Here is a 61,058-nt window from a genome sequence, read left to right on the forward strand (position 1 = left end):
CGGCAGCCCTTCAATTGGACGGAAGAGGCTGAGCTGGCCTTTCAGCAAATCAAAACTGCCTTGTTATCAGCCCCCGCGCTGGGGCTCCCTGATGTCTCCAAACCCTTCCACTTATACGTGGATGAAAGTAAGGGTGTTGCAAAAGCCGTGTTAACACAGTACCTAGGCCCCTGGCAGAGGCCAGTTGCCTATTTGTCAAAAAAATTAGATTCAGTGGCTGCTGGCTGGCCACCCTGCCTCCGGATAATCGCGGCGACCGCCCTAATGGTCCGAGACACTGATAAACTTATCATGGGGCAAGAGTTGCGCGTTATAACCCCGCATGCCATTGAAGGCGTCCTCCGGCAGCCGCCGGACCGATGGATGAGTAACGCCCGGCTCACCCACTATCAAGGACTGCTGTTAAACCCCCTCAGAATAACTTTTCTGCCCCCAACCTCTTTAAACCCTGCTTCACTGCTGCCAAATCCAGACTTGGACGCCCCGTCCCATGAGTGCACTGAGATACTGGCTCAGGTGCATGGGGTGCGGGAGGACCTGCAAGATCGTCCGCTCCCCGACACAGAACTCACCTGGTTCACTGATGGCAGCAGCTATGTCCACCAAGGCCAGCGGTATGCAGGAGCGGCTGTAACGTCAGAGACTGAGGTAATCTGGGCGGAACCCTTGCCTCCAGGGACATCGGCCCAAAGAGCCGAACTGATAGCCCTTACACAGGCCCTCACCCTAGGGGCAGAGAAAAAACTAACAGTATACACGGATAGCCGCTATGCTTTCGCTACTGCGCACATACATGGGGCCATCTACAGAGAAAGGGGACTATTAACAGCCGAAGGCAAAGAAATAAAAAACAAGCAAGAGATCCTAGCTCTATTAACTGCTTTGTGGAAACCAAAGAAATTGGCTATTGTACATTGCCCTGGGCATCAGAAACCAACTACGCCAATTGCTCGAGGCAACTTCTTAGCCGACCAAACCGCAAGGAGCATAGCAAAAGCTCCCAGTCAGCTCCTCGCGCTCCAGCTCCCCGATCCTGGCCCGCGAAATTTGCCATGTTTTCCCGACTATACCGAACAGGATCGCGAATGGATGAACACGCTTCCACTAAAACAGGTTAAAAATGGGTGGTGGACTGATATAAATGACCAAACCATCCTACCAGAAAAATTAGGACGGCAGGTGTTGGAACACATCCACCGGACAACCCACCTGGGTGCCCGGCGAATGATGGACTTAATCAGGCACGCCAAGTTTAGAATCAGGCGCATAGCTGAACTGGCCAGCGATGTCACAACAAATTGCAAAGCCTGCCAACTAAACAAGGCTTGCCCCCAAACCCAGACCACCACAGGAATTAGGTGTAGAGGAACTAGGCCTGGTATCTATTGGGAAATAGACTTTACTGAGATAAAGCCTGGAAAATATGGGTATCAGTACTTACTTGTCTTTGTAGATACTTTTTCAGGATGGACAGAAGCGTTCCCAACTAAGAGAGAAACTGCTCAGGTTGTAGCAAAGAAAATATTGGAAGAAATCCTCCCCAGGTATGGCTTTCCCGTCCAAATAGGGTCAGACAATGGACCAGCCTTCGTTGCTAAGGTAAGTCAGGATTTGGCTTCCATTCTGGGGGCAAATTGGAAATTACATTGTGCTTATAGGCCCCAAAGCTCAGGACAGGTAGAAAGGATGAATCGGACTCTGAAGGAGACCTTAACTAAATTGACCATGGAGACTGGCGCTAATTGGGTAGTACTTCTCCCCTACGCTCTGTTCCGGGCCCGAAATACCCCTTACAGACTAGGCCTCACACCATATGAAATCATGTATGGCAGACCCCCACCCCTGGTCCCCAGTCTAAAAGATGACTTACTCAAACCTGAAACTGAAAATGTCTCTGAGCTCCTGTTCTCCTTACAAGCCTTACAGAAAATTCACCAGGAAATTTGGCCCAGACTACGAGAACTGTACGAGGCAGGACCTCCGCCGACGCCTCATCCGTTCCAGCCGGGAGACTGGGTCCTAGTCAAGCGCCACCGGCAAGAAACTCTTCAACCCAGGTGGAAAGGACCACTGCAAGTACTCCTGACTACTCCCACCGCTCTCAAAGTAGAAGGCATCGCTTCGTGGATCCACTACACACACGTCAAACCAGTGGACCCAACATCCGACCTTCTCGAGCCGTCTGGAGCACCGGTTACATGGACTGTAGACAAAGCTAAGAACAATCCCTTAAAGCTAACCCTGCGCCGTCATCCCCATAGCCGTAACCATGTCTAGCTTACCTATGCTTTTATGCCTTATGCATCTGACTCTCCTCACTGCTGCGCCGTCTAATCCCTATGTCTGGAGGTTCTGGCTCTATGAAAACAAAACTCACCCCGGGGAAACCCCCCAAGCGGGTAAACTGCTAGCTAGCACAGACTGCCCCCCCTCAGGGTGTAATACTATAGTTTACCTCAATTTCACTAGGTTCCAGATTGCCCAACCAGCAACACCCATGATCTGTTTTGAATATGATCAAACTGAATATAATTGTAAAAATTATTGGTGGCACCAGAGTGCAGGTTGCCCATATAGCTACTGTAAGACGCACTCTGTCCGATACTGGAGAGAACGACAAGGGTGGTATTTTTACAAAACTGAGTCTCCCGTCACTTACACTTGGATAATTAGAGACCCATGGGACTCTCGGTGGACAACCCCACAACATGGGGGAGTATATTACTCATCAACTAGTACCTGGCCCAGTAGCCATTTATATCTGTGGAGAAGTCTAGTCCAGATTCAACCCTTAATCCACACACAAATCCACAGGCAAGAAACCAAGTTATCACAAGACTTGCAGCCCTTCTCCTGGCTAACTCTATTACGGGAAGGGCTAGCATTCGCCAACCTCACTGGTTTAGGCGACCTGTCCTCTTGCTTTATGTGTGCAACCCTAGGAAGACCACCATTAACGGCTGTTCCTCTATCCTCCCCTCCCACAAACTATACAGGTTTTAACTCATTGATAGTCACGATACCCGATGTAGCCCTGTACCGTGACCCATACCAAGAGAAATACCCCTATTGTTATTCGGCATTTAGCAACAGCCTCTGCAACCAATCGGCTACATACCCTAATAGTCCCATATATGCTCCCCCTGGTGTGTTCTTCTGGTGTAATATGACTATGTTAAAAACTCTGTCCAAAAGCATCTCTGACGGACAGTTGTGTATCCCTGTTACCCTAGTTCCCCGACTGACACTGCTAACCCCGGCAGAGTTCATAGGCTGGGCAGGGACCGCCCCAACTAAAACTGCGCGACATAGACGAGCAGTTTTTCTACCACTAATTGCCGGAATATCCTTAACCACCTCTGTCGTCGCAGCGGGGTTAGCAGGAGGGGCCCTACAACACTCCATGATAGAAAACGACAAGCTGTTACAACAATTCTCTGTTGCTATGGAAGACTCCGCCTATTCCCTAGCCTCCCTTCAGCGGCAGCTCACCTCCCTAGCACAGGTCACCCTTCAAAACCGCAGAGCCTTAGACTTACTCACGGCTGAGAAAGGAGGTACCTGTATGTTCCTCAAAGAAGAATGCTGTTTCTATATAAATGAGTCAGGGTTAGTTGAGGAAAGAGTCCAACGCCTACACGAACTAAGCTTAGAAATGAAAAAGCAACAATTCACTACAGCCGCTAACAATTGGTGGAGCTCTTCAATGTTTTCCCTTCTGGCACCCCTTTTAGGCCCCCTAATGTCTTTACTACTTCTATTCACTATAGGCCCCTGTGTGGTAAATAAAATTTTACAATTTGTCAGAGAAAGGTTTGATACCATCCAACTAATGGTCCTCCGTAGCCATCACCAGCCTCTCCTGCACCCAGAAAGTGAGGCTATATTATAAGACTCTGGAAATCCAAGATTGGACATCCAGTTACTTATGAGAAGGGAGAAATGAAAGGACACAAAGATAGATGTGTACCCGCCCCCCACCCGCTACACCCTTGTTCTGCTCTCTAATCTTTGCACGTACCAGAGGTTTCGTAAGTTCTGTAAGTACATGTTTCTCTTTCTGAGGCCAGGTCACAAGGAATGTTTAAGTAAGATAGCCAGGTCACAAGGTGTGTTTGAGCAAGATAGCCATAAACTGGTCGTGCAACCTGATGCAATATAATTAACTGCCTTTGTGTAAAACTGCTCTTCCGCCTCAAGGGTTGTACTGAAATATCAGAAATGGCGGGAACCAATCATAGTTTGCCAAATCGCTTTGTTCAAACTCCAGCCAATCATACCTCTAATTTGTATAATGATTCTATGCCTACTTTCCTTAGACTATATAACATTGTTCGGAGCTCAGTAGGGGAGCTCTCCTGCCCGTCTCGTTTCACGAGCAAGTGAGAGCTCCAGGTTCGAACCTGTAATAAAGATCCTTGCTGCTTAGCTTTGACTCTGGACTCTGGTGGTCTTCTTCGGGGAATAAACGGTCTGGGCATAACAGTAGCAGAGCACATCTCCCCATGATCTTTTTTTCATCCTATGTATACAGGCGTTGTACCTGGGGTGGGCACCTTCATTCTCTTACTTTCGGGAACCCCCTATGGAGTAGCTGTTTTCACCACTTTATTTTCTTAATAAATGTTTTTATTTTGCATGGTGGACTCGCTCTGAATTCTTTCTTATGTGAGATCCAAGAACCCTCTCTCGGGTCTGGATCAGGACCCCTTTCCCGTAACATCTATACAGGAGGCATAACATGTTTTCCACCTTATTTTACAGGTGAGGGAACTGAAACACACTGAGGTTAGTGACTTGCCCATGTTCACAGTTAATAAGTGGTTGTTACGGGTTGAATTGTGCTCCCCCCAGTTTCATACATTGATGTCCTAATCCCCAGTACCCCAGTATGTGACCTTATTTGGAAACAGATGTAACTAAATTAAAATGAGATCACAATGGAGTGTGAATGAAGATGAAGGCACGGATGGGGTGGGCGGTGCTTCTGCACTCCAAGGGACATCAAAGATTCCCTCAAACCACCAGAAGCTGGGAGAGAGGCACGGAACAGACTCCCTCACAGACTCCCTCCTCAGAAGGCAGCAACCCTGCTGACACCTTTGTCTTGGACTTGGAGCCTCTAGAGCTGTGAGGCAACACACTTCTGTTGTTTAAGCCACTCTGCAGTACTTTGTTACCCTAGTCCTAGCCACTGAATACAGGGGTGGAGCCAGGATCAAAACAGGCGGGCTGCTCCAAGACTTGGTGCTGTTCACCTCATTCTCTGCTCCTCCCGTAATAGGGCTAATCAAAATAAAGATAAACACCTACCCTCATCCCACCCCAATAAATGGCACAGGAGTTACCAGCTTTCGAATCTAGGCAAACAGGGAAATCACTGAATAGTCTTTTTCCTCACCTGTATGATGGCCCTGGAACCCCTCTTTCCTGACCCCTAAGTTAAAAGAGCTGTTTGAGAGGACTCTCTGGCCAGACCTTTATTCCCAGACCCAAGACTAAATTCATTCATCCCACCTGCTTGATTCTGAGCCTGTGCCCTTATTTAACTGAAATGCAGGTTCAGTTGCTTGCCTCTTTCAGAGTCCAATTACTAATAAGAAAAGCAAAGTCTGGTATAAAGAAAGTGATTTTTCATTCCAAAGCTGGCTTACGGGAATAACAACAGGCTTCCTGCCTTAAGGGTACCACTTCGCTTCTGGGGCAGAAAGCAGGGGCTTTTAAAGGGGGGAGTTGGTATGAATTGCACGCTGGGGAGGGAGCGAGTGGGTGGGAGTTTGCACGACTCACTGTGGTGCTTTATCTACTGGGTGGTGCCATTATAGGCAGAAGTCATTTGTAAAGTGGACTTTTGGATGTAAATTGACTGTTATCTCTGGAGGCAGTCTCCTGGTGGGTGAGAGTCCTGCTCTGGAGCTTTTAAGTAAACACCCAGTTAGATAAGCTTGCCCTGTACGGAGTGTCAGTGAAGGGAAGGTCAAAGATGATAATCGCATTTCTAAAGAGCTAAGTAGGAAGTGGTGAACAGGGAGAAAGGAGAAAAGAGAAAAGATGGGAGAAACAAATAATGTAAAACATAACTCATCCTCTATCTCTTAGAAAAATGGGAGTACTCAGTTACATTACCAGGGCTTCAAACACAAATGTTTAGTAAGTGGGAGAGTTTTGAAAGCAGCACCATTATTCTGAGGTTGATGATATCCAGGCTTGTGCTGTCTCCTGTGGGTTAAAATGAAAAGGATGTATCCTATAGGTGACAGTAGGGACAGAGGCCCTCCCAGTAGTCACGTTAAGCTAGTACTGACAGAAAAAGGAAAAGCCTGTCCAGGTGGCTGGGCAACCCTGCAGCAAGGCATACATGAGCTTGTAAATCAAAGGAAACGACCAAGGTGAGTCTCAATCCTTTTAGAGGTTTATTTTGCCAAGGTTGAGGACACATCTGAGAAAAAGTAACACAAAATCACGGGAACATCTGTGATCTGTGCTCTTTCCAAAGAGGGCTTGAGGACTTCAATATTTAAAGGGGAAAGAGCAGGCAGTAGGGGAAAGTGGAAAGAAAGAAAAAAGGGAAGGTAGTTCAAAGGGGCAAGTAGTTGCATTCTTTGGGGCCTTTGATCAGCATTCACTGAAAGCACATGTTACATTCGCGAAAGGAGGTCGTAGAGGAGTAGTCAGTTATGCCAGTGCTTGGTGAATCTGCATTTTTACAAGATTAAATATAGGGTAGAGAAAGCAGTCAAATATGCATTTTTCTCCAGCGAGAGGAAGGATGACTCCTAGACCTGTCTTTGTCCCGTACTTGGGAAGATAAGCCGTTAGTTTACATTGCCAGGATGAGATTCAACTGATCTGTTTTAGAGTAAAGATCTTGGGGGCCCACAAGGAATTTCCTTGTAAACAAGCCCCTTGGGGAGGTGTGTGGCTTTTGATCTTTGTAGCTATCTATTTAGGAACAAAATGGGAGGCAGTGTTGCCTGACTCAGTTTCCAAGCTTGACTCTTCCCTTTGGCATAGTAATTTTGGGGTCCGGAGATTTTTATTTTCCCTTCACAAGCTAACAGGAGCCTTTGGAGAGAATGCTCTGGACCGGTGAGTGAGCCATGAGTTCGGGCCACAGGCTCCGAAGCCGTGAAGCCTTGGTACGGAGCGGGTGGCGCTTCGAGGTCAGTGCCACAGGAGGGAGGTCAGGGCCAGCGTCAGACGTGGGGCCCCATGGAGGGCGGAGTGGAGGCCCCTTCGTTCGGGGGCGGAGGGATGACTCTGAGCATTCAGAACTTTTGTGCATCTCCCTGTGGGTGCATCTCTTGGCCAGCGAGATGCTTTGACACAGCCCCTTAAGCTATTTTAAGAGCTATCCCATAAAGCCTGGAAGGCACACCGGGTGGAGCTGGCGGCCGCCCGGGGCAGGCACTTTTGAGCCAGGGAGGAAGCGGGGAGGGAAGGAGGGCGGGAAGGACGGGCGACCTACTTCCTGAATCGCCTGCAAACGCCAGAGGAGCTCGGCCTGCGCTGCGCCACGATGTCCCGGGAGTCTGCCAGGAGCCTGGGGAAGGGTGAGGCCTGCCCGCCGCGAAGAGGGGTGATCTCGGCGACCCCTGGCGGCATGTTCGAGGCTGCTTCGGGAGCCCAGCCTCCCGGGAGCGCCCCACCGGCGGGGAACGGGTCGGAGCTGCAGTGGAACGCGGGGGCAGTGGGATACGGGGGGGTCTCGACACCTCTCTGGGCCGTAATCGCCTTCGCTTCTCCCCGGCAGGAAGCGCGCCCCCGGGGCCGGTCCCGGAGGGCTCGATCCGCGTCTACAGCATGAGGTTCTGCCCGTTTGCTGAGAGGACGCTTCTGGTCCTGAAGGCCAAGGGAATCAGGTGGGCACCCAGGCGGGGCACGCTCCCCGAGCTGTCCGGGAGCTTGCTGCAGGCGGCGGCGTGGGGTGGGGTCTCAGCCCCTTTCTACCCGCCTCCCGCCAGCGTCCTTTACTGCACATTATTCTCCGCCCTTTGGGAGACAGCAAGGTATAGACCCTTCCCCTAGGAAAAATAGACCACAGATTCCAACGGTCTAGGACAAGACTCCAGGTCTGGGACACCTCATTTAGATTAACCAACCATTTAATGGATTAGAAAAGCCGAGGCTCCAGTGATGTTAGTGATTTGCCCGGGTAATAACCGGCAGCAGCTCTTTCAGCTTTGGTAGGTCGCAAATTCCTGGTCCAGAGTCCTTTTGCTTTCGCCCTACTGTGATTCCCCATTCTTATTCCAGCTCAACTGTTAGTTGTTATTCTGAATGTATTGTTCCCTCCTGGAATAGTAATTTACCCCAGTACAGCAGAGTTTAGACCCTGACCCTCCTAGAGTAGTGCTGAGTTTACTGCACATATTCCTGTGGATTGGGCTGTTGGTTGAGTCAAACAGAGGGAAGTGTCTGTCTAGCTCATCCTTCTGCAGAGCCTGTTTTGAAACTAGCGTAGTTTTTGACTTACGGGCTATCCACAGGACATATGCAACAGTCACTTCACTTTTCTCTGACACCAAGTATCCATTGGAACCACTTCCTTTCCCATGACCTTTGAATGTCTGTTGATTAGACATTTATTAGATACCTGTGGTGTGGAAGGCTCTGTGGAAGTTTAAAACAAAACCCCCATTCTTAAGAAATTTTCTGTGTGTTTAGTGTCTGTGAACTAATTTTAGTTTTCTAAGGGGAGAATCTTTAGTAGGCAATTATTTTCCCTAAAAGAAAGGTAAAATGCATTTAAAAAATACATTTGAAGGGGATTTGTCATTACTTCACTAAGAAATGCCTCTCATTTGGATGAGATTATGATTCTGAACACAGAATACTTACTATTTAGTAATGTTTATCAAAAACACTGTCATATTTGCTGTAATAGAACTCTTTTATTGTACTAAGAGAAATCTAATTTAATCGAAATTGAAAAAGACCTTTTTTGGTACTCATTTAATTGAAAAGTCCAGGAGCATGACACAGCTGGATTCAGAGGCACAAAGTCCTGGGTTATGTGCTTCACCCTGGACCTTTAGTCTGAAACAACCCTACCTTATTTACTGGGGCAGTTTTCCAAAGGAACATTGGAAGTATCTTCCCATAATAGTGTGGGTAGAAGGGAGGAAGAGGGTGGTTAACAGCTTCCAGGCAGTGCAAACAACAAAGGTCTACTACATTAATAGACCAGTTTTAAGCTGGAGCCTCTAGGAGGCTTTTACTGGGAAAGTACTAGATTCTAACCACATGATATGACTTAACAAAGCATGGTTTTCTCTAAAAGTTGCATCTTCCAACTTGCTGTGGCAGGTGTATAGACTTGTTGGCTCACGATGCCAGGTTACCAAAATGCATGTGTGTTCTGAGATACTTTTTTTTTTTTTTAAGAACAAAAGCCCAGGATCTGCCTTTTGTTTTCATAGTAACAAAAGTTTTTGTTTGTTTCATAGTTCAAAAATGTTGATAATTCTTTGGCAAGCAGCCAAGTAATTTTTTTTAATTTTTTTTTTGCAATGGCTGGTACCTAAGCGTCCAGTATTCTGTCAGCACATGAACCTTTTAAATTATACACACACCTGTGCTCATGTTCAAATTGGATGTTCCTTTGTTTCCATGGGGGATTATGTATTTAAATCCTTAAATGAAACGCTGTTCTAGCTACAGCTGTGGATGGAAAAATAGAAAACAAAAGGTATTGGTGTCTATTTTTTTTTTTTTAGTAATTTGTTCTATTGAATATTTATTCAGCCTTGATGATCATATGGACTTGGCTCTTTTCTCTTAGTTCCTCTACTGTCTCAGGCAACATACAAGATAGACCTAAATACAATCTGACTATAGCCTGGACTTCACCTGTTTTCTTCCTTTTTGGTTTACTTTGTACGATTTACTCAGACAACATGTTTTTTAAAAATCAGTGCATGGAGATTTAATCTGAAAGCTTTTTTTGTGAGTGGATTGTTGGTTTTTTTTTTTTTTTCGAGACAGCGTCTCACCCTGTCACCCAGGCTAGAATGCAGTGGTGCAATCATGGCTCACTGCAACCTCTGCCTTCAGGGCTCAAGCAATCTTCTCACCTCAGCATCCTGAGTAGCTGGGATTACAGGTGAGTGCCACCACACTTGGCTAGTTTTTATATTTTTTGTAAAGATAGGGTTTCACCATGTTGCCCAGGCTGGTCTTGAACTCCTGGGTTTAAGCAATCCGCCCACTTCAGCCTCCCAAAGTTCTGGGATTACAGATCGAGCTATCACACCTGGTCTTGTGGGTGGATTTTAAGGATTCTTTAATATCTTTGTAAAAACCAAGAAACTCTTTACTCAAATTAGCAAAATAAATTGAATTTTATGTTGGTTCTCATATAGTGGGTAGTGGACACAATTCAATTAGTTGCCTCGTATGATTTATAACTAAGATACCTCTTAGCCATAAATGGAGTATCTTATTGACAGTTTTAAAGCATTTCCACTGATACATTCATTCATTCATATGAAATATTTCAAAACAAAAATATTTACTAAGTCCTTATCTGAAACTTTTTATTTTCTTCAGAGTATTTATATCTATTTAGCATTTTGCTCACTTACATGTTTATTTATTACTATGAACAGATACACAAGATCCCACCTTTCGTGGAGCTTACATTCTAGGAAGATAACTTAATAAACTTGTAAATAAGTGAGCAAAGTAATTTCAGACACACATTATCAATTCAATGAAGAAAGTAAAACATGATAATCATATAATTGAAGCTGCTCAGCAACTTCAGAGCTGTGGTCAGGGAGGGCCTGGGGATGTGTGTTTGACCTGGGAAGACCTAGGAAAAGGCAGGCAGAGGAGGCAGAGGACCATCAGGTGCAAAGACTCTAAGGTGGAAACACATTTGGCAAATTCAAGCAATATAAAAAAGGCCAATGTGTAGAAGAAACATAGGGGAAAAGCTTCATGACACTGGCCTTGGCAATGATTTCCTGGACATGACACCAAAGACTGGGCAACAAGACCAAAAATAAACACATGGGAGTACATCAAACAAAAAAGCTTCCACACAGCAAAGGAAACGATTAACAGAGCAAAAAGGCAACCTATGGAATAGGAGAAAGTACTTGCAAACCACATATCTGGTAAGGGGTTAATCTCCAAAATACATAAGGAATCTCTACAACTCAACAACAAAAAAACCTGATTTTAACATGGGCTAAGATCTTAAACAGACATTTCTCAGGCTGGGCATGGTAGCTCACGCCTATAACCCCAAGGCAGGCAGATCACTTGAGCCCAGGAGTTCAAGACCAGTCTTGGCAGCATGGCAGGATCCTGTCTCTACAAAAAAATTAGCTGGGTGTGGTGGTGCACGCCTGTGGTCCCAACTACTCGGGAGGTAGGAGGACCACTTTAGCCCAGGAGGTTGAGGCTGCAGTGAGCTGTGATCAAGCCACTGCACTCCAGCCTGGGAGACAGAGTGTAAAAAAAAAATTAAAAATTAAAAAAATAGACATTTCTTCAAAGAGGACATAAAAATGGGCAACACATATATGAAAAAGTGCTTATCACTAATCATCAGGAAAATGCAAATCAAAATCACATAATAACCTCACACTTGTCAAGATGACTATAATTAAAAAAGACAAAAAGTATTAGCAAGGATGTGTAGAAATCAGAACCCTTGCACACCGTTCGCACTGTTGGCGGGAATGTAAAATAGTACAGCTGCTATGGAAAACAGTATAGATGTTCTTCAAAAAATTAAAAATAGAACTACCATATGATTCAGCAGTCTCGCTACTGGGTATATATCCAAATTAAATGAAATCAAGTTCTCAAAGAGATATTAGCACTCTCATGTAGACTGCAGCACTGTTCATAACAGCATAATGTCAATGTCCATCAGCAGATGAATGGATAAAGAAAATGTTGTCATGCTATTCCACCTAAAAAGGAAGGAAATTCTGCAATACGTGACAACATGGATGGACCTTGCAGACATTATGCTAAGTAAAATAAGCCAGACACAGAAAGACAAATACTGCATGATTGTACTTAAAAGGTGTATCGAAAGTAGTCAAATTCATAAAATCAAAAACTAGAATGGAAGGAATCTAGGCAGACTCCTAAATTTGGGGTTTGATCAGCTAAGTGGATGGCAAAGAGGATTTATCCAAAAGCACAAAAGTGGTTTCCCTCTCTTCATAGTCTCCTATGTGTCTTTCAGGCATGAAGTCATCAATATCAACCTGAAAAATAAGCCTGAGTGGTTCTTTAAGAAAAATCCCTTTGGTCTGGTGCCAGTTCTGGAAAACAGTCAGGGTCAGCTGATCTATGAGTCTCCCATCACCTGTGAGTACCTGGATGAAGCATACCCAGGGAAGAAGCTGTTGCCGGATGACCCCTATGAGAAAGCTTGCCAGAAGATGATCTTAGAGTTGTTTTCTAAGGTCTGTGCATAAGAAATTTCAGCTCCTATTTGAAAAACCTGTTTTTTAAAGCGAAATCTATGCTGCCATTTATAGTTCAGTGATTTGGGAAAAACAAAACAGGAATATACTTGTCAGCTCTGAGTGTCCTGCAAGTCCTTTCACGATCCAGTTCCTGTTTACCTTCAAAATTATCCCTTTTCACTCTTCTGACACTTTATATATGCCAGCCATACTAAACTTTTCTCAGAATTCCCAAATTCGCCCCTTTCTCTCTCAATTCTTGCTGTCAGATTCTTCCCACTTCTCACCGTGCCTGGTTATCTCCACGTCATTTTTCACATGTCTGTTCAGACACTGCTGCCTTTCAGGAGCTTGTCAGGCTGGTCAGTGCTCTAGCTTCTGAGTTCCCATCTGTGTGAACTTTTGCCTGTCTTCTTGCCTGTGTACTGCACTGGGGTTGTGAGCTCCTTGAGGGTGAGGGCTGTGTTTGGATCACTGTTAGTTCGCTGCCTAGTTTTGTGACTGGCTCTGCTATTTCCTTGTGACTCTGAGCAAGTTACTTATTACTTTGCCTCTCCGTTCATCATTGGTAAAATGGATATAGTAATTGTTCCCACCTCATAAGATAAAAATCAGTTAATATAAAACGCCTGGAGCAGAGTCTGACACAGTAACTACTTAGTTCTTGTCCTTATAGCCATAGCATCAAGCAGCGAGCAGCTACTCAGATGACTGAATAAATGGCATTCCTGGAGAACTGTTTGTACCTTACTTAGCATCAACATTGTGGATTAGCACAAACAATTAATATTAACAAAGAAATAACTAACAGATGTGTGTTTAGACACCAAGAATAGCATGTCTGGTTATATGCCTATAATATTGTCACCTTGGTAGTATGGTCAGTGTATAAAGGATTATCTTTAGAGAAAAAGATGGTTAAAGAAATGCCCTAAGAGAAAGTTATAGGGAAAACATTCCGTTTTAGGAGACATTACAAAGGGAAGCCAACGGGAAAGGAAGAGTGAGTCACCTGCTTAGTAAGATGAGGGTGAAAGAATAGTAGAGGTGGCTGCTGTGAAAGATAATGAAAGGGAACATGACATTTTCAAGAAAGATGTTGGAGAGTTTTACAAAGTAGTAACAAGTTAAAGGCATGCAGCTTCAAGATATGAAGTCATCAATATCAACCAAAAAACATAAGCCTAAGTGGTTCTTTAAGAAAAATCTCTTTGGTCTGGTGCCAGTTCTAGAAAACTTTTTTTAGTATGGCTGGAATATAAAGTATCAGGAGAAGAGATAAAATGGGTAACTTTGGAGAGGTAAACAGGAACTGGATTGTGAAAGGACTTGTAGGACACGTCAGAGAAAATGAGCTTTAAAAGTAAAGCTTTTAGGCATGAAGTTTTACTTTCATGCATAAAGCTACTACTTTAAAAAGTAGTCACAAGAGATTCATTGTACTATCTAGAAAGAAAATGAGCTTTAGAAGGAATGCTGAAGACGCCCATCTTTACTTCCCCACTTGCTTTTAAGGGAGAGGTGGCCTTATGTACATATGACCCTGCTCTCCTGGCCACAGCCCATCAGAACAGAAGCGTACCCCGCCCCCACACCTGGGCCAGTCACCTTCTCTCCTGGGAACTTGGAAATGAGACACAGAGACTAAGACAGTAAAGGTTAGGACAGTAAAGACAACTAAGCGTTGGGGCTCAAATATAACATTAGAGGCTAGGAAAACCAAAGCCACTTAAGAAATAATTTTTTAGAAAAGCAAAAATTAAAAGCATTGCAAAGGGACTGAAGTACATAAAGTAATATGGAGCAGAAATGTAAGGAAAAACAGATGAAAGACCAGGTAGACCCAGATGGAAATGTAGATGAAAGGGCTGCCTGAAAGCCTTCAGTCCCAGGGCAGGCTGAACTGATGTGGATGGGATTTCATGGGATTCTATATTTTTACAAGTGCCTGTTTACTTAAACTAGGATGAGTGGACTTCTGCATCTTGCAATGAAATGACACCAAAGACCAAAGTACTAAAACACACAAACACCATCACGAGCATTAAAGCATCTGATGCTACACCCGTCAAGTCTTTAGGTAGTCAGTCCCTTTTGGACAGTCTCCTGGCGTCCTCCCCAACAAAGAAATCAGAAAAATTCTCTACCCTAGCTCTTTGCAGTTGGGGCCCAGTTTTGTGACCTAGGCTTTTCCTGTCAGACACACACAACAGAGCTCAATTCAGAAACGAGCAAGGTGAGGAAACAGACTTGGTGGGATATCTGTTTAAGATATTCAGCTCTCCACTGGTTCTGCTGGTGAGAGTGGCAGCAGAGCTTCTGGGTTTCAGCAGTGTGGGTTACAAAATAAAATTCTCGAGTAGAAATGGCATCAGTGCCAGTGGCGTTAGCGGTTATCTCAGACTCTACTTTCTGGCAGCCGCACAAACTGAAGCATCTAATGCTCAGCTTGCACTAGCATCAGTGGGCGCTTCCCATGAGGCCAGTTCTCAGCATGAATTTGGGATGTTCTGTCTTAATTCCAAGCCTGTTTGTTCAGCCTCCCAATAATTCTATAAGCCGCCTAGTCTCCTTTAAAGAAAGTTGTGTTGGCCGGGTGTGGTGGCTCAAGCCTGTAATCCCAGCACTTTGGGAGACTGAGGCAGATGGATCACCTGAGGTCAGGAGTTCGAGACCAGCCTGGCCAGTATGGCGAATCACCATCTGCTGTACTAAAAATACAAAAATTAGCCGGGCGTAGTGGCACATGCCCATAATCTCAGCTACTAAGGAGGCAGAGACAGGAGAATTGCTGAGCCTGGGTGGTGGAGGTTGCAGTGAGCTGAGATCGTGCCACTGCATTCCAGCCTGGGTGACAGAGCATGACTCCGTTTCAAAAAAAAAAGGAAAGAAAGTTGTTTCTTAAACATGCCAAAGTAGGTTCTGTTATTTATAATTGATAAAATCCTGACCAACCCAGCATTTTAGGCCACAAAACTGTTCCTAAGACCAGTCCGTTGCCTCTGTGAGCACAGGAACTTGGTGCACCCTTGATGTTTCTAGAACACCTTGACACCAGGACTATGAGGGTTCTGTCATGTTTTTATGTGAGGGGGCTGATATAGTTAGCCATAAACTGATAAACTAAGAAATTATTCTCTTTCTAGGTGCCATCCTTGGTAGGAAGCTTTATTAGAAGCCAAAATAAAGAAGACTATGCTGGCCTAAAAGAAGAATTTCGTAAAGAATTTACCAAGCTAGAGGAGGTAATCATTTCTCCTAGCTACCATCAGAGTAAACGATAACTATATCTACCCTCCTTTTCCTCCTATTCTTTTCTTCATATTCCCACTTCCCAAGTCACTTTCTGGCAATTAGGAAAATTCCCCTAAACATTTTTGTTTTACAGCAGACTGCTGTTATAAAGCAGAAAGCTGTTCTGCTTAAGATATAAATCAAAACACCTAAAAATACTTTGTCATGGGCTTGCTTTAAAATATTCTGCTGTGTTAACATTAAAGTAACAAGGAAAAAGGAAATTGTACCCACATTTCCACAAGCTTTTATGTATCCAGTTTTCCATGCTTGTTTGCAATCCTTGTCCATATATTTTTTAAAAATTAATGTAGCTCTAATCAGAGCATAGATATCATTCTGTGTTCTGCTTTTTTTTCTGTGTCCTGTGTCCACTTAGTATTACATACTAAATATTTCCCACCAGAAAAAGTTTGCAATGAACAGTACAGACACTTGAGGGAAGCCCAGATATATTTTACCTTCTTTTGGGGAAAGCTGACATTTGGGCCTTGGAGTCTGTCTCTTGGCCTTGAGATATTTCATTCATGCTAAGCCTGAAGTTTTTGCTGACAGAAGATATAGTTCCCGTCTTTTATGGGAATGCATTTAACATCTTATCAGTAATATGACGTTTGCTGTAGGTTTTTCAGAAACCTTTTTTTTCATTATAAAGTTCTCTTCTATTACTAGTTTGCTAATTTTTTAAAAAGTCATAAATGTTGAATTTTATTGAATGCTTTTTCTGCATCTTTTACATCTATTGAAATGTTCATAGAATTTTTTCCTGTTAATCTGGTGAATATGGTGCTACTGACAGATTTTTTTTTTTTCTTTTTTTTTTTTTTAATGTTTAACCATCCTAGCCTTCCTAAGATAAAACCTACTTGTTCTCTATGGATTTTTATATGTACTGTAGAATTAGCTAATAAATGAGTTTTATATGTGTGTTCATAAATGAGATTGGCCTATAATTTTCTATTCTTATAGTATCATTATTGGCTTTTGGTATCAAGGATATTCTGACCTCATAAAATGAGTTGGGTAACTAAGCTGTTTTTCTAATCTCTGAAACCATTTGGTAGGGACTAGTGTTTCTTTAAAACATTTGAGCCTGGTGTCTTTAACAGGGGTAGATTTTTCATTACTAGTTTGATTTCTTTAATGGTAATTGGTTTTTCGGTTTTACATTTCTTCTGGAATCAATGTTGGTACTTTATTTTTTTCTGCTGAACAGTGTGGGAGCTGGAAAGTAAGATGCAGTCCATATTCTTCAGATAATTAGTTCAGTAGTAGACGGAACACAATCGGTAGATATATGCAATCTAAAATGCATACTATGCATTGAAAAAAACTATGGAGGTTATTTATAAAGGACAAATTAGTTTGGTGTTGGTTTAAATAGCCAGATAATATTCTCAATCACTCCCTTTGGCAAACCCTGTAACCAATTCACCTTCTTAAAATTTCAGAAACATACAATTTGTGTTTGGTTTTCAAATGATTGTCATCTGTTTAGTAGCTAATACAATCTATTTCCAGTATATTTTAAGTACAAATGCTTTTGCACTTACAATGGGGTTACATCCAATAAACCCATCATAAGTTGAAAATATCGTAAGTGGAAAATGCATTTAATAAACCCAACCTACAGAGCGTCATAGCTCAGCCTAGCCTGCTTTAAATGTGCTCAGAAAACTTCCATTAGCCTGCAATTAGGCAAAATCATCAAACATAAAACCTATTTATAAAGTGTTGAATATTTCATATAATTTATTGAATACCCATATTCAAAAGATGCTGGCAACACAGCACACATTAGAGCATTGGTTGTTTACTCTCCTGATGGTGTGGCTGCCCAGCATCAAGAGTATCATACTGCAAATCGATAGCCCAGGAAAAGAGCAAAATTCAAAGTACAGTTTCTACTGAATGCTTGCTTTTGCACCATTGTAAAGTTGAAAAGAATTTAAACTGAACCATCATAAGCTGCAGACTGTGCATTTTATATTGAAAAGTTAGTATTTTTAATTTTTGACACAGGGAAGTACCCAAAGCATAAGAACATACACATTTTCACAAAGTGAACATAGTCATGGAACCAGCACTCATATCAACTAACAAAATATTAGTTTGGGCTTTTTTGTAGTTTATGCAAATGAACTCATATAATGTTCATCTTTTTGGGTCTGCCTGCTTTCATTCAATATTAGATTTGTGGGTTCATCTATGCTGTGTGTAGTTCTTTCCTATTCTTTATACAGTGTTCCAAAGTATAGTATATTATAGTTTACCCATTCTACTCTTGATAATAAGCATTTTCACATTTGGGCTATTACAAATAGTGCTGCAGTGAACATTCATATACATATCTTTTGGTGAACATGTGTTACATTTCCAAGTAGAATTGCTCGGTGATAAGAGTATGCATACTCTTAAAACATGGTTGTACCAATTTACACCTCTATGACAGTGGTTCCATACCCTTGCCAACTTCATTTTGTTCATTTTAGGCATTCTCATGGATGTATAGTGTTATTGTATTTTGGTTTTAATTTGCATTTCCCTAATGACTAATGCAGTTGAACACCTTTCCAAATGATAATTGGTCATTTGGACATCATCTTTTGTGAAGATCAAGTCTTGCTCATTTTTCTAATGGGTTATTTGCCATTTTTCTTACTGATTCCCAGGAATCCTTTCTATATTCTGAATACCAGTCCTTTGTATTACAGATATGTTGTACTCTGTGACTTGTTTTATTTTTCAGTTTTCCAGTTTATGTTGCGATTGTTTTGCTTCATCTCAGACCAACAGATTCTAAAGCTTAATTAAGTTTTTTGATCAAACAGACAAAAACCCAACTTGGATACATTGGAGTAAAAACTGCTTCTCTCACCTGCTCTACTTAATTTCCCTTCAGCGTTTCTAGTGAGTCTTACTACATGCACAAATAATAAATACTTTTATGCTGTTTAATGTTCAGGTTCTGACTAATAAGAAGACGACGTTCTTTGGTGGCAATTCTATCTCTATGATTGATTATCTCATCTGGCCCTGGTTTGAACGGCTGGAAGCAATGAAGTTATATGAGTAAGATATTTGAATATTTTGTGCATAATCTAGGATGACAGTTGGCATAGTATATATTGACCTTTCTTTTTAACAGAAGTTAAAATATGTAATACAACTGGTCTGAATGAGAACAAGCAGTCGGGAGTCTTGGACTATCCAGGGCATGTCATATACCTACACTAACTACTCTCCATCACTGGGAGGAGGCAGGGATTTCTGTGACATGTAGTAAAGTGCTTTAAAATGTACTCCTTCCTTCCTGATTACAAATCCATAAGGGGAAGGGTACGGTGGCTTATGCCTGTAAGCCCAGCACTTTGGGAGGCCGAGCTGGGTGGATCATCTGAGGTCATGAGTTGGAGACCAGCCTGGCCAATGTGGTGAAACCCCATCTCTACTAAAAATACAAAAATTAGCTGGGCATTGTGGTGCACACCTGTAATCTCAGCTACTCGAGAGGCTGAGGCAGGAGAATCACTTGAACTCGGGAGGCGGTTGCAGTGAGCCGAGGTCATGTCACTGAACTCCAGCCTGGGCAAGAGCAACACTCTGTATCCAAAAAAAAAAAAAAAAAAAAATCCATAAGGTTGTAAATTTTTATAAGGATGTTGTTGCCAGATTGTATGATCAGTGTTACCTCCCATTTACCAGTAGGATTTCCACATTATTTTCCAAATTCTGTTTTGAGTTTGGCAGCCACCTTGCCTTACTCCCGCTTCTTGGACATTAGAGCTATTCAGGGTTACTTTTGGTCATAATCTGGGTGTAGACTAATTAACATAGAACATTCCTGATTGTATTGCCTGTTCTCATTTTAATAAATTGTCAGTTTCTCTCTTTGGGCAAGTTCTCACATTGACAAGTCGCTTCACTCTAGTCTCATTCCTCTTGGGTAAAAAAGGAACCTCTATAATGTCTTTCAAATTGCATATTCTATTACATGCATTTTAAAATATTTTTAATGAAATATTTAAGGGGAAAAAATGAAACTGTAGAGTAATAATGACATTTGGGAGACTCTGTGATGTCATCCTAGTTGACCTAGCTCACACCTTTCATTTTTTCCTCTTCCCACAGGTGTGTAGACCACACTCCAAAACTTAAACTGTGGATGGCAGCCATGAAGGAAGATCCCACAGTCTCAGCCCTGCTCATTAGTGGGAAGGACTGGCAAGGTTTCCTAGAGCTTTACTTACAGAACAGCCCTGAGGCCTGTGACTATGGGCTCTGAAGGGGGCAGGAGTCAGCAATAAAGCTATGTCTGATGTTTTCCTTCACTAATATGAATAATAGCATGCTTTTATTTTACCAAGGGTTCAGGTTGCATGGGATCATCTTCTCTGATGTGACATCGACAGCCTAATGGTGGGGTCTCCTTAAGGCCCCGCTACAGAAATGAAAATGCATTTCCTGTCTCAACATGCTAAAATGACTCTGAGGGTTCTACCATAGTCCATGCTGAAAAGCCCCAAATTATCATCTTTAGCAAAATCTGGACTTCAAACTTTTTTTTTTTTTTGAGACCGAGTTTCACTCTTGTTGACCAGGCTGGAGTGCAATGGCCTGATCTCGGCTCACCGCAACCTCCGCCTCCTTAGTTTAAGCGATTCTCCTGCCTCAGCCTCCCAAGTAGCTGGGATTACAGGCATGCACCACCACACCTGGCTAATTTTTTATATTTTTAGTAGAGACGGGGTTTCTCCATGTTGGTCAGGATGGTCTCAAACTCCCGACCTCAGGTGATCCGTGCGCCTCAGCCTCCAAGTATTGGGATTACAGGCATGAGCCACGGGTGGCGCCACTCCACGATCTAACTTTATAACTGCTCACAGGAAATTTCCACTCGGTTACCCTGTTGTGTGATTTCAAGAGATGCTCTCTCGTTACTTGTCTTCTGGTTTCTTACTTGAGAAGCTTTCAATTCCTTCTTTCATTTCCATCATCAAGTTAATTTCACATTCTCTCTATTGTTGGCACTGAAGACCAGACGCACATTACCCCAAAGGTGGGTGGCTGGGCAGATTCCTAGCTGGTCTCCCAGTCTCTAACCCCTTCAAATCCTTCCTATCAAATCCCATGCTGGGCACATACGTGGTGTACCACTTATGTAATTAAATACTGTGTAGGCTGCATCAGTCAATTCCGCCTATAGGGTTGATAAGTAATAAGAACCCCACTGAGAAATAGTAATGCCATCTTCCACACATTTTCATAGCCCACTGGGTTTCTCACTATTCAATTTTTATCATCACATCACCACCACGAGAAGGTAGGTCGAAGAGCATCATTTCATTCTACAGATGATGCAACGAAGGTCCCGAGTTTAAGTGAGGCCTTAAGGTGGTGGCAGAAAGATCACAGCCAGCGCACTGCTCTTACCATCGGAATCAGGGCTGTCGGTCCGCCCCAATTGTCTGCTTTCCTGAACTTATTTTCAAGTTCGCCATTGAGAGAAACCTCAGAATGACTAATTCTTAAATTTAAGGGTGCATAATAATCACCTATGGCTCAACGCAGCATTTCCGATTCAGCAGGCTGGGGTGGGCCGCGAAGTCTATATCTGAAATGAGCCCCTCGCGCCAGGTGACGCAGGCGGTGTAGGGACCGCACCCGGAGGACGACCTGGAGCCGCCTGACTTCACAAAGGCCTCCTGCCGCCCACCTTCAGCGGCCACCAGCGACCCGGCTACCAGCAGCGGACCACCTCTGCGGCTGCGCGCCTATCCCAGCAAGCTTAGCCCTAGTGGTTTCCGGCGGATTTCCTCTCCGGTGCGGAGCCGGGTGCCGGGTCCCACAGCCAATCACTACCGGTTCCTCTTTCGTCAGCCACCAGAGCCGGCAGCACCCGCGAATCCCGATCACCAAGAGCCTGTAAGGCGGCCGCCCATTGGCTCAGCCGCACTGCCGGGCAGGCGCTTCCAAAGCTTTGAGGATTGGCTGACGTTCCGGGCGCCGGAGCTAGTTGGCGGGTAGGATCACGTGCGAGGGGCAGGCCCCGTCTAGGCCCCGCCTCCTTGCTGCTGCCGCCGCCAATCCTGGTCCGGTCTCGTGCGTTCCCGGAGGTCCCTCGCGGGACGTCTCTCACAGCCACCGGGTGGGTCCGTTCGGCCTGTGTTGTATTTGAAGGAAAGAGGGGTTTGAGGTCAATTCTGTTTGTTGGGGTTTTCACGAATTTCAGGGCCCACAGTAGGCTTGCCAATTTTAACTTTTGCCTAACACTTTACGAGAAATCCTATTTAACCTTGACCACTGTTGCATCAAAGAATTTCACATCCAAAAAAGTGCAGCCTAAGAATAAAGAACAGGTCTTCAAACTGCATACCTTTAATTAAGGTGTTCTTATTTTTCTGATTTGGCTGGAAATAGGCAGAGACCACCCCAGATAACCAGTTCTTAGCCTTGGGTGGGACACCACGAATTTATGCCACGTGTTTACGGCACTGGCAGGTAGGGGAATTTGGTTTCTGGGAATGTGCTGTCTTTGTGAAAACTATGAAAAGCCTTCCCTGCTACACTGAAATAATCATAAAAATAATAATAGCTAATGTTGAATACCTACTAGGTATACTAGGTATCAGACACATGCTAAGCATTCAATGTTTCTCATCCAGTTTCTGAATGAAACCTCTACAAACCACATAATGTACTGGTACTATTAGCTACAAATTACATATAAGAACACCAGAAAGTTGTTGTCATTTGCCCAAGGTCACCCAGTTAATAAATGTTGAAGAGATTCGAACCTAGCCTGAACTCTTACAGTAAGACCATTCTTGAGATGAATTTATGTGTGCTATTTTTCCTGTCTGTTTTTATCCAACAGCTCTCAAGAGAGGATAGTATCTACCTTTTTGACCACACCATTATTCCTGGGATTTAACAGGAGTTAATGTTCCTTTTCTAAACTAAATGGTTTTGATTTTACAAATTATTTGACTTTTACTGATTTCAGGATCTTGACAATTTGCCTTTACTTATTCAGATGTTATTATACCAAATATTTATTTTTAAAGTTTTTTTTTTTTCTTTGATTCCCCAAGTTGTAGAGAGATAGGGATAGGGAAGCAGAATCAAGTACTTAAAAAGATAGCCTCATTTGACTCTGATTTCCCTATAGGGAATATGAAAAATTTCCCGGATATAGGCACATTTGAGAACAGAACCTTTTACCTAACTGATCTCACTTTTTGAACTTATTGGACAATGAGGGAACACCCAGTAATATAATCGTTCATGTAAATTAGGCTTCTAACATACTAAGAGGAATGTACTCCAGTTTCTGCTACTATCAAGAGATGGCATGACAAAAAATTTTGAAAAGTTGCCAAATGCAAACCACAGTTCCTCTTCTCAAAACAAATGCATGTAAATAGAGTATAAGTTATTTCTTTGGTGGCATTATTTTCCTAGAAGGCTTAAGTCATTAATCACCCATGACCAAAGATCCAAACATTTTCAAAACAGATCCGATTATATTTCAGGTGGCTGAAAATGGATTTGAAGTAGGTTTAATATGGTCTAGTTACAATTTGTTTCATGATTGAGTGGGTCAGTATAATAAAGATGTAAACACGAAATAACATAGAAGGAAAGTTTGCAAAGAGGATTTCAAATTTAAGTACCTGCTGGGTATTCAAAAGAAAGTAGGGATAAGCTTGAGGTTAAAATCTTTCTAGGGAAAGTATAGTGTTCAGAGGTAAGATTAAAAACCACATTACTGAAATGGAGTCTGCAGCATTCAACCCATTCAATTGGCATTAAACTGGTAACTGGTGAAATAAGTATTGTGAGTTGAACTTGAATTCTAATATGCTCGGCAAAGCCGAATCACGATGTGCTTCATCTTTATGGATACAAAATTGGAATGCACTCTGTTATAAAAAATATGTTCTTACTCACTAGCATTTGTCATTAACTTTGATGTATACTGAGCTCTTACTATACTGATGATGCCCTGGACTATTTGATTCGATACAGCAACTCAAAAAGTAGGTATTATTGGCGTTCTCATTTTGCAGATGAGGAAAGTGAAAGTCAAAAAGGTTAGATAGCTTGCTTAAGTGCCAAAGCTGGGTCTCAAAAAGTCAGCCCATTGGGCTCCAGGGCCTATTCTGAGAACCTTGACACTAGATTGCTTCCCTTTAGAGGAGAACAGCTTCCATCCCTGTCTTCTGACTCTACCAAATTAACTTGGCATTTCAGAACTTGATATCCCACATACAGATATACTTTTCATAAACATTTCCCAACTCTCAGAGTTAGTTTCTTTTAAAAGGTGGGAATGAAGAAACAAAACTTGGAAAATCATCCTCATCTGGCAAAGTAGAAAGGTGGATCCAGGGACCTTTTAATTTACAAATGGAATTCCCAGTTTGGCCATTGTTCAGAGACCATGGATGGGCAAACTAAGGCCATTGGGTTAAATCCAACCAATTGTTGGTTTTTGTATAGCTCAATATCTAAGAATGATTTTTTACATTTTTAAAGGGTTGAATAAAAAACCAGTCACAATGTGATATGTGAAAATTATATGAAATCCACTGAGAGTGAGCCCTAATATATTAATTATGGATGTTGGGTGATAATATGTCAATGTGGGCTCATTGATTATAATAAATATACCTCTCTGATTGGAATATTGATAGTGGGAGAGACTGAATGTGCGGGGGCACAGCATATATGGGAAATCTCTGTATTTTCTGCTCAATTTTGCTGTGAATCTAAAACTTTTAAAATAAAGGCTATTAAAATATATATATGAAGTTCAAATGCAGTGTGTCCATAAATACAGCCACACCCATTTGGTTGTTTATCTTCGATGGCTGTTTTTACACTACAAGTGTAGAACTGAATAGTTGAGATCAGATGGCCTGAAAAGCCTAAAATATTTAATATTTGTAAAAACATTTGCCAACCATTCAGTTCATTGCATCTGATAAAGACTAAGATACTGGTTGAGATTGTTGCCGCTGGAGTCAAACTTCCAGGGTTCCTAGTCCTCCCTCTTCCACTTACTAGTTGAGAAGTGTTTAACTGTGCTAATCTCAGTTTACTCATCTTTTAAAGTGAATCAAAATAGAACAGTAATGGGACAATTTTTTTTTTTTTTAAGACGGAGTCTTGCTCTGTCGCCCAGGCTGGAGTGCAGTAGTGCAGTCTCAGCTCACTGCAAGCTCCACCTCCTAGATTCGCGCCATTCTCCTGCCTCAGCCTCCCTAGTAGCTGGGACTACAGGTGCCCGCCATCGCACCTGGCTAATTTTTGTATTTTCAGTAGAGACGGGGTTTCACCGTATTAAACAGAATGGTCTCAATCGCCTGACCTCGTGATCTGCCCGCCTTGGCCTCCCAAAGTGCTGGGATTACAGGCATGAGCCACCGCACCTGGCCCAGTTATGGGACTATTTTAAGAATTAACTGGGTCAATACACATGAAGCACCAAATAGTTATTAGTAAAATTTATTTTGATTTTGAGATTTTGCATTCCTCTTATGGCCTTTTTTAGGCTATGGATATATTTTTCTCAACTGTCTTGAAATCTGCTTTGTTTACATGAGGGATACATATGTATGCCCAGAAGTCATCTTATCTATCAGGAGCTCTAACATGACATGGTTATGTTTCTTGCTTCTATTTTACCATCCAGTTTGTCCTTCTTGATCAGAATTAGCTCCAAAGTAATAGAAGTTACTCTATTACTTTCTCTGTCTTCCTAAATGAAAAGTCAGCTTAGCAAGCCAGGAACCAATATGTCTTCTCCAACACCAGATTTCTTGCTGACATATATGCTTTTTATTTTCAGAGAATATTTATTCAAACATTTTTGCCATTCCCTAATTCTTGTAAAATGTTAATACTTTCCATATTATTATCTAAGCTTATGTCACATGAAATCATTGAATGACAGCAAAAAATGTAGTTGAGTCACTGTTCTGAAGATTTGCAAAGATTCTTATTCACTAGCAAAAAATGTTAACACTATTATTAACCAAGAAGTTCTGGATAGACTGGAACTCCAAAGGCCTAACAGTACCCGTTTATAAGCTACATAATTAGGCTCCGTCATTTTAATAAAAGATATTTAGATTCAACTATTATTTGTTGAGTAGCCATTATATGCTATATCTTTTCCTGGACTTAAAATCCTTTCTTCCCAGCACTGTTACCAGTTTTAAAGGTCAAGACAACGAGTCAAGCTTTGGACTTTTTAAGTTCTTCAACCCTACTAGCTGGTTACTTTGGGCAAATAATTTCATTTCTCTGAAGCTGTTTTCTGTTTTGAAAAGTAGGAATAATATGAGTTGCCTGACAGAGCAATTGTAGGAATCAAGGTAATCTTTGGAAATAATTTAGTCAGTATGAGTGAGACACAGAAAATATTTTTCTTTCCTTCATGACCTGAAGGTCATTTGCCACCAAATGAATTTACATGCAATTCCCACAGCAGCCCAATTCTGGAAAATTTAAGGAATTATTTTTTTACCTGCTGAAATTCAAGATCTCAGCTTATCAGCATCAGAGCCAAAGCCACCTCCATTATCTCACATAAACAGAAAAGCTGTGCAAGTGGCCCCTATGGCTGGGCTGATGCAATGTATCCTTAGCATCTAGTAAGAGTGTTCTCAAAAATTTATGCCGGGGAAGTGAGGGAGCTCACAAATTGTTCTTTGCCTCCAGGTATCTTAATTTTATTCATTGCTGGTTTTTCGGAGCTTGGGTAAAACCTCACAAGTAGGGACAGGACTGGGATGAGGCAACTGAGGTGTCTAGGGTGCAAAATGTGAGCTGTCTAGACACCAAAGGTGTCTAGGTGTCTAGCGGGCACTGACTCTCCAGCGTATGTGAGATTTCAACACCAATAACTTTTTATTTCCTAGTTGCTGTATCATGAGAATGTTTGGCCTTATTATTTTTTAAAGCTGTACTTACAGAGGTGTGGCCAATTGTCTTAGTGATGCAAGAGATTCAGAATGGAAAAGAAAAAGTCAGCGTTACCCTAGTCGATTTTGATTAAACTCCTTTGAAATCCATGTTGGAGTTTAAATGCCCATTCTTGAGGAATGCTTGATATAGAGGAGGCCCCTCCAAAGCTTTAAGCACATGTTCAGAGCAAGAGGGAGCTTTTCAGGTGTTATTTTGTCTTGTTTTGTTTTTTGCCAGCTCCTACTCTTGGGCTTCCAAATCTGGGGCGATGTCTCCCCAGGTTAAATTATCCTAGCTCCTGCTCCAGATCGCTTTCCCTCTGCCCCGCCGGAGCCCAGTAGTTCAAAAATTAAATTTGGGGCAAGAGGTGCGCTCCAGAGCGCAGCTGCTTCTGGACCCTGCGGCAGCGGTGGCGAGCCACAGGGCGGCGACCGTGAGCTCCGGGAGCTGCGCAAACAGCTGGAGACCATGTCTCAGGATGCGACCAGGACCCTGGGGAAAGGTGAGTGCTCTCCATGGGGTCCGCGAGCTGGGGGCGCCGCGTGAGAGAAAATGATGGCTTCGGTGGAACTGCCTGGCCTTGGCCTGCAGACCAGCGGGGCAGGAAGGGACTTGGAGGGCTCTCCTGAAGAAAAGCCACGTGCAGCACTGTCCTCTCTGGGACTTGGGAGTTGGAGCTCCCACAGCCATCCTGGGATCCGGGCAAGTGAGCGAGCTCCCTCCTCACTGGGCTGACTAAGCCTCTCCTTTCCCTGTCCCCCTCCATCGCTGCTCTGCAGGAAGCCAGCCCCCAGGGCCAGTCCCGGAGGGGCTGATCCGCATCTACAGCATGAGGTTCTGCCCCTATTCTCACAGGACCCGCCTCGTCCTCAAGGCCAAAGACATCAGGTGAGAAGCGGGAACCCAGAGCCCCCGAGCAAACCCAGTGCCTCACAGGAGCCCGGGAATGTTTAGCATCTGGGGCATCTGCTCAGATTTTAGAAGGGGCTCCCTGTCCTTTTTTTCCGGAGGCAAAGTCAACAAGTAATTAGCAAAGGGCGGGCATTTTTTTAGCGGGCCCTACTGAAATGCGGAGCCCTTTTCCGAGTCCTGTAACTTCTAGGCCAGCGCAGAGGAATCTGAATGAGGGGGCTGGTGAATTGGTTCCCTCCCAGAATGTTTAAGGGCGCAGCCAAGGCTACTGAGGCCTCTCCTGACTGCTCCACAGAGGTAGTTCCCCCACCACACCCCAGGCATCTTAGGTCACCTCTGTTTCCTTTCGTTATTGAACTTACTGCGTCCAGCATTTTCTTATTTGTTCGTCCATCTCCCCTCCCCAGTCCCCTTCACCCATGTGAGTTCTCCAGGGTAGGAACTCTGTCTCTTTTATTCATGAGCTAGGAGAGAGCCTGTCACATAGTGGGTGCTCAAAAAGTATCTGTTAAATGAATGAACAAATCTTTCCAAACAATGAAATAAAAGGAATTGCTATCAAGAGGTGTCTGGAAGTTTTCAAGACACCTTGAAAACTTGAGAAATGGGTATAGATTCTTCCAGAAGGAAGTTTGCAAGACCAGCTCTTGCAGGTCTGGATCTGGAGGGCAGAGCAGCTTTGCTGGGATGTGGACTGCATAATACAGCTGGCCTCCAAGCTAGAGTGTTGAGAATGTGTCACTCCAGGTTCCTGACTCTTGTCTCAGAGAGTCCATCACAAGGGGGTGACTTCAGAGTTTCAGACTCATGTCAGAGAGATACAAAGACTAAGATAGAGATATTTTAAATAAAATTATGTAAATCCACCTTGTTGAGTATATAGGGCCTATATTTCCAGATTCTTCCCTTTTGCTCAAATTAAGTTGACCTTAAGGTTACCTGTTTTTTGAGGAAAATAACAACAACAGGATGTTTGCCCATTTGGTGATAAATTATCAGCCTAGGAGCTGATGTATTTTCTTAGGGCAGGGTTTCTCAACCTTGGCACTGTTGACAATTTGGGCCAGATAATTCTTTATTGGAGAGGTGGGATAGGAGCTGTCCTATCCATCGCTGGATGTTTAGCAGTATCCGTGGTCTCTACCCATTCAGTGGTCTCTACCCATGACAGTAGAGTCCCCCTTCCCTATCCTCTATCTTCAGTTGTGACAGCAAAACAATGTCTGCAGACATTGTGATATGTCCCTTGGGAAGCAGGCCAAAAATCATCTCTAGTTGAGACTCACTGCTTTAGGTTTTTTAGGTCTTTCTATGTGGCCTATGCTGGTCGCGAACTCTTGGGCTCAAGCAATCCTCCCATCCTGGCCTACCAAAGTGCTGAGATGACAGGCATGAGGCACCTCATCCAGCCTCTGCTGTAGGTTTTAAGACAATCTCCTAGACTAAGCAACGAATGTTCCCATTTGTTTCCTTTCATCTTTTTAAACATATGTTCATGCTTCTGGCAACTTTATAGTTATCTAAATAATAATTGTATTATTATGTGAACATTAAATAATAGTATTATTTGAACATCTAATAATTAGAAGAAGAATTAAAAAGTTATTGCATGCTTACGTGCCAGGCACTGTCCTAAACACTTTACACATATTCACTTACCTGATCACCACAGTACCAAGAGATGGGTGTAATTCTTAGCCCCATTTTATAATTAGGGACACTGAGCCCAGAGAGGTTAGGAATTCGGTTAAGGCCCCAAGCTAGACTGTTCAGTCTGATGCCAAAACTCATGCTCTTAATTGTTAACACTTACCATATTCTGTTGTGACCTGTTAATATCAGATTTGTATTTTCAAGCTGTAAAATGTACTAAATTCTCTCATGCCATGGTTAAGTGTGTGAACTCTGAGTCTGTCTGTCTGGCTGTGATCTTGGCTCCACTACTTTTTTTTTTTTTTTTTTTTGAGATGGAGTCTCTCTTGCCCAGGCTGGAGTGCAGGGGTGTGATCTCAGCTCACTGCAACCTCTACCTCCCAGGTTCAAGTGATTCTCCTGCCTCAGTCTCCCGAGTAGCTGGGGTTACAGGCACCTGCCACCACGCCCGGCTAATTTTTTGTATTTTTTTAGAGATGGGGTTTCGCCATGTTGGCCAGGCTGGTCTTGAACTCCTGACCGCAGATGATCTGCCTGCCCCAGTCTCCCAAAGTGCTGGGATTACAGGCATGAGGCCCCGTGCCCGGCTGGCTCTACTACTTCTTAGTGGGTGGCATTGTGTGTGAGATTCAACCTCCTTGAGCCTTCTTTCCTATGAGGTGAGCCTACTTCATGGGGAATTATGAGGAACAACTGAGATAAGGCATAGAAAACATCCAACACATCTCACTGCCGGAAGGAAGATGATGATGTTATATATTTTATACAAAACTTAAACCTTAGAAAACTAATTGCAAATTTTAACTTTTAAACTGATTGCTTCTGCTTTCAAGAAGAGTGCCTGCCTGCAGATGCCTCTCATTTTTGTTTTCCTTTTGTTTTTTAAGACATGAAGTTGTCAACATTAACCTGAGAAACAAGCCTGAATGGTACTATACAAAGCACCCTTTTGGCCACATTCCTGTCCTGGAGACCAGCCAATGTCAACTGATCTATGAATCTGTGATCGCTTGTGAGTACCTGGATGATGCTTATCCAGGAAGGAAGCTATTTCCACACGACCCGTATGAACGAGCTCGCCAAAAGATGTTGTTGGAGCTATTTTGTAAGGTATATTCAATTTTAAAAAGCCACTCACACTCTATTTTACTTTGCATGTCTTTCCCAAACCTCAACCCATTTTAAAGCCAAATCATTGGTGAAACTGATTTGTTTTGATACCATGTGATCCTCAGGAGATTAGCTAGCATGGAATTAGGGTAGAGCATGGCCACTGATATTAAAGTTAAAGGCTTAACTGCTAGGTGCTTCTCCATTTCAACTGGCAGGCTCAGGAGGTATGGTTATGACATGGCAATGACCATGTGACTTGAAGCAGGAATATTGAAAGAACTGAAAACTGGTGATCCTTAAAGGGACAATTTCCCCGACTTCAGGTAAAAAGTAATGGAGTGTGACGATTATGCATAGAAGGTGATGGTCTTCTTTTTTCTTTTTTTTTTTTTTTTTTGAGACAGGGTCTCGCTCTCTCTGTCACCCAGGCTAGAATGCAGTGGCATGATCTTGGCTCACTGCCACCTTTGCCTCCTGGGTTCAAGCAATTCTGCTGCCTCAGCCTCCTGAGAAGCTGGGATTACAGGCGCATGCCACCACACCCAGCTAATTTTTGTATTTTTAGTAGAGATGGGGTTTCACCATATTGGCCAGGCTAGTCTTGAACTCCTGACCTCGAGTAATCTGCCTGCCTCGGCCTCCCAAAGTGCTAGGATTACAGATATGAGCCACTGCGCCTGGCCAGTGATGCTCTTTAGAGGCATAGGAGTGCCTGCTGCCCAGGAAATGTGAAGAATAGATAAATGGTGGCAGATTTGATAATGAAAGTAAAAAGAATGGAGAAACTTTAAGATGATGTCTTTGAAAAGGAATTTTTAAAAAACTTCAGTGAGATTAACAGCTGACATATATCAAGCACTTATGATGTGCCAGGCACTGTCCTAATTACTTTGTAGGAGCTAACTCATTTAATCCAACTGCCCTTTGAAGTGGGTACTGCTATTGTATCCATTTTTCAGATGGGAACACTGAGGCTTAGAGAGGTTGAGTGTCCCACCTAAGAATGTATAGCATGGAAGCAGCTGATCAAGTAAGGAGCACTGGAGAAAGCCTCCTAAAGCACCCTGTTTTCCTAGGGTGCTGTGAGAAGCAGATTCCTACTTCTCATTAGGAATCTGGGATATGTCCGGGATATGACATTATCCCGGAACCACAGACATAACCTAGTGCCCCTCACAGGGAGCTGGGGGTTGGATGTGGGTGTTGCCCTGTTAGGCTGGAGTTATAAAGCTTTGCTGCCTTTTCAAGCAGAGCAGGAACTGGAAGTTTCCGCAGACTTCTCCACTGAGAACCTGTGTCCTCTGATTAGGTCCCACATTTGACCAAGGAGTGCCTGGTAGCATTGAGATGTGGGAGAGAATGCACTGATCTGAAGGCAGCCCTGCGTCAGGAATTCTGCAACCTGGAAGAGGTACAAAAAGGGGTCCCTCTCCTGGTCAGCTACAATGGAAGAAGCCAGGCAGGGTTGCTAACCTGGTCACTCTGACACCGGCCTTCACAGGCTTATTCTTTGTGCCTTTGATAAGTCAGACTTCTGATCATCTGATTACATGTTTGCCCTTCTCTAACGTGCTCTGGAATTATTCTGGAAAATCTGATGAGGAGTTGGGGAGGACATGCCATGAATTGCTTCCTTTCCCAGAGTCACCCCATCTTCCTGAGTATCTCTGCATGGCTTCTGTAGCTTCTGCCAGTGAGGTCAAGGTCTGTAAAGGTTAGGGATTGTGTTTGGCTGCTGGAGTCTAACTACTGTAAATTCATGTTGTAAGGGTTTACTGTCTCATGTAACATTCTCTCACATATTATAACGGCTTATTGTCACATATACGGTGGCTCGCACCTGTGATCCCAGCACTTGGGGAGGCTGAAGCGGGAGGATCACTTGAGCCCCAGGAGTTTAAGACCAGCCTAGGCAACATAGCAAGACCCCTACTCTACAAAAATAATTTTAAAAATTAACCAGGCATAACAATGCATAGCTGTAGTCCCAGCTACTTGGGAGGCTGAGGCAGGAGGATAGCTTGAGTCTGGGAGGTCAAGGCTGCAGTCAGCCATGATTGCACCACTGCACTCTAGCCTGGGTGACACAGTAAGTAAGACTGACTCAAAAAAAAAAAAAAAAAAAAAAGCCACAGCTAGGCAATTCAGGCCTATTTTGATGGCTTCTTTATGACATTATCAGGAACTGAAGCTCTTTCTCTTTATGGGCTCTGTCATCCTTAGCGCAACTTAGTACAAGGCTATCATCCTCAAAATAACAAAATAGCTGCTGTCACTGCAGCCATCACATCCAAGTTCCAGGCTCTGAAAAGCAGAATATAAAGAAAAAAATGGCAAATGGCCATGCCCCTTTTAAGGGCTTTAAATCCTACCAGAAATTCTACCCAATGGCTATTTACATTTCATTGGCCAGAACTTAGTTGCAGGGTCATGACTATCTTAGGGAAAGCTGGGAAATATAGTCTTTTAGCTGGGTTACCCTGAATAAAATCAGGGATCTGTAATTAAGGAAGAAGGGGAAAATGGGTGCAGTGGCAGGAGCACTCTTTGCCAGTAGATCCTTCATTAACCCGGCAGTAATGGAACTACTTATCCCATACTTCTAGAATAATCTGGAAGGCAGTTCTTTTACTCCCATTGTTTCTTTTGTTCCAGAAACTAATAAATTCACCTTATGGGTGGGTGGTTCCTCTATTGGCAGCCAGAGAATACGATTTTTTTCCCCTTAAGGGAAGACTGGTTATTAATACTCTTCTATTTGACCTTTATCAAGTGGAAACAGATTAAATGTATTGATATTTCCAGTTGCCTATCTCAGATTTGTACAGTTAAGTTATGGATGACGAATGGTCGTGTGTAGGAAATGTCAGTCTTTTGTCCTGAGGTCACCAACTGTGGCCTTGACCCCAAGGAGGCCGTATGATGTGGTGGAAAGAGTCTTGGATCTTAGGCTTGGCTTTACTAAATTCCAGAACCTTGGGCAATATTCTGTACCTCTCTGGGCCTTGGTTTTCCGGTGTGCAAAATGAGGGATTATTTTGAAATGTGCGTTCCTCAGAGCCTCTGGGTTCTGCAGTGGGTTCTCCACTCAACTTCCCAGCGAGTGGAGGCCTGGTAGATGGTTCCAGACACTGCTTCACTCAGGTCAGCACTGCCTTTAACCACCATGTTCAACCTCAAGTCTAAGAAGATGGCATTTGGGGAGAAAGGAGAACTGCTGCTTTAAAAAAGAAGTTCAAAAAATCTTGTGACTAGAGAATTTATAGTCTTTATTTCAAAGATCAGCTGAATGGACCCCATCATGCCTGGTTACCTTCTCACAGATAAACAAATACTGGACCAGGGAAAGGAGCTGGGGGAAAAAAACCCTTTGAATTCAAAGATACAGTAATTGAAACATTTTCATCCGTTTCCCTCCTACCTCCATTTGGATGATGGGTGAACTTTTTAAATTATAGATTGCTAGATGAAAGTATAGGGTTATGATGAAGATACAGTTCTTCAGTTGGGGGTCTTTCCCAGGGCAAGTGAACCAGTATTTTGTGCCATGAATCATGCTGCAGATACTTTGCATACATCATCTCATTGAATCTTGCCAACAACCTTCTCAGTTACAAATGGTACTAGTCCTGTTTTGCAAATAAAGGCTCAGAACTGTGTACTAGGAATAAAAAATATTAAAGACCTTCAAGGGGCTCAAAGCCTGGATGGGGAGATAGGCTGTTAAGCCCATTTAAAACCTGGGTGTGTTGAGTGCTAGGCTGGAGACATGCATACGAGAAGGCTGGTCTGTGGGGGTAGATAATGCCTCTGTTGACTCTTAGGATGAATTAGAGGCACAAGGGCGAGAGCCTGGTGTGTTTGGCAAACAGTAACCAGTGAGGAGTTGCCAGCGAGGGAGTGATTGATAAGAGGCGAATGTGGAGGGTGGACCAGAGTCAGACGCTGAAAGGCCTTTTCCACTGTGCCTGGGGATTTGTACTTTATTTCAGAGTTGATGGTGAGTAATTGAAGCCTGTCAAGCAGGAGAGTGGTATACTCCTTCATGCTTTTAAGAGTATTCAGCCCATCACTTGCACCCAGGATGGGGAGGTTGCCGTGAGCCAGGACTGCGCCACTGCACTCCAGCCTGGGCAACAGAGTGAGACTCTGTTTCAAAAAAAAAAAAAAGGAAGAAAGAAAAGAAAAAGTATTCAGCTCATCTGAGCACAGTGGCTCAAGCCCATAATCCCAGCACTTTGAGAAGCCAAGGTGGGAGGATCACTTGAGCCCAGAAGTTTGAGACCACGCTGGTCAATGTGGCGAAACTCTATCTCTTTAAAAATACAAAATGTTAGCTTGGCATGGTGGCTTATCCCTGTAGTCCTATGTACTTGGGAGGCTGAGGTGAGAGGATCACCGGAGCCTAGGAGGTTGAAGCTACAGTGAGCTATAATTTCACCACCGGACTCCAGCCTGGACAACACAGTGAAACCCTATCTCAAAAAAAAAAAAAAAAAAGATGTTCAGCCCAGCAAGAGTATAGAGGATGGATTAGAGTGGCCAAGAGCAAGGACTGGGAAGGGACAAAGAGGGCCCCACTAAAGAGGGTTGGAGAGGGAGGTTTAATTAGAGAGATTTTGAGGGACTAAGATGAGATGAAATCTGAGGAAGGAGTAGGAGTTACCGAGGATGGTTTCCAAGTTTGTGGCTGGTAAATGTGATGCTTTTCACTAAGAGTTTGAGGGAGGACACATTTTGTCAAATTTGAGGTGTTGATGGGATATTCATATGTGGGCAGAGCTTAGAAGAGCAACGTATGGTCTCTACTGGACCTTTGGAATGGTTTTATGGGCTAGGAGCTTTAACCAGAGAGTTTAGGAATGTCATCAGCGATGTGGTGATAAATGTTTAACAATCAATTTTCTCTTAAAAGAGAAAGAAAAAGAAAAAGCACTGATTTATAGCATTTGCTGATTTGGGTGGTGTAAATACTTCCGCCAAGGCTAATTTTGAGCTACCAATGTGCTATCTCTAAACTCAAGAGCTGGCAAAAGATGTGGGCAGCTCCAGCATGTCATTGAATAAGAAATTTCACTTTATCTTCAATAACTGAGCCCCAGAAACACCATTGTTAACCAGCCTCTGTATAGGTAGCTTTCACTAACCAGCCTTGGTGTAGGTAGCTTTCACTGATGCTATTTAAGGAACACCGGGTATTCCACATTGTTCTAACAGGTTTGAATGTGGTTTTGTCCCATAGACTGTTAGCAATAATTGTAACTATGGCTGGGCGTGGTGGCTCACACTCGTAATCCAGGCACTTTGGGAGGCCAAGGAGGGAGGATCACTCAAGGCCAGGAGTTCAAGACCAGCCTGGGCAACACAGTGAGACCATGTCTTTACTAAAAATAAAAAAATTAACTAGTCATGGTGGCGTGTGTCTGTAGTCCCAGCTTCTCTAGAGGCTGAGGCGGGAGCATCTCTTGAACCCAGGAGTTTGAGCTTGCAGTGAGCTATGATCATGCAACTGCACTCCAGCCTGGGTGACACAGCAAGACCCTGTCTCGAAAACAAACAAACAAACAAAGAATAATAACTACAATGTAGGAAATATTGAAATCTGAAAACATGACCAATGAACTTGAATTATGTGATCTGTTCCTTTAAATGCCAATATATTTATTCTAGGAGAGTCTAGTGAAATTGAAATTTGTCAGAATAATTTTAATGGAGATGATCCCCTGATTTATGCAACTCTTTCACATGATTTTGCGAAGTCAGGATTTTTTGTGAGCTAAAAATATTTTAAATACTCATTGTCTTTCTGAGTGATAAGCAAGCCAAGATTTCATGTATAATCTTCTGCTATGTTATCCTCAAACAAAAGGTCAGTTCACCTTTTGTGGCCTTAAACTCTGACACTTTCTTCTTTTGAAATAACTGCCTTGTCTAACTTTCGAAGTTTTTTTTTTTTGTTTGTTTGTTTGTTTTTGCTTGTTTTTTGTTCGTTCATTTGTTTATTTTTTAAATCTGGTTTCAGGTGGGTTCAGTGGCTCATGTCTGTAATCCCAGCACTTTGGGAGGCCTAAGCGGGCAGATCATTTGAGCCCAGGAGTCTGAGACAAGACTTGACAACATGGCAAAACTTCGTCTCTACAAAAAATACAAAAATTAGCTGGATGTGGTGATGCACACCTGTGGTCCCTGCTACTTGGGAGGCTGAGGTCGGAGGATCACTTGAGTCCAGGAGGTCAAGGCTGCTGTGAGCTTTGATCATGCCACTGCACTCCAGCCTGGGTGACAGAGTGAGACTCTGTCTCAAAAAAAAAAAATTAAGTTCCATCAAAATCAAATATTTATTATGCTTGTTATATAACCGCATTTTTCTCTATTATCTTTTACAATTCTTTGAGATATATTACTGCCACTTTTATTATCAAACTAGCAGCGTGCTCACTGCCTTTCCTGTTCTGAACGTTGGCATGAGTTTTAAAACTACGACACTTGTCTTGCTGTACTTTATGTCTTCACGCAGATTTTCTAGCCTTTACTGAATCATTAATCTAAGCAGCACACATTTTTTAGTTGTATTCTTTTTCAGGTATTGACTTTCCCATTTCTGAATGGGACTTGAGCCAGGCTTCATTTGATCTTTGTGGATTTGAATGTGGCAGGACCTCTTGGTGTCACTTTTCATCTGTGCCTTCCAAAAATATTTTCATTATGGAAATAGTCAAATCAAGTTCAAGTGCAGTGAAAAGTAGGATTTGGTCATGTTTCCTTGAGGCTTTGGAGTTTTGCTTTAAATCTAGAAAGTGTTCGTGGCTTATGAATTGGTTCTGCACGCTGACTATTGCTTAGTCCTTTCTTCACCATCATCAGAGCTCCATAAAGGAGAGCAGGGAGGGGACAACATAAATAATGCTGAAATAGCACTGAGGGATGAGACCTGGCCCAGCAACTGAAGCCTTTGTCTGCCGGCGGCCACAGGGCACTTTATGATTTTGCTTCTTGTCATCCAACCACCTGCCTTGAGGTGCTTCACTTTGCATTTCCATGCAGAGTTTCCCGCATTGCCAAATTTGATTGCATGCCTTATGTGTAGCAGTTTGCATGAGGCGGAATTTGCATAAATTATGTGTGTATCACCCAGGAGCTTCTGTAGTTAAGTACTTTATTGATTCTAAATGTCACCCATAATCTTAATTTTTTAATTACTTTATTTTCTTTTCCTCTTTTAGAGATGGGGGTCTCTCTCTGTTGCCCAGGTTGGAGTGCAGTGGCACAGTCATGGCTCACTGTCGTCTTGAGCTCCTGGGCTCAAGCAATATTTCCACCTCAGCCTCCCGAGTAGCTGGAATTACAGGCTCAAGCCACCGAGCCAGACTCCATTATCTTAATTATTGTTGTAATTATTTTTTTGAGTCAGGTTCTCACTCTGTCACCCAGGCTGGAGTGCAGTGGCACAATCACGGCTCACTGCAGCCTCAACCTCCTGGGCTCAAGTGATTCTCTCACCTCAACCTCCCGAGTAGCTGGGATCACAGGTTCAGGCCACCATGCCCAACTGTTTTGTTTTTGTTTTTGTTTGTTTTAATTTTTTGTAGAGACGAGGTCTCACTGTGTTGCTCAGGCTGGTCTTGAACTCCTAGGCTCAAGTGATCCTCCCACTTCAGCCTCCCAAAGGGCTTTGATCACAGGCATGAGTCACTGTACTTGGTAATCTTAATTTTTAGTCTGTCCTTTCTTCTCATCAAAAAAGACATTTATTCAAGTTAGATTATATTGTCTTGGTTTAGTTTTGTTTTTGCTCTTTCTTAATTTTTATTAATTTCCAGTGGCAAAATTATTTATATGTTGTTTGTTTCTCCTTCGATAGCACCAGGAAAGGAAGGCAAAAAAGTTTATACCTGGTTAATTCATCACTGAAAACAATTTTCTGTATCCTTTTATATATAGCAGACTACAGGCTAAATTTTTTATCATCTAAGTTAACATGTCTACAAACTAAATTCATTATTACTAGCTATTTTGAATAACAAAGTTGTTGAGATATAATTTGTATGCCACAACATTCACCCTTTTCAAGTGTACAATTCACTGGCTTTTAGTATACTAGGAGAGTTGTGCAACTATCACCACTATTTAATTTCAGAGCGTTTTTTATCATACCCCAGAGAAACTGCTCACTCGTAAGCTATCATTTTCCATTTCTTCTCAGTCCGCCTGGCCATACGTAGCCACTAATCTGCTTTCTGTCTCTATGGGTTGACTTATTCTAGACACTTCATATAACTGGAATCATACAACGTGTAGCATTTCATGAGCTATTTTCACATACCATAAAGTTCTTAAGGTTCATCCTTCATTCTTTTTTATGGCTAAATAATATTCCATGTGTGAATACACACATTTTGTTTATCCACATCTGGGAAGGTTCCACTCTTGGAACCAATGTGGATAATGTTGTTGTGAACACTGTGCAGGTTTTTGCATGAACATACGTTGTGATTTCTCTTGGATTTGCTAGCTGATTTAGCATGTTTACTAACATGCCATTTTAGTTGTAACCACCATTCTTTCACACTTGGGAATGGGTTATCCCTGACTCAGGATGCCTGGTTAAGTGTGTTAGTGCTGTTGCTAGTTCAGTTACTTCATTCATCATCCAATTCTGACAGCTGCTTTCTAGATAAACTAATATTTGCTGTACTTCTTTCAATAGCCTTCTGATATACCCTTTCCCATCACATAAATAATAGAATAATAATTATTCTTATTATTTAAAAATTATTTTTACCCTTCTCCAATTATAAAGTAGTACTTGTTCATTAGAGAGAATTTGGAGAGTACAGGAAAACATAGAAACTAAGGGGAAAAAATATAATCCCACTACCAGAAACAACCACTGTTACAATCTTGGAGACTTTTTTGTTTTTGTTTTCTGTCCTTTTCTGTTTTGTATATTTTATGTAGTTGAAACTTGATTACTATTATGATGTAAATATTCCCTAGACCCCCTGCCATTTTATTTTGAGACAGGATTTTACTCTGTTGTCAGGCTGGAATGCAGGGTGCAATCATGGCTCACTGCAACGTCGAACTCCTGAGCTCAAGGGAGCCTCCCAACTCAGCCTCGTGAGTAGCCGGGACTACAGGTGTGTGCTACTATGCCTAGCTAGTTTTCTATTTAACTTTTGTAGAGACAGGGTCTCCCTCTGTTGCCCAGGGTGGTGTCAAACTCCTGGACTCAAGTGACCCACCTGTCTTGGCCTCCCAAAATGTTGGGATTACAGGTGTGAGCCACCACACCTGGCCAATTTTTATAAACTCTATAAATGCTTATTTACATGTATAAGAGTGTTTCTTAGAGCAGCAGCATTATTTGTGATGATGACAAATTAGGAAACAATATTCATTAGATGGTGAGTGGTTAAGCAAATCATGTCTGTCTTGTGGAATTCTGTGGAACGGCTGAAAATGAATGAGGTAAATCTGTGTACTGACATTAAAAGATTGCCTAGAAATATTAAATGAATCACACAGTAATACAGCTGGTATGATCCCATTTTAGTAGAAGAAAACAAAACTGAACCATGCAGGTGTGCATATACATGTAAATAAATGGCTAGAAAAGTATCTAGAGAGAAACCCATCCACCTCCCAGTAGTGTCTCACACTGGGAAGGGGACTGATTAGAATTGGGGTGGGTAAGAAAAGTGGTTAAGGGCAGGGATGTGAAGGGAAGATTTTGCCTTTTACACTATTTTCTGTGTTTGATTTTTTTTAAATGATGGGAATGTATTTCTGTATTAAATATGTAATCTTTAAAAGTAGAAAAAACACTTTTTTTTTTTTTTTTTGAGACGGATTCTTGCTCTGTCGCCCAGGCTGGAGTGCAGTGGTGCAATCTTGGCTCACTGCAAGCTCCGCCTCCCGGGTTCACGCCATTCTCCTGCCTTAGCCTCCCAAGTAGCTGAGACTACAGGTGCCCACCACCACGCCCGGCTAATTTCTTTTTGAATTTTTAGTAGAGACTGGTTAGCCAGGATGGTCTCGATCTCCTGACCTCATGATCCTCCTGCCTCGGCCTCCCAAAGTGCTGGGATTACAGGGATGAGCCACTGCGCCCGGCCGAAAACACTTTTAATGTCTGCATACTTTGCCATGTTTATAAACCATAAAGTTATTTATCCAGTACACTAATTAGGAGTGTTTAGATGGTTTTCAGTCCTTTGCCGTTTTGAATAGTGCTACAGGGAATATCAGCTTCTTTGCCTAAGAAGCATTTTCTGTATTTTAGAATATGTTCTTAAGCTGGACTCTCAGGAATAGAATGACCAGATCAAAGGTTATAATGAGCACGTTGGAGGCTTGGGCTGTATTTCACTAAATTGCTTCCCAGAAGACTTGTGTTGTTTGCCCCTCACCAGCAGTATGTGAAAATGCTCTTTGCCTTATCTCCTTTTCACTGGGGGGAGAGTTCATTCAAAAAGATATTTGTTTGTTGAATAATATTTGCTGTGGAGAGACACTGTAGCTCCTCATTGTTGACTTAATGCATATTTCTTTGATTGCCAGGGAAGTGGGAGGTTTTCCCTGAAGTATGTCATCTCTTGCTCCTGGTCTTGTAAAATTTGTCTGTTCAGTTCAGGGGCTTTGGCTATCTGGCCATCTGAATCTTACTAATTTTCCTTGTTGATTTGTAAAAGTTCCTTTTAAAGCGTTCCTTGTATAGAAAAGATATTTGGCTGGTTTTAAAACACATTTTTGTTTTCTTTTGACTTTTAGTTTGGCTTATATATTTTTGCATATGGAAGTACAGCATCTGAAAGTATTATGCTGTAAGGCTTTCCTGCTATGATTTCCTCCACTGTTTTATGTGTAGGAAGTCCTCTCCCCACTTCAGAGACTTGATAAATATTCATTTATATTTTCTTCCACCACCAATCACTTTACAGACATTTGACTGGTCAAGCATTACCCTCCTAGCTTTTCCCCCACACTATCTTACAAATATATTGTGATTTGTTTTAGTTTTTGTTTTTGAGACAGGGTCTCACTCTGTCACCCAGGCTGGAGTGCAGTGGCATGATCACGGCTCACTGCAGCCTTGACCTCCCGGGCTCAGGTGATCTTTCTACCTTAGCCTCCTGAGTGTCTAGGACTACAGGCACCACCATGCCTGGCTAGTTTTGTGTATTTTTTGTAGAGACGGGATTTCTCCCACCGTCCGAGACTGGTCTCGAACTTCTGGGTTCAAGCGATCCTTCCACCTTGGTCTCCCAAAGTAGTAGGATTAAAAGTGTGAACCACCACACCCAGCCCTACAAATATATTTTGAAGATAAGAATTAAGCTCATTAAAAGGATGCCAGCATAGAATTTTGAGTGGTCCTTTAATCCCCAAATTTTGACAAGTTGTATTCTGCACCTTCATGGAGAATCGAGGTCATAACTGATGGGCAGCAGGAGGAGCACGTTCTGTTGCAGCTCCTGCCTCGAAGTCTCCTTCCCAGAGGAGAAAATGGTCTTAAATATGCCCTAGGTTTGTTCTACACCCTAGGTTTGTTTAACAGGGAACTGGTTCATCACATAGTTAGCTCAGCCTCAGCTATATCATTTTAGCAGGGATCTGAGATTTGAAATCTTAAGAACCTCCATTTATCTTTTATGAACTCAAAACATTTCTGCCCTGCAAAAGATTTGAATAGACATTTCTCAAAAGAAGACACACAAATGGCAAACGGACATATGAAAAGGTGCTCAGCATCATTGATCATCAGAGAAATGCAAATCAAAACTATAACGAGATATCATCTCACCCCAGTTAAAATGGCTTCTATTAAAAAGACAGGCAATGTCAAATGCTGTTGAAGATGTGGAGAAAAGGGAACCCTCATACACTGGGGTGGGAATGTAAATTAGTATAACCACTATAGAACAGTTTGGAGGTTCCTCAAAACACTAAAAATTGAGCTACCATAGGATCCAGCAATCCCACTGCTGAGTACACACCCAAAAGAAAGGAAATCAGTGTATCAAAGAGATACCTGGACTCTTATGTTTGTTGCAGCACTGTTTACAATAGCTAAGATTTGAAAGCAACCTAAGTGTCCATGAATAGAGGAATGGATAAAGAAAATGTGGTACAGGTGGGGTGTGGTGGCTCACTCCTGTAATCACAGTACTTTGGCAGGCCGAGGCTAGCGGATCACTTGAGGTCAGGAGTTCGAGACCAGCTTGGCCAACATGGTGAAACCTCGTCTCTACTGAAAATACAAAAATAAGCTGGCATGGTGGTGCATGCCTGTAATCCCAGCTACTCAGGAGGCTTGAGGAGAATTGCTTGAACCTGGGAGGCAGAGGTTGCAGTGAGCTGAGATCACACCACTGCACTCCAGCTTGGGTGAAAGAGTGACACTCTGTCTCAAAACAAAACAAAACAAAACAAAATAAAGAAAGAAAGAAAAAAAAAAAGAAAATGCAGTGCATACGCACAATGGAGTACTATTCGGCCATAAAAAGAATGAGATCCTGTCATTTGCAACAACATGGATGGAACTGGAGATCATGTTAAGTGAAACAAACCAGGCACAGAAAGACAAACATCACATGTTCTCACTTACTTGTGGGATCTAAAAATCAAAACAGTTGAACTCATGAACAGAGAGAGTAGAAGGATAGTTACCAGAGGCTAGGAAGGGTAGCATGAGCTGGCAGGGAGGTGGGGATGGTTAGTCGGTACAAAAAACACAGAAAGAATGAATAAGACCAACTCTCTGATAGCACCACATGGTGACTATAGTCAATAATAACTTAATTGCACATTTAAAAATAATTTAACGAGTGTAATTGGATTGTTAGTAATTCAAAGGATAAATGCTTAGGGGATACCCCATTCTCCATAATGTGCTTATTTCACACTGCATGCCTGGACCAAAATATCTCATGTACCCCATAAATATATACACCTACTATGTGCCCACAAAAAATAAAAATATTAATAAAAGCCTTCTGCCTTGGAGTTGAGTGCTTTTCCGCTGCTTCTGGAAAAGGACCAGTATTGCTGATGTACTGCAGTGCTGCTGTGTGTCTTTTCAGGGCCGCAGAGGGTGGAGGATGGCCTCTGGTACTGCAGTGCTGCTGTGTGTCTTTTCAGGGCCGCAGAGGGTGGAGGATGGCTTCTGGTTTTTTGGGGGGCAGAGAGTAGGGGATGGCTTCTGCATTTTCAGAACGATTTTAATGAGGAAAAACTCTTCCTCCTCCAGCAAGTACAGCAGCCCCCACTGCGAGCCACCATACTGTTTCGGGATTGGGGGCCCAGGATTTCTTGGCAATGAAGGTGAGGTGGCCGCTTCAATGTTTGAAGCTCAATTATTGAGGCTGAACCAAAGAGTTGAAGACTGGAGCTCTCTCGAATGCCTGGTTTGGATTCTGGGATTCGCTTCTCTTAATGATCTTGCTTCTCTCGCAAAAACCTTGCAGATTCTTCATCCTCCTGTTGAACGTTTTTTGGGGAGCCGTGGCCGACGCGCCTCGCGCTGATGGCCACCAGGGGGAGCCCCACGCGCTTCCTCCTTCCCCTTGTGTTCCAGGGCGCACCTCAAAACGCTGACGTTCTCCTTCGTCCCTCTGGGGGCGCCCGAAGGGCCCTCGCAGAAGATGAGGTGCCTTTCCAGCCAGGCTTCACGCGTGCAGGGCGTGGGAACAGTGCACCCCCGTCCTACCAAGCAGTCCCTTCCTCTTCATTTGCATTGCTCGCTCGTTACCTCTCATCGCGTCCGTCGTCTTATTTTTCAGTGAATTGGAGAACAGAAAATTTTAAAATAGATTTTTCTAATATTCTAGAAGGTCAAACACCTTTCTGCAAAATATCTAGCATGCTAAAGGGGAAGTAATTTTACATGTCTGGGGAAGGTACCATGTTTGCATTAGAAAGGAGCTCTTCTATTGTACTAAAGACTCCCAACAAACCTCTTGAACTCTTAAGCCTGAATTGAAAATGTGTCAATGTTTTCAAAAAATCTGAGGCCTGGAAGCTAGAGCCTCAGTTCCCTCGCCTGCCATTTGTAGAAGCCTTATAGGGGATATCTGGTGTCTTTGAAGAAAAACATTTTCTAAGAAGGCTATTTTGGTTTGCTTGCTCATACAAAAGACAGTGGTTCTGAAAGTGAGGAATGCCAATGTGAGGGAAGCTATTCAACATTAAGAATGGCCAATATCTTTTTTTTTTTTGTCTTTTGAGACGGGGTCTTGCTGTGTTTGTTGCCCAGGCTGCAGTGCAGTGATGCGATCATAGCTCTCTGCAGCCTCGAACTCCTGGGCACCACTACACCCGGCTACCTTTTTTATTTTTTGTAGACACAAGGTCTCATTATGTGCCGCAGGCTGGTCTCGAACTCCTGACCTCAAGAGCTCCTTCTACTTTGACCTTCCAAAGCACTGGGATTACAGGCGTAAGCCACAGTGCCCGACCACCGATATCTTTTTTTTCTCTTTTTTTGAGACAGGGTCTCACTCTGTCACCCACGCTGGAGTGCAGTGGCGTGATCACTGCTCACTTCAGCCTCTACCTCCCAGGCTCAGGTGATCCTCCCACCTCAGCCTCCCAAGTAACTGGGACTGCAGGCACACACCACGATGCCCAGTTAGTTTTTTTTGTAGAGATGGGGTTTCACCATGTTGCCCAGGCTGGTCTCAAACTCCTGGGCTCAAGCAATCTGTCCACCTCAGCCTCCCAAAGTGCTGGGATTACAGGCATGAGCCACCATGCCTGGCTGTATCTTTATATGTGATATATAATCTGGTGGGAGAACTCAACATAGAATTCTTTAAAAGGACAGATTGGATATTAACATAACTACTGCTAAGTGGATCTAGATCTAACACCCATTTCTCATTCCATTTCTGATGATAAAACACTTAAGAAAGACAAGACATTGGTAGTTAAGACTGTCAGTTTATTTTGCCTCTGCCTCTATCCTAACATTTTTTCAGAGGAGTAAATGGAAGGGACTTGCTTTAAATTGAGTACAAGAAATAACTATTTTAGTAAAGTTGCCTGATCCGCTTATCAGTGGAATAAACCAGGAAGGAGAGAATTCTGATAAGCTCTTTCATCATGACTGTGTTGGAATGTCTCATCCCTCTGTCACTTGCTTTGGTTTGAGCTTCTGATTCAGACAGCATGAAAGAGTGAGACTAAGAAGGAAATTCTTCTCACAGAGAAGCTCAGAGCCGAGCCATTCCTTGGCTGCAGAGAAGGAGGAGCTTTCAGAGTTTGCTGGTTCCAAGTTTTTTTCTGTTACTTACATTTAAAGCTGGAACAGAAGGTCAAAAACCAGGAAGGAAAACAGTATCAAGATATCAAGTCATGGTATTCTTTTTCATTCTTACAGAAAAGAATTCACAAGAGACGAGGAAGCTTTTTTATTTTTATTTTGTTTTGTTTATTTATTTATTTTAAGATGGAGTCTCACCCTGTTGCCCAGGCTGGTCTCAAACTCCTGGGCTCAAGTGATCTGCCTGCTTTGGCCTCCTAAATTGCTGTGATTACAGGCGTGAGTCACTGCACCTGGCTGGTTTTTTTTTTTTTTTTTTTTTTTTTTTTTTTTTTAGACAAGGCCTTGCTCTGGAGTGCAGTGGCGTGCTCACAGCTTACTGCAGCCTTGACCTCCCAGCCTCAAGCGATCCTCCCACCTCAGCCTCCTTAGTAGCTAGGACTACAGGTGTCACCACCATGTCCAGCTAATTTTCGTATTGTTTGTAGAGACGGAGTTTCACCATGTTTCTCAGGCTGGTCTCAAACTCCTTGGCTCAAGCAATTTGAGGAAGCTTTTCATTAGAGTCTAAAAATACATATTTGAAATTGAATGACATAAGGTTGACACTAGTCTGGGAATTAGGAAAATACGATTTGCATGTTAGTTCTGGTGTGATCCAGAGAGCCCCTTAACCTCCTTGGAACTGGGTTTCCTCCTCTGCATAGCAAGGCTCCCCTGTGCTTCCCCGTGGGAGACAAGAATCACATCACTGGCATGTTTTCCTCTCCCCTTTGGCTGCCAGGAAACTCAAGAGTCAAATTCAAGGCTTTATTGAAGGAACTCTGCAGGACCCAGGACATGATATCTTGATACTGTTTTCCTTCCTGGTTTTTTACCTTCTGTTCCAGCTTTCATTTTCCCCAGTTATAGCATTTTATTATTTTTCATATTTAGTATGTAGTGCACATTTTTACACTACACTTCTAATCCTTTGTGTAATGATCATGGTAGAAATAAATGGCGAAATGAGGAGCTCACACTTAGATGAGTTTCAGGGGCCCTTCCAGTCCCAATTTTCTAGGATTCTTAAGGGGAAAAAGTAATTTTACATGTCTGGAAGGTTCCAGGTTTGCACAGAAGGGAACTCTCCTATCGAGAGTCCTGAAGACTTCAGCAAACCTCCCAGGAGGCCTGTCCAGGATGTTCTCCTCCGTCTGTAAAGGAGCGAGCACTTTGTGCTAATTTAGGGAAAGATAGCTTTTCTGTTGGGATTTCAGACTTGCCCTGCTTGAAATTGGTGGGGAAATACCTGTCTGGGATGGGGCTCAATAATCTGCAGCTGTATTAGGAAATGCCAGTAGTTTTGATGTGGGTGGTTTCAAGATACATTTGGAAAATGTGAGGGAAATGTGTATGTGCATTTGCTAGGTGGGGGACTGTGCTATCCCTGCCCCGGGACCCTAATCCACAGCTTGATTCTGGTCATTTTGCCCTCTGTCCCTCACCAGAACCCTGATATTTCCAGATGAAAGCAAGAGTATAGCTTATTTCCACAACTCACCTGGGCCCAGCAGTCAAGATCTGTAGCTCTAGGGAAGTATCGAGTTGATTATGAAGTATATAGGTCAAAATGAGTAGCTTGCTTGATTTAACCAGGTAATTCGTGCCATACTTTTTTCTCTGGGAAGACCTGTACCAACAGTCACCTCTGCTAAACACTTTTGCTTTTTTAAACTTGCAGGTACTTTTTTGGGGCCGTCTTTGGCTACCTGTCTGTTGTGAGTTTGTTTTCTTTACAGCCCCTCTACCTGGGTTTAGTCTCATTTGGGAATGAGAAATTTTATTTTAATGCATTAAGTAATAGTGTTGAGTGGCCAACAAATGTGAAGTTTGAAAAGCTCAAATGAAAAAAAGTGTGATAGAAACACAGCGTTGGGGGCCGGGTGCGGTGGCTCACACCTGTATTTCCAGCACTTTGGGAGGCCAAGACAGAAGGATCCCTTGAGCTCAGGAGTTTGAGACCCCTGCACAACATGGCAAGACCCCAAGACCCCATCTCTACAAAAAAAAAAAAATATAAAAATCATCCAGGTATGATGGCCTGCACTTGTAATCCCAGCTACTTGGGAGGCTGAGGTGGGAGGATTGCTTGAGCCCAGGGGAGGTTGAGGCTGAAGTGAGCTGTGATTGATCTACTGGACTCCAGCCTAGGTGACAGACCCAGACCCTATCTCAAAAAAAAAAAAAAAAAAAAAAAAAGAAGAAGAAGAAGAAGAAGAAGAACATAAGGTTAGAATTTGAGAGGGCCTATTAAACAGGATGCTCTTTCCTGCCTTAGTTTTGAATTAATTGAGAAGATAAAATAATAAGGCATGGAGATTACAGCATCCCCTTTCTTTTTTTCTTTTTTCCTTTTTCTTTTTTTTTGCTCTTGTTGCCCAGGCTGGAGGGCAATGGCACGATCTTGGTTCACCACAACCTCCGCCTTGCGGGTTCAAGCAATTCTCCTGCCTCAGCCTTGCGAGTAGCTGGGGTTACAGGCATGCGCCACCACTCCTGGCTAATTTTGTATTTTGAATAGAGACGGGGTTTCTCCCTGTTGGTCAGGCTGGTCTCAAACTTCCCACCTCAGGTAATCCACCCGCCTCGGCCTCCCAAAGTGCTGGGAATACAGGCATGAGCCACCAGGCCCGGCAGAATCCCCTTTCTTATTGATAAAGCAGATCTTGGAGAATGGGAGATCCTGAGAGGGGTTCCTAATAATAGACTTCAACATCATGCTGAGGCTCCCCTTGTCCTCAAGTAATGGGCAGTGCTGGCCTGAGGTGGATCCTCCTCTGTCCAGAGCTCAGCTTATCCTTGGAAGGCTTAGCACATGGAGGAGCTGTTCCAGGCTAAGAGGAAGGGGCTGGGCTACTCTGTGGGGGTGGTTCTTCCAGTTTCTCCAATCAGATGAGCCTCACTGTCACTCTAGTGTTGAAAGGAAGGAAGAGACAAGGTGGCCAGGAGTGTGACCCTAAAAGAGGCAGAGGAAACCTCAGAGAAAGGGAAGAAGCATTCTGCTAACCAGAGGGAGAAGGATAGAGGCCTCAGTTCTCCCTCTCTGGGAATTAATTTGAGATTTGCATTTAGTGTCAGGAGATATATAAACTTATTTGCTTTTGTTTTGTTTCCATTTTTAGATTCTTGAGTATCAGAACACCACCTTCTTTGGTGGAACCTGTACATCCATGATTGATTACCTCCTCTGGCCCTGGTTTGAGCGGCTGGATGTGTATGGGATAGCGGAGTAAGACATTTGACCTTGTGTTGGTAAATTCCCGGAGTCACACTGAGTAACACTGCTTAAGATGGTCTGCGTGCCCCCTGTAGACATGTTTCAGAATGTCTGTGAAGTGAATCAGGTTTCTAAACCCCAGTGTGTGCTTCCTTGTTAAAAACACATGTGCTTTTCCACTGCTAACTCAGACTCACACTTTGCCCGCATTTCTGCAGATAAGACCCCTACTCCAGGAGCCTCCCACAGACGTCAGAACCTGCTGTCCTCACCAGCGCCCCCACGTGGCCGGTCTGAGAGCTGGTGGAGAGTCACAGTCACAGTGCCCAATGCTTCCACCTAGTCCTGCCGGGTCCCCAGTGGACACCATATACCTTAGTCACGTCTCATTGCCGGACGAATCTTCCCCCAGATAGTAATAACCTTATAAAAAAGATCTGTGTAGTAATATATGCTTGGTGTTGGAACACACAAACAAAATGGCAATGAACACTATGGAAGTATGGAAGTGCAGGGACGTTAAAGGTGAAGAAATAGCTGTGTAGGTTCCTGGGCAGAACAGTGAGTGCTCTGTTACTTCAAAGCTCGGAGAAGCTGGACATGTGCAGACGCCCACCCTAATCCAAACCACTCTCATGGTGGGTGCTGGACATTTCTGGCACTTGGAAATCCGGCCCTGCTGAAGCAGAACTGTGTTTGCACCTTCATAACCCGTGGGCTGGAGCCCACCCAGGCACTGTCTCCTGCACTTCCGACTTCAGCTCTCTTTGAAGGAGCTTAGATACAACATACCAGGATATTTAAAACTCAGTCTCAAACATAAAATTTACAAAAGGCGGTATCCTCTGAAGACAGAGCATGGAATCACAGGTTAGGAAACCTCACTTCTAGTCCTGGATTTCCCACAACCCACTCGTATTATCTTCAGCTTATCGCTTTATAAACCCCAGAACTAAATGTCCTGGTGGATCCTTGAAAGAGCCCTGTCAACTCCATGATTTCAAGGTTTCATTATTGTTTTATTCATTTTAAGCATGTTTTGGAAATTATGTCTTTATTTTTTTCTATCCTCTAAAGTAAAATCTGAGAATGATCCAATAATGTTTGTTTCAGAGGGTTGTCTTTTTGTTGGCAAACAGTGAAGCACATGTAAGTTTCTCAAGCTTTAAAAATATATATTTATTAAAAAACAAAAAAACCCAATGACGCACAGACATGTTATTTTCCCAGAGCCATCAGTCCAAAGTATTTCACTGTATTATTAGAAGCAACAACAACTTCTACACATTTGACTTTTCCAAAAATAAGATTTTCCTCCAGTAAATTATCATTCTCACTTGATAGTAAGATAACTGAGATAATGCCCCAAATAAACCCATTTTTCATATCTTGCAAATCTAAAAAGCAATGTGCATCCCCTTTCCTGATGCCTCCCCCTGTGCTGTGCTGACGCTTTTTTTCTGTCTTGCAGCTGTGTGAGCCACACGCCAGCCCTGCGGCTCTGGATATCAGCCATGAAGTGGGACCCCACAGTCTGTGCTCTTCTCACAGATAAGAGCATTTTCCAGGGCTTCTTGAATCTCTATTTTCAGAACAACCCTAATGCCTTTGACTTTGGGCTGTGCTGAGCCTCACCGTCCACCCCTTCACCGTCCAGAATTCCCCAGCTTGTTGGGAGTTTACATCACGGATTGTCTTGGGAATCAACCTGTCTCACTTTCTTTTCTTTGAAGTTCCCAATAAAATGCAAACAGGAAATGTATTCTTCCAATAATCATTTATCTGACTCCTCTAACCCACAGCTGCCGCTGCTGCTGCTTTTTTATTTTTATTTTTTGAGACAAGATCTTGCTTTGTTACCTAGGCTGGAGTGCAGTGGGGCAGTCACGGCTCACTGCAGCCTCGAACTCCTGGGCTCAGTTGATTCTCCCGCCTCAGCCTCCTGAGAAGCTAGGACTACAGGTACGCGTCACCATGCCCAGCTAATGTTTTTTAAAAAATATTGTTGAGACAGGGTCTCACTATGTTGCTCAGGCTGGTCTCCAACTCCTGGTCACTCTGGGTCATCCACCCAACCTGGTCTCCAAAGTGTTGAGATTATAGGCATGAGCCACCTGCCCTGCCTAGTCTGTAGCTTCTGTTTTCTAGAAAGTTCCTGGTGCTAATGTCAGAGCACATTTTGGGTGCCTGTGTGCCTCCTAACTCCTTGGCCTTCAGCCTCGTTTGATCTCCAGATTATTGGTGCAGATGCTGCTGCTGAGGTTCAGGGTCAACCTATGATTGATGCTTGTCACTACAGATTGGCACCCTCCAAAGACCTCCCTGGTGGAAACTTAAGAAGAGGGAGAAGGAAGAAGAAAACACTCCAAGCCCAAATACCTTCCATTTGGCAAATGAATGCTGCTGTCCACGTGGGCGAGCATGAGTGTAATTCTCCAAACTTTGGCCATGGGCCTGGAGACACTGAGGGTCTTGTGACTGGAAAGAATTCCAAAGCAGGAAATGAAACACCGATTTATCACCCAGGACTAACTACGTCAGGATTTCACTGGTGCTGTCAGGGCTCAGGATGTCTCACAAAATGTTCTATAGCCAGCATCCTGCCTTAAAAAAATACACACACCCTAAACCCAGCCACAAGCAAAGGTCATTCCATTGGATTTGCGTCACACTCTCTTCCAATTCCTCTCAACAAATGCCTCTGGTTACCTGTTGTGTACCAAGCCCAGGGGCACACTGGGGATAAAGTTGAAAAAGACACTGGATCTGTCCCTGGGAGCCCCCATCTCTTCACTTACCTTGGTTGAGGTTTTGAACCTAGTGCTTTGGAGCTGCTTGTCTGGTGTGGGGATGCTTGTCTGTGATGGGGCCCCTCTGCCAGCTTCGCCAGGCAGTACCACCCCACTGAAGACAGCAAAGAGCTGAGGATGGCTGGTGCCAACAGGTCCCTTGGGCTGGGAGCATCTACTGCCTCACTGTGGGAGGGGGACCAAGTGTGTCCAGTGCCGTTTCATCTCAGTGTCTGAGGATCAGCCTGTGATCGTTTCAGCTTTGCTCACGCTGGATGCTTTCCCATCCTCCTAGCTGTGCGGAGACACCAGGCAGCAACAGGAGCGATGTTTTGCCTTGTCTGTGCCCCCCAAAGGAGCTGTCTGCCGCCTCTGCCTCTGAGACAGCCCAAACCAGCCCTCCTCTCTCCCCACGTCTCAGCCTGGCTCTGCCATCTGCTGGCTCCGGGTGTATTTTGACCCATGTAAATAGTTACCAGGTGTTACTCTGTGCCAGCTGGACAGAAGCAAGCCTGCTTGGTGAGATGGCCAGAACTTCCAGAAGAGGCACCGCGTGACAGGGGCAGTCTGCCACACCATCTGCTCCGGATGTGGAGCCCTGTTGCCATGGCACCCAAGTTAATGCTGAGTGAGGTCTGTGAATCACCGTTTCCCTGGGATCTTTGCTCAAAAAGAGGGGAATCTTCTCCTGTGGCCTCTCGTAGGACTTAGGAGATTGATCAGCCTTTTGCCGGTACAAATGCTGCATGCTAGTGAGTGCTTGGCGTAAGACCAAAGTTACTACTGATGCAACAGGAAATGGCATGCCTCTGGCTCACCAAAATGAAGGTGTTCTCTTTTGGGGCTCCATACACTAATTTAGAAAGCTTGAAGAACCAGGAATTATAGAATGGAGAAAAGCACTCATGGGGGAGGTTTGCATCCTGGTGGCCTATAGCCCAGTTTGGGATTTGTGTGCCTCTTGGCCAAGCATGCTCCCTGCGGTTTACCAGGGTCCTGGTCACCTGCACGTTCTTACACTTCCTGCATCTCACTTCTTTGTCACTCATCTGACCCACAGAGAAAACTGAGTTGTCAATCTTTGAATAAAACTAGAAGGATGTCGCCTGGAGGAAAGAGGGAAGGAGGTAACTAAATAATGCTCCATGAAGGACTTTTAAAATATGCTTCTTAAATAAATAATACATGTGGAAAGATAATACATATGGATTAAAAATGCAGTAATGTAAAAGAATAGAAAGTCTTCCATTATCTTATGTCCCAGAGATAACCACTTTTACTAATTGGTGTCTACCTTTTTTTTTTCCCTTTTCTTTTAAATAATAGAGATGGGGTCTCGCTATGTTGACCAGGCTGGGCTCAAACTCCTGGCTTCAAGTGATCCTTCCATCTTGGCCTCCCAAAGTGCTGAGATTATAGGTCTGAGTCACCATGCCTGGTAGGTGTCTATCTTATAAAAAGCCCTACACTTAAGGATTTAAAGGTAAGAGCCTGTATGAGGCCATTCTCATGCTGCTATAAAGAACTGCCCAAGACTGGGTAATTTATAAAGGAAAGAGGTTTAATTGACTCACAATTCCGCATGACTGGGGAGGCCTCAGGAAACTTTCAATCATGGTGGAAGGGGAAGCAAACACGTCCTTCTGCACAAGGTGGCAGAAGAGAGAAGTACAGAGCCAAGGAGGGAAAAACTCCTTATAAAACCATTAGATCTCGTGAGAACTCACTCACTATCACGAGAACAGCATAAGGAAAACACCCCCACAATCTAATCACCTCCCTTGAGGTCCCTCCTCCAACATGTGGGCATTGTAATTCAGATTAAAATTCAAGATGAGATTTTGGGTGGAGCACAGCCAAACCATATCAGAGCCATTCTCTATCTTTTGCAGATTGGAAAAAGAAAAAAAAAAAAAAAGTTTAAACCACAGCATTTAAAAGAAGTCGTTGTCATAGATGATGTTAACATCAGAATGGAGGTTGTGTGGAGTTCCCCTCCTTGGAGGTTCTGAACTACAGCCTATCCTGGACTGAGTCCAGTTACAATCTAATATGGCTAGGGGGAGGAGGCAGCATGATGGGGCTGGGCTTGTGTGGCTGGGACAGCTGGCTGTGGTCATGGTGCTGGTGCTGGAGACTAAGTGGTACTTGAAATTTCTTTTAGATCTAAAATTCTGTGATATGGTTTGGATCTGTGACCCCCCCAAATTTCTTGTTGAAATTAATCCCCAGTGCTGGTAGGAGGTGATTGGATCATGGGGGCGGATTTTTCATGAATGGTTTAGCACCATTCTCTTGGTGCTGTTCTCATGATAGTAAGTTCTCATGAGATCTGGTTGTTTAAGTGTGCAGCATCTCCCTGACCCCTCTTGCTCCTGCTCCCACCATGGGAGATGCCTGGCTCCCCCTTTGCCTTTTGCCATGAGTGGAAGCTTCCTGAGGGCTCTCCAGAAGCAGAAGCTACTGTACTTCTCGTACAGCCTGCAGAACCATGAGCCAATTGAACCTCTTTTTAAAAAAACTTTAAGTTCAGGGGTACATGTGCAGGATGTGCAAGTTTGTTACATAGGTAAACATGTGTCATGGGGTTTGTTATACAGATTATTTCATCACCCAGATATTAAGTCTAGTATCCATTAGTTATTTTTCCTGATCCTCCCCCTCCTCCCACCCTGCACCCTCCAATAGGCCTCAGTGTGTGTTGTTACCCTCCATATGTCCATTGTTCTCATCATTTAGCTCCCACTTATAAGTGAGAACACGCAGTTTTTGTAAACCTGTTTTCTTTATCAATTGCCTAGTTTCAGGTGTTTCCTTTTAGCAGTGTGAGAACAGACTAATACAGAAAATTGGTACTGAGGAGTGGGGCATTGCTATAAAGATGCCTGAAAACGTGGAAGTGACTTTGGAACTGGGTAATGGGCAGAGGTTGGAAGAGTGTGGAGGGCTCCAAAGAAGACAGGAAGATGAGGGAAAGTTTAGAATTTCCTAGAGTCTGGTTGTATAGTTATGACCAAAATGCTAGTAGTGATATGGACAGTGAAGGCCAGGCTGAGGAGGTGATGGAAATGAGGAGCTTATTGAGAACTGGAGCAAGGGTCACTTTTGTTATACTTTAGCAAAGAACTTGACTGCATTGTGCCCCTGGCCTGGGGACCTGTGGAACTTTGAGCTTGAGCGTGATGATTTTAGGGTATCTGGCAGAAAAAATTTCGAAGCAGCAAAGCATTCAAGATGTGCCCTGGCTGCTTCCAACAACCTATGCTCATATGTGTGAGCAAAGAAAAGACATTAAATTGGAACTTACATTTACAGGGGAAGCAGAGCATAAATGTTTGAAGAATTTGCAGCCCCCTATGTGGTAGAAAAGAAGAGCCCATTTTCAGGGGAGGAATTCAAGCAGGCTGCAGAAATTTGCGTAAGTAAAAAGAAGCCAAGTGCTAATAGCCAAGAAAATGGGGAAAAGGCCTTGAAGGCATTTCAGAGACCTTTGTGGCAGCCCCTCCCATCACAGACTCAGAGGCCTAGGAGGACAGAATGACTCTGAGTATTAAAGTAGATTTAATCTAAATCATAAAGTACGAGCTAGAGCATTCCCTCCAGTGCTGCAAAGACTGCCTGCATGTGGTTCCCACATTGTTCCTTGGAGCTTTGGTGGTGGGGGTGGTGGTGGGGGCAGGTGTTATTTTTCTTGGTTTCTCACCTTCAGGTTTCCTTACCCATGTTTCCTTTGTCAGAGTCATTGGCCTTGATGGAGGGGGGACTGGGTTACTCTGAGTTGAGAACCAAGCTTGACTCCCCTGTGGTTTATAGCAGCCTAGCTTAGTTTGTTGTCTGAAGTCTTCACAAATAACCAAATATCCAGCCCAATGCAGTTCTCATTGAGTAATCTCCAGTTCCCACCCCCTGCCACACACACACACTGAACACTGTGCCCACTTGGGAGACCCATTTCCCATTTATTGTCATCTTTGAGTGCCTGGAAGGCTGAACATTTGATCTTTTCAAACATTTTGCTCTCATCTGACCTGTTAGAGCTCTTGAGCCTTTGAAAATGCCATTTCCTCTACATACTATTCTTCCTCAGAGCAGCCCTATGTTTTTTTTCCCAACCAGTCTTTTCTCTTGCAGAGTTCAGATCAAAACTCTTCTTTATGTAAAGAGAAGTGGTGTGCTATAGGGGTTACAAACAGGGCTTCAAGGTCAGCGTTGGGTTCAAATTCCGGCTTTGCAACTTAAGTTTCTTGAGTAAGTTGCTTCACTTCTATCAGACTCAGTTTCTTATCTGTAAAATGGGACTGCTTAGTACCTATTTCACAGGGCTGTTAATTAATGATGGGCTCATCTATGCAAGGGCTTAGTATCAGCTGGGTGAAACTCAGTGAATGGCAGGCAACCTTATTATGATGAGGCTTCTGTCAGTGATCAGACTTGAACCCTGTGCTCATCCCCCCATCACTTTGTGGAACTAGATGTCCTACATTGCATATGGCTTGATTCATGGTTTGGAGTTGTTTTCTGGTTGTTTCCTGTGTGCAGGTTTAATCTCAACCTGTGATCCCTTGAAAGCTGTGATTTTATCCCTCCCCCTCCTCCTCCCTCACACCCCAAGGCCAAGTTTAATACTGCACATTCTGAAATTTTGCAATGTTGTTAATGATGTAAGATAAATATTCTCTCCCATGTTTCTGAAGAATACTCAGAATCTCACTACTCTCTGTTAAAGAAAAAAATCATTCACTGACACTTGTTTAAAGCATGTGAAGGAAGAATTACTCATAACCATTGTGATAGGTGCAGGGACCACTGCAATGAGACTTTTGCAGTGGGGGAGGGAGATTGGGCTCAACTCTGAGTACAGGATGAACAAGTGGGTAAATTTATAGCCCAGGAGTAGAGCAGAGATCACTGGATTGAAAATTACTCAGAGGAAACATCAGGGATAAGGAGGATTCTGGCTAAACTGACCTAACAGGATTCTTGCTGAAGAAGGCCAGGATGATCAGACATCACCTGTGGGATGGCGGAGGACAAGGGACTTGATCAGATATCAAGGATGATCTGATATTGAGGTGGGGAAGTTCTTTTGCCAAACTAACTTAGCAGGGTTCTTTGGTAAAACAATTTTACAAGGACATACACAGATGGACCTAGGAGGAGGCTCAGGAGCCTGACTAAAGTTTGGTTAAGCAGAGAATCTGTCTCCTCTTGGAGCAGGTTATCTGTTTCCGAGGGTTAAAATGTGAGGGCTTTGAAATGCTTGCAGGCCTGCCCAATTACCAAGCAGCTCGGATGCTGAATGGAACGCTAAAGTGCCCCCGTACCATGCTGCGCACACAGGATGGTTACACACGTGCTCCAAGGACAAGAACTGTGTAATACTCTGCCCTGCCATTTCCTCCCAAGGATCGCTGCAATGCCCACGAATCCCCTTGCACTCAGCAAGGGTCTCCGGCCTACTTTGTCATTAGCAAACAGCCCCTCCAGAGGGAGCAGTTGAGCAGCAACAGTCAGCTCCCCGCCATAAGAGCCAATATGAAGAGCCATTTCCAGTCCTGTCCTGCGGCTGAGATGGACAAAGCAATGGAGGTAGCGGTTGCTTAGTGATGCTGCTGCCCCCCAGAGAACCCTGAGTAGGGGCAGCCTCTGTTCCAGCGTCACAGGACTGGAGAACCCTGAGTAGGGGCAGCCTCTGTTCCAGCGTCACAGGACTGGGGGAAGGAAGTGGGAGGATGACTGTTAGCAGGAACAGCCGTTGCTAAATCTGGGCATAGTCTTCAGGTTATGCTCACAGGTGAAGAAAATCTCTCAAAAGGTGCGTGTGTGTGTGTGTGCGCGTGTGTTTACATGTTTTTGTGACTTTCTGCCATAAGAGGAGAGTATCGGGATGAATAATGAGGAGCTGTATAAAAGATAAGGGCGGAGGCATTTTAAGTATTTCACTTAATGGTTGTTGGCCATTTATTTGTTAAACACAAAGACCCTCTTTGGGGACTTTATCTGAGACACTGTCCCAGGTGATCTGATAGCAGCAGGGAGGTGGAGAGGTGGGGACACACAGACATCCCAGGTACAATGGCAGCAGGGGCTGCTTATCCTGGACGCCAGGGAAGAGTTAGCTGAGGAAATTGCAGGAAGCCCTAACCGGAAACTCGGGCTTCAGCCTTGGGTTTTGGAGGAGGGAATGTAGGGTAGATTCAGAACAACAGTAAACCTTCTGTTTACTGAGCACTTACTATATGCTAGGTACTTTACATATATTACTAATACCTCCAAACCTTATGAGGTAAGTACCAATTACTCCCATTTTACAGATCAGTAAACCGAGATTTAGAGGTGGAGTCGCCTGCCCAGGTGTTGCATAGCTAGTGATGAACAGAGCTGAGGTTTGCTTGCGGGAGGCTGACTCTGGAGCCTGTGCTCTTAATCTCTGCCCTGCTCGGCCTCCCCACTGCCAGCACTACCTCGCCTCCTGCCCTTGCTGCCTTCCTCTTCTGCTTTCCCCCCTGGACTGGGAGCTCTCTCAAGGCAGGAATAGTTTCCCACTTGACTTTGTTTTCCTGGTGTTTGGCACAGTGCCTTGTGTATAGTAGTGATGAATGACTGAGCAAATGGAAGGATGGATGGATGGATGGATGGATGGATGGATGGATGATGTAGAAACCCAGGCCACTTCCAGGAGCTCATCACAAGGCCACTATCATAGCTGTTTCCCCACTTTGCTGTCTGGAAGAGGTAGCTGCTTCTCTGGAGCCGCAGGGATGCCCCACCTGGTACTCTCTCTGGCTCCGCTGTTGCTATGGCAACCGCAGGTCCAGGCTCTGGCTGTCCTGCAGAGGGACAAGAACAGAGGGGTCAGAAGGGCAGAGGCAAGAGACTCTTTCTGTTTCCCTAAACAGGGGACATGTCCCAGACCCCTCCAGTGAGGTGCACAAACATTTTCTGAGCACCTGGCCAGCGTCTGGCCCTAAGGGAGGTGTGTGAGGGAATCCCCAGGGAAGACAGACGCCCATGTGTGAGGAGGCACTCCCATGCGGAGGGACAGCTTACACTGCTGGGGGAACCAGGTAGTAGGAGTTGGGCTGTAAGGAGCCCTCCTCAGAGCAAGGGGAAGAATCTCCGCAGTTTTTTTGTTGAGTTTGTCAGGCCCGAAGCTAACTGCATCACACATGCCCTTTCATTTAACCTTCTCAATGGCGCCAGCTTTGTCATGAAGGCTGGTACCTTGTGGGCAGGACCTTGCATAGGCCTCCATATTGAGAGGGTATATGGAGAGAGGGCAGGAGGCCTGCTCTTGTTTCTCTCTGGATTTAAACGTTCAGGCTGAGCAACCTTGCAGCTTAGTGTGGCATCTTGTGTTGCTCTGGATGCGTGGAGCTTGTGCAGCTTCCTTGCCTGGCCAGAAGCCCTCTCCATAGATTTGTTTCCTCTCTGTGGCATTTTGTCCCTATGGAGAGGGCTTCTTAGAAACTGCACCGGGCAAAGCTGTGGATACCCAGGGGGCTGAACACCACTGACCTTCTCCCTGGCCCTGAATCTGGCTCTACATACAGGACCTGCTCTAGTCTCGCTTGGCTTTGATTCCTGGGGTGGGAGTACATGGGGTATGTATGGGCTGACTCACTGTCCTTGGCTGGGAGAACTGGGGGCTGACCTACAGCTTCCAGACCCCTGGGGGGCTGATTCAGCACTAGCCATGCCTTTTGGAAGAGATGCAAGGCCATCGTCCCAGGAGACCTTTGGTCTAACATAGCCCAGTCCTTTCTTCAGGAAGGCCTTCTTCATGGCAGCAAGGCCGTGGGGGCTGTGGGCGTCATCTCTGGCCAGTTGGGAAGACAGCCAACGGCAGCTAATGGGAAGAAACAGGGTGTGGGTCTTTGCTACTTCTACTTTAAATAAAGTTGCTCCAAAAGAAACCTAAAATATCACTGACCTGTGGGTTTGAAAGAAACAGATGGGACAAAATTTTCCGAACTCCCTAACCCACCCCTGTGCTACAACTCTCAATTCACGCTTTTAAGGCCCACCTTTTCCCATCAGGAAGAAATGTCTTTGAACATCTCTGAGGTTTATGTGGTTCCCTCTTTCGAGTTTTATTTTCTAGTTTCTTTGTGGGGGTGTAGAGAAACATCAAAGGGTGGAAAATGCCATTTTCACTTGTAAAGTAGGGCCCCACATTGTGCAGGAGGAAATAAACCAGACCCAGGCTAGGATGAATGGAGTAAGTAGAAGCATTTGAGAGAGAGAACAATTATGTGGATTTGATTTTCTTTGGGGAGGCTCTTCACATTTTCCCATTTGTAAGGGAGTTAAAGAGGTTACAGCTGAAACTCAAAGCTGATCTGTTTTCACATTCCGCTCATGTGGGCTTCAGAGTCACACAATTTCACTTTCAATGACTTACCACAATTCATTGATCTCTCACTTACTTTGCAGCCATTGGTAGTCTTCCTATTAGACCCAGTTCCTTGGGGACAGAGCCCCCATCTTATAATCTTGTTCCCCACATAGAGCCGGACCCAGGCAGAGCACATGCTGTTGCTCAGTACTTGGTCAAACGCCTTTTCCCCACTGTTGATTCATGACGATTGAATAAATCCCAGGCAATGGTTCTTTTTAGAAGATGCTTGGTGGTGAATCCATACACAGGAAGTACAGAATATGGAGATTACTGGGAGAGGAAGGATCATTTCAAAACAGGATTTGTGCACAGAGACGTTCACTAGAGTGTTGTTTATAACAGCAAAAAGTGGAGACAACTTAAGTGTTCCTCAGTAGGGAAAGTTCCTCGGTAGGGAAATATATGTGTGTGTGTGTGTGTATATATATATATATATATATTTTTTTTTTAAGACACGGTCTTACTCTGTCACCCAGGCTGGAGTGCAGTGGAGAGATCACGGCTCACTACAGCCTCTGCCTCCTAGGCACAAGCGATCCTCCCGCCCCAGCCTCCTCAGCAGCTGGGACTACAGGTACACGCCACCATGTCTGGCTAATTTATGTATTTTTTGTAGAGACAAGGTTTGCCATGTTGCCCAGGCTGGTCTCAAACTTCTGGGCTCAAGCGATTTTCCTGCCTTGGCCTCCCAGCATGCTGGGATTACAGGCATGAGCTACTACACCCGGCCAGTAAGCAGCTATTTTAAAGAATAAGGTAGAGCCAAATGTTCAAAAAGATAACCAAGAAGAATTAGTCGGTATGATGCCATTTATGTAAAAAAGGACTAAAAGGTTGCATACATATATAAATACACGTGACGCATACACAGAAACATTTTGGAAGGATGCACAAAAAACTTCATATTGGTTATCTCTGGGGAGTGGACTAAGAAGTCAGAAGTGGGACCATTAGTCTG

General features: G+C 43.8%; 2 protein-coding genes and 4 long non-coding RNA genes across 12 annotated transcripts; 2 read left to right on the forward strand and 4 right to left on the reverse strand.

The window, feature by feature from the left end:
- Window positions 1–6,744: 6,744 nt before the first annotated feature.
- On the forward strand, window positions 6,745–20,066 carry GSTO1 (glutathione S-transferase omega 1). Of its 3 annotated transcripts, none has more exons than XM_077945446.1 (6): window positions 6,745–7,089; window positions 7,754–7,862; window positions 12,212–12,434; window positions 15,584–15,682; window positions 18,697–18,803; window positions 19,863–20,066. In XM_077945446.1, the coding sequence occupies exons 1-6, from the start codon at window positions 7,077–7,079 to the stop codon at window positions 20,014–20,016; spliced, it is 705 nt and encodes a 234-aa protein (XP_077801572.1). In that variant the 5' UTR covers window positions 6,745–7,076; the 3' UTR covers window positions 20,017–20,066.
- Window positions 10,920–15,422, reverse strand: LOC144331342 (uncharacterized). Its single transcript, XR_013398403.1, has 2 exons — window positions 13,767–15,422; window positions 10,920–12,543 (listed from the first exon to the last, which is right to left on the reverse strand). It is a non-coding gene; the product is annotated as an uncharacterized LOC144331342 (long non-coding RNA).
- Window positions 16,876–21,529, reverse strand: LOC144331340 (uncharacterized). 2 transcript variants are annotated; one of them, XR_013398401.1, is made up of 2 exons: window positions 21,287–21,529; window positions 16,876–19,334 (listed from the first exon to the last, which is right to left on the reverse strand). It is a non-coding gene; the product is annotated as an uncharacterized LOC144331340 (long non-coding RNA). The 2 variants fall into 2 exon arrangements; XR_013398400.1 differs by having other exon boundaries at window positions 17,714–19,334; window positions 21,165–21,529.
- Window positions 21,530–21,782: 253 nt separating this feature from the next.
- GSTO2 (glutathione S-transferase omega 2) lies at window positions 21,783–52,930 on the forward strand. 4 transcript variants are annotated; one of them, XR_013397773.1, is made up of 8 exons: window positions 21,783–21,879; window positions 26,946–27,210; window positions 27,488–27,596; window positions 30,161–30,383; window positions 31,696–31,797; window positions 48,816–48,922; window positions 50,382–50,872; window positions 51,210–52,930. XR_013397773.1 is itself a non-coding variant. In XM_001114322.5 (7 exons), exons 2-7 carry the CDS (start codon window positions 27,177–27,179, stop codon window positions 50,536–50,538), a joined length of 732 nt encoding a protein of 243 aa, XP_001114322.1. In that variant the 5' UTR covers window positions 21,783–21,879; window positions 26,946–27,176; the 3' UTR covers window positions 50,539–52,930. The 4 variants fall into 4 exon arrangements, 3 of the variants coding, with proteins under 3 accessions (XP_001114322.1, XP_015003513.1, NP_001276891.1); XM_001114322.5 differs by having other exon boundaries at window positions 50,382–52,930; XM_015148027.3 differs by lacking the exon at window positions 31,696–31,797 and having other exon boundaries at window positions 50,382–52,930.
- LOC144331343 (uncharacterized) lies at window positions 33,864–35,047 on the reverse strand. Its single transcript, XR_013398404.1, has 2 exons — window positions 34,672–35,047; window positions 33,864–34,071 (listed from the first exon to the last, which is right to left on the reverse strand). It is a non-coding gene; the product is annotated as an uncharacterized LOC144331343 (long non-coding RNA).
- Window positions 52,931–57,636: 4,706 nt separating the features above from the next.
- On the reverse strand, window positions 57,637–59,576 carry LOC144331341 (uncharacterized). Its single transcript, XR_013398402.1, has 2 exons — window positions 59,324–59,576; window positions 57,637–58,529 (listed from the first exon to the last, which is right to left on the reverse strand). It is a non-coding gene; the product is annotated as an uncharacterized LOC144331341 (long non-coding RNA).
- Window positions 59,577–61,058: the final 1,482 nt, after the last annotated feature.

The sequence above is a fragment of the Macaca mulatta genome, chromosome 9 (genome assembly GCF_049350105.2).
Source record: "Macaca mulatta isolate MMU2019108-1 chromosome 9, T2T-MMU8v2.0, whole genome shotgun sequence".
Taxonomy (NCBI): Eukaryota; Metazoa; Chordata; class Mammalia; order Primates; family Cercopithecidae; genus Macaca; species Macaca mulatta.

What these genes read in the sequence shown, in the direction of transcription:
- GSTO1 (XM_077945446.1), top strand. An exon ending in CTGAAGGCCAAGGGAATCAG is followed by an intron (nt 7,863 to 12,211) that starts GTGGGCACCCAG and finishes TGTGTCTTTCAG; the next exon opens with GCATGAAGTCATCAATATCA. An exon ending in AATTTACCAAGCTAGAGGAG is followed by an intron (nt 15,683 to 18,696) that starts GTAATCATTTCT and finishes TTTAATGTTCAG; the next exon opens with GTTCTGACTAATAAGAAGAC.
- GSTO2 (XM_001114322.5), top strand. Translation starts at nt 27,177, where the DNA reads ATGTCTCAGGATGCGACCAGGACCCTGGGGAAAG. An exon ending in TGTTGGAGCTATTTTGTAAG is followed by an intron (nt 30,384 to 31,695) that starts GTATATTCAATT and finishes TCCTCTGATTAG; the next exon opens with GTCCCACATTTGACCAAGGA. An exon ending in GATGTGTATGGGATAGCGGA is followed by an intron (nt 48,923 to 50,381) that starts GTAAGACATTTG and finishes TCTGTCTTGCAG; the next exon opens with CTGTGTGAGCCACACGCCAG.